We start from the raw sequence: 72,089 nt of genomic DNA, 5'->3' as shown, positions 1-72,089 counted from the left end.
GTGAAATTTTGCAGTCCCAAGAACCTATACAGAGTGTGAACCAAAATGGAGGATGGTCCTGTTTCCTTTGGCTTTAAAAACATTTTTATTACAATGTTTGCTACTTTTTTTTTCTTCAAGCTTTTAATTAAAGTGTTCTTGGCGCTCCTAACCCATTTCTATATCGTCAAAGGAAATAGAAAAGAAGCGGCTAGGATAGCAGAAGAGATCTATGGTGAAATTTCAGGTAAAAATACATGAATTTGTTCCCAGTACTTTAAAAGAAACCTCCTAGATAATTCATATGAATAATATTTCTAGAAGGCAGATTTTATTTAAACTTTGGCTTTGAGTGGGTAGTTTTAAAAAATTATTATTTAAAGTAGCAAATGATGTTGACTGCACCAATTTGTGAAGGATTTTCAGCTTTTCTGCAAATTAGTAGTTTCATTAGCAGTTATTATTTAAGAAGTGAATAGACTAGTGGCTTTCTAAGAGTATTTTGGGAAAACTCATTTCTGCTAACAAAAGAATTACTTTATAGGATTATCTTCTTGAATATTTGTAATCAAATGTTAACAGTGCATTCTAACAAAACTGTTTTCCCCAGGAAATGGAATGACCAATAAATTTGATTTAAAGCAGCAATATTTATGCTATATATATATGTATTTGTGTGTGTGTGCTGTCATTTGCAATTCGAATTGCTTAGCCACTTGTCACTGTCAGGAAAAAACCCTTCACTGAATCCATTTATGCCCAGCACCATGCAAAGCACAGCAAACGAAGGTTATTGTAATATGAAATGCCAACCTTTGGTCCAAACGTTTTAAAGTCTCCTCCTTTGTGGAATTCAGTCTCCATTTCTTTCAAGAAATGATTCACGTTAATTGTAGGGAGAGGCTACGAAAGTAAATGGATCAGATATGGTTACTGCTGGGACTGCCACTGGATAGAGGAGTATTTATTCATAAACAGAGTTCCAAATTTCCCTGTGTATTTTTAGTGTTCGCAGGGGTTCCAGGGTTACCTCATTCTTTAGTATCCATTTCACCTTGCACCCTGGATTCTCTTTCAAAATAGACTTATGTTATGTGATTCCAATACACCAGACAACTTTAAGGACACTAGGGAACAGCAGTCTTATCCGAAGAGATAAGACCTCCAAAAACAAAGTATCAGAATGCTTCAATTAACAGGGGAAAATGAGAAGAATCTCGAAGTTTCGGGAAGTGTCAGAAGGCTCGGAGTGTGGAAAGAGGTTTCTTTTGGGGATTATATTTGTCACACGTTTCAGGGAGGTATGTCGCTTTGACTTGGTTTAAAAAAAAAACTTAAAGTAACCTTAATTTCAAGTTAAGCATAATCTGAAAAGCTGTTTCTAATTTAATTTGTAAATAGGGACAGGGGCTTTCTAGACGTTTCCATCACAGTTTTAATGTTCTCATAGATACATCATCGTCATGGCTTAAATTAGTAAAGTCCGACAGTCAACATCAGCAAGAGTGTGTTCAAAACGTTTTCTCCTAGTGCTCGTGTGCATTGTTTCTGCCCTTGTGGTGCTTAACGAAGTACTCTTAAGAAAGTTTTATAAGAGTCAAAACCTGGAGCCATAATACAATTCTCATAAATAGAGCACACTCATTTTTTAGCCCAAATATCTTGTTGAAGCTCCTAGGATAATATTCATTTAATTTGCAAATGGCATGGTGTTCTAAGGTCAAAAACGTGTTTTTCAATGATCACTAACAAGAAGCAGTGGGGTGAATAGTGCCTGTTAATTTCTCAGTTTAATTTCCTTCCTATATACATGTGTATGTGTGTGAGGATGGCTGCGTATACGTCTACACACCACTGACACACCCACACACGTATATAATAGAGAGTATATCCAGATTTGGTAAATAAGGCTTTCTGTAATTAGGCAATAATACGCCAGAAACAGTGTTTTTTACATGATTCCAACAGCGCTTTTTCTTTTGACACTGTTAACAGATACTATATATATATATATATTTAAAGCTAGACATTTTAAAAACCAAGAACAAAATTTTGTCGAAGTGTTCAACTCAAACCAGAAATTACCTTTGCTGCTGCTTGGTCAGACAAATGTTTGTTGGGAAAATATGTGACATTTAATCAGTAAGTCAGCTAATCGACTTACTATAATCTCAGAACTTTCTTGAGTCCAATAGCATATTCTGTTCCTGTAAACTATCGTCAGTGTTGTCAAAAACAGGGGGAGGTGGTAAAAAACTCAGCCAGGGCAGAGTTTAGCCTGTCATAGGTCCTGGCACTTTGCTTTTAGAAGCTGCACCTAGCATCACATCCCTCATTAAATATCTTTTTTTTTTTTTTGGCTGTAAAATTTTTTGGAAAGTTTTATTTCATATTCTGCAGTACATCATTCAATACTTTCTTTGTGGTTTAAACTATTACTTTTGTAAATAACTCATCAGAATTGAGCTCAGCTATGTTTGGTTGGCTGTACTTAGTTTTTTCCGGCTTCTTTGTGTAATTTGTCAATAATATATGTATATTTTTAAGTTTGAAACATTGTCATTGGCCCTTGATATTCTTATATCTAGAGCACCAGATGCATCACTGGCCCCCGCCTTCAGGCCATAGATATTTCTGCAGGCACTCTCTCTCCCGAGAGACGTGGGGTATGATTTTTCAACCTTTGCTAATTTGGCCAGAACTGAAGCTATATTTAGTACAGTGACTTGGTCATCAAACTTGATAAAAATAAAGTGTAGATGCAGGTTGATAATCTCTTATTGACAACCCTTGGGCCAGACATGTTTTAGGATTCAGGAGTCTGGGGGATACTAGAATGATTACACAGCGTGTATACTGTATATCACGTGGCACTCCCAGCAGGACCTGGAGCTTCCTTCCGTAATCAAACGTTTTGATATTTCTATAGTGAAACATATCAATATTCACACTAAGTGAAAATACAAATTAAAAATAATAGTTTGCTAAACCTGAGTCCTGACCATGTTTTGCTGCCAAAGGGGCTTGTTTCCAACTTGGTTTTCAGAACTGGGGGAGATTTACAATTGCAGGTAAGAGATTGTGGAGTTATTGCACCCTTTTAAAAAATGAGTTCTATTCTAAGTGTTTTGCCTAAAATCAGTTGTCCTTGTTTTTCTAAATTCAAAGGACTGACCTTGATTTGATGGCCACGCCTCTGCCTGACTCACCATCCTGACTCCTTTTCTCTATCCTTCCCATGTCAACAGTTTTTTTCCCACCTTTGGTCCATTCCTGCCCAGTCCTCCACCTCGCCTTGTTCAGTGTTGGTGCTTGTCTCCTCAGGCCTTGGTCCACCCATCCTCTGAGTGGTTATATATCACAGGTGCCTGCTGGCTTTCCCAAGTTGGGACACACAGCACTCAGCAGGGGCTCTGCCACCCGACCTGTCATCTTCAGCTCAGCTCTTCTGCTCCTAATGGGTTCAAAGGAAGCTTCTTTCTAACACGTTACAAAGAGATGTTCATTGATTGTAGTTCATCTCCTGGCCAGAGCTGAGTGTTGTAGAAGGTACGCGTTTTAACTCAATTGTATTAGAATACTTTTGATACCTTGGGAAATTTCTTGTAATACGTTTTTTTTCCAGTTACCTTTATTTTACTTAAGATATCATTAATTCTGTTAGGCTCTTGCCTATATTTTGGTTCAGATTTGAATTTTCTATTTTTTTTGATAAGTGCTACAGGAGAAGATATTCCTTCATATGATTTTGGAACTTGAATAAAGAGAATAAAGATTGTTTCATGGGCACTGGAGATAATAACCAGTCAGGCAGTTAAAAAAATAAATAAACCAGTCGTCTCAAATACTTGTTGGAATTAGGAAGGGTAAAAATTGCAAAAAAAAAAAAATAATAATAATAATTGATTTTTATCTTGAATTCTTGGAGCTCGGACAACCATATTCCATCTGAACCCATTTTGTTATTGAAATCTATGGTTTTAGACATTGTCATGAATTTGTTATTCAGAGAGCCTGAGAACTAGAGATACAAATCACATTCTGAGAAAAAGTCAAAGGGGGGAATGAAAATGTACTTGAACATTTTCCATACACCTCATCAGGAACAAGTAAACATATTTGTACAGTAAACAATCTTCAAAATGTGCCTGCAGCCCTGTGACACAGGCAGCGTGCCAAATAACTCAAAATAGACTGCCTTAGAAGCGACGGATTGATTGCTACTTCAGCATTCATTTATTTGGAGATCTTAGATACATATTTCCTGAAAGGAATGGAAAAACTCCCTAGCCGCCAAAGAACTTTTATCCTGTTTCTCGCGATTAGCTCCAACTTGCGAAACAAGAATGATAAGAGCAAGAGGCTGTGTGTTGGGAATCAGAACAGAAAAACAGAAGAGCCCACCGCGGCAGAGTTTCTGGAAAAGCGTTTTGTGTGAAAACCCTTCAAGGTCCTTTGAAGCAAGTGCTGGAAAACAGAGTGACCGGCAAGGTGACTTCCAGGAGAGTGGCTTTATTTCCAGTTGGGAAACCAAAATGACTTCCACATTTAAGGCGATCCAATTGATTTATTTCATGTTATTTACAGAGATAAGGGGGATGTAGGAAGGCACCCCCTCCAACAAGTCACTCCACCAGGAGGGTGGGCAGGATAGAAAAACCAGTAGTTCTTAAAACCAGAACGGGGTGCGTTCTCAAACTGACTCCTCAAATAGGGAGAAAGAGAGCTGGAAAGCAGCGGCAAGGAGACAGAAGCCCAGGACCACCCACCTTTTCCTCTTCCTCCCTGGGTCAGAAGATGGCCTGCACGCTTGTCTCAGCCTCGGAAGCCTGGGGTAGGAGTTGGGGGTATCAGAGGATGCTGCATTGATGGGGGACACTAGGAGAGGTGGCCAAGTGCCAGTGCGTAGGAAAGGCACTGGGTGTGAGACATGCAGTTGAGGCCGAGTGCACAGGACCGGTCCCCTCTTCCAGGCTGCTAGGGAGACATCTCCCCATCCCTCTCGCTTCTCCCCACCCCCACGGCACCAGAGGGGCTGTTGGCACCTCAAGAAGGAAGTGAGAACATGCTGTCCTTCCTCGGGCGGAGAGGGGGCCATCCCCTGCCCTGAGAGTGGGCGGAGGAGTGGAGATGACAGTTTTAAAGCGGACTGACCAGTAGACTGGTGGTCTTGGAATCTCTTTCTTGAAGTATGCCGTAAATACAGATAAGTGCACAAACCCCAAAGCGGACAGCTGGGTGAGTTTTCACCACGGGGTGCCAGCTCCCAAGAGCAAGAAACGGCCCGTTGTCAGCATGACCCTCACCCCACCCACCTCCAGGCAGTCCCGGCCCCTTCTCGTGGTACTGTCGACTCCTAACGCCCGAAGTGAGTCTGGCCCTTTTGTACTTTATGGAGAGGGAGTCATGTGGCACATTCTCTTCTGTGTAGGGCCGCCTTCATCGGCGCGATGTTTGAGAGATCTGTGCAGGCCGTGTGTACGGATGGCGTGGGTCTTAGGGGGCTGAGGGGTAACAGAAAGTTACTAGAAACAGGATGAAATCGTGGTTAAGGTGCCTGCTTCCCAGCAGGAAAGGGGACACCGCGGCCCGCTTGGAGGCAAGTTTTAGAAATAATAAAGCCATTTCATGTTGCTGTTCTAAGTTAATAATAGCAAGTTGCCATTTAAATCCTGGTTTGAAACAAATACTTAGAGTACCTTCAGGTGACTCGGTTGACTGGCTATTGTTAGAACAAAAGAATAACAAAGCCACAGGTGTGGGTTTGCTTCTTAGGTTGGTCAGGGCGCTGAGTTGCCATCCATGGGGGAAGACCGTCCTTCCAAACTCAGTGCTTGTCCCTCTCCAAGCCTGGTGAGGCGAGAGGGCGACGTGTCTGACGCACACTTCATACTGAATGGGATGGAGATGTAGTCGAAGAAAACCAAGGCTGACTACTGAGGATTCTATGCGTACGTTATCTCATTATTCCTAGATTATGCAAATGACCAATGTCCAAAGAGGTTGAAAAATCCTCCACTCATCAGCTTTTTTTTTTTTTTTTTTTTTTTTTGCGGTACGCGGGCCTCTCACTGCTGTGGCCTCTCCCGTCGCGGAGCACAGGCTCCGGGTGCGCAGGCTCAGCAGCCACGGCTCACGGGCCCAGCCGCTCCGCGGCATGTGGGATCTTCCCGGACCGGGGCACGAACCCGTATCCCCTGCATCGGCAGGCGGATTCTCAACCACTGCGCCACCAGAGAAGCCCCACTCATCAGCTTTTAACTGACCCAGGAACAAGTGGACATACAAACGCAATATATTTTCAGGTTAAAATTGTTGTCTGTTTTTCTTATTAGAAAAAGTATTCTACATATCAGAAGTATGCAGTTCACCAGTGATTAGATAGATTGATTGATTGATAGATTAATAGATGGATAGATATAGGTAGATATAGATAGATATACACTTTTTATTTTGGAACTAAAGTGATACAAAGAATTCCCACTTCTCTTTGCCCAGACTCCATTCATGTTTATCCAACTGTCCAGTTAACATCCTTGATAGCAAAAGGATCCAATCCGGGCACATGTTGCCTTTAGATGTTGTGTCTCATCAGCCTCCTTCAATCTGGTTACAGACCAATTAGTTTTGAGAACATCCCTCAGTTTGAGTTGGTTTGAGGTGTCCTCACGATTAGATTCAGGCTCTGCATTTTGAGCAGGAATATTCCCAGCAACGCTGTGTTCTTTTCACTGCGTTCCCTCCAGGAGTATGTGACGTGGCTCGTTGTGTTCCAACAGATGGCACACTGTGCCAATTGGTTCCATCGCTTCTGAGGTTAATTTTGATCCCCGGGGTAAGGTGGTGCCTACCATTTTGTTCCACTGTACAGTTACCCCTGTTCCCTTGATAACTATGTAATTATTTTGTGGGGAGATAATTTGAGGCCGATTCTGTTATTTCTCCTACGTGTCTAAAGTTGGTGTTCTGCTATGAGGAAGAGCTTTCTCTTCTCCCTGTTTATATATTCATTTGTATCAGTGAGGCCTTATAGATTCCTGTTTTATTTGCTAGGGTGTAATCATGATTTATTTTCATGCTCAAATCGTCCCGTATTTGGCCAGTGGAAGCCCCTTCAAGGCAGCTTCTGTACTTTTTGACATTTCCCATCGTTCATTGAGCACTTCCTTACCTTCTGGCAAGATGTTTGCGGCCCATCTTACATTTTTCCTGGCATTTCAGCCTTGGAGTCAGCCATTTCTCCAAGCAGCCCTGGTTTAGGTTTTCTCAGTATACAGTGCTATTCTGTCTATCTAGGTATATCTATATATCTGTCTGTAGGTAGATATATAGATATATCTGTAGAGAGAGAACCAGATGGGTCACCAGATCCCACCTTCAGCCCATAAATATTTCTGTAGGCACCATCTTTCCATATACACACATATATTGAAAATCACATTTTCATACCGATTGCTCTAATTGTTCCAATTTCAATCCAACCCTGTAGAGTTCATTCTAGCTTTCTCCCTTTTCAAAACCCAGAGGGTTAGAGAAGATAAAAATTGAGTTTCAATGCAAGAAGAGGTTTTATGGAAATGTTTAGAGCCCTGGTTCTCATCCACTGGAAAATTTCAGTCTCTCCTTGAGGACACACTAGTTCAGGTTCACATAATTCCATATTTGTTGGGATTGTTTTTGTCAAGGTTGTAGGTATGGGAAAGCCTGAATTCTTAGCACCATCCAGATCACCTAGAAAAAGGTGATAAGATGGGCCTTTTGTGTTAAACCCAAACTGTATGACGTGCTCGTCAATGTATGAAGAGCACAGTTATAATTTGAAGAATGCCCCAATTTTGCAAACCAGTGTAGGTTTTCTTCCAAAACAAGTGATTGCCCTTCGGCATGTTTAATAGAAGCTTACTTCTCAAATGCACACTTAAGCTTGTTAGTCTTGTTTTCTGACAAGCAGTTAACAAGAAAAATACATTTGTGAGGCAGTTCTAAGGCTGTTCCTTAGAGAGCTACCCTACCATGTGTACTTATTAATCATAACTTTTCTTGAGCACCTAACATCATGGATATACTTTATTGGCCTACTTGGAGACCAAAGAACCTGCTAAATACTAGATTACTATTCCCCCACTTTACAGATCAGGAAATTGAGGTTCAAATGATTTTAGTAACTTGCCCATTTTGGCAGAGATAGTGGTTGAGGCAGGACTGGCCCCGTGCTTAGCCATCACATTTTAACTGCCCACCAAAAACTCTCGGAGGATTATGTCATCTGAAAAACAACATTCTGCATTATGATAACAGATGGGCTTCATTACCAAAATCAAAGAATTATCTAGGGAATTTCGAACAAAACCATTTTCCCTGACCCCTTAGGGTCTCCCTCCTGGCATATAGGATGTCTTAGGGTAAGGGTGAAGGACGAGAGGCAGGGGAAAGAAGAAAGTGGGGAAGTTCATGGACCAGCTTTGCCCTTCATTTTGCCTATTCAGAGTTATCGGATTCAATCACTGGGCAGTATTTATTTGAACGAAATGTATTCCTTATGAAAACTGCCCCCCAAAGCCAGAGAGATGGCCTGTGCTCCCTCTCCACGCCCATGGACTGTATCCTCAGTGGCTGGTCACCCTGGGAGTGGCAGACCGGAGAACCTGATGCGTGGTGCCAGCTCCCCTCCCCTTCCTCCAGACCTCCTCTCACAGTGGGTGGGCACATGAACAAGCTGGAGGAAGAAGACTTCTGACCCTGACTCTGAGCTTGATGTGTGTTTCAGATTGCTGGGCCGATCGGTCTCCACTTCATGAAGCGGCAGCTCAGGGGCGCCTACTGGCCCTGAAAACTTTAATTGCACAGGTGAGTAAACGAAAGACATGATCCTTGGTGCTTGTGCTATAATCAAGCATCATTCTTGATCAGCTTTGACTGCAGCAGGGGTCTTGCTGGCCCCATCTGGTTCCCAGCACAGCTATCGTATGTGGATGCATCCTCTCCCAGCTATTTGTTCCTCCTGCCTCTCCCTCCTTGGGGAGCTGGCTGGTTTTCTGCCCAATTCCAACCTTCCCCTTCTGGGTTTCCCTTTGCTTCATAAAAAGTTTCCCTATGAGGCTGATGGGGGATGCCCTCAAACCTGTGTTGCACTAACTCACCTTGCTCTCTCCCAGTGTGCCTTAGTAACAGCAGCCCTGAAGTTGCATAAGTCAGCTATTGCTCTGTAACAAATTTCCTTGAAACACAGTGGCTGAAGGCAACAAACACTTAGATTCTCATGGTTTCTGTAGGCCAAGGAGCAGCTTAGCTGGGTGGTTCTGGCTCCGAGTCTCTTGCAGGCTGCAAAGTACCAGCCAGGGCTGCAGTCATCCTACAGCTTGAGCAGGGGAAGGATCTGCTTCTAATCTCACTCATGAGATTGTTGGCCATTTTCAATGCCTTGATGCCTGGGCCTCTCCATAGGGCTGTGTCACAAGATGGTAGCTGGCTTCCTCCACAGACAGCATGAGAAAGGGCCTGAGAAGGAAGTCTCAGTACATAACCTGTCTCCAAAGTGACATCTGATTGCTTCTGCCGTACTCTATTAATTAGATGGGAGTCAGTAAATCCCGCCCATACCCAAGGGGTGGGAATTACACCAGTGAGCCAATACCAGGAGTCAGGAGCCATCTTGATCACTGGGAACCATCTTAGAGGCTGCCTACCCTGATGATCCACTGTTTCAAAAGCAAACATTGAAATAGGTTGACAAATGGGTAAATCTTACTCCTTTGAGAAGATTTCTTCAAGTCTTAGTTATTAAAGCTAATTTATTTTTACTTATGACTGTATCCCTAGCACCATGAATAATGACTAGAGGCCTAGTAAATATTTGTGAGATGAATGAAAGAGTACACAGTGCATTTACTTTGTTTTAGAGTCTACGTGTGTACAGAGGAGGTAAGTCATTAGATCCTTTTTCCACATCCTAGCTACCACCAAACCTGGCTTGTTGTAAATTTAAACAGCTGGACACACTGCTCTTTTTCTCTCTCTGTGTGTGTGTGCCTTTTCTTTCTTTCTCCTTTATGAGTTGTGTTACTTCTTTAAAAAGTGGAGGCAAAAGGAAAACAGTACTGCCAGTAATAATCAGATGGACTTTGCACTTGATTTTATCACTTGCTTATTTATTTGTAAGCAGTTAAAATTTTATTTGGTTTGATTTTTTTCCTCCAGTTTTATTGAGATATAATTGGCCTACAGCACTGTATAAGTTTAAGGTGTACAGCATAATGATTTGACTTACGTACGTCATGGAAGGATTATCACAATATAGTGACCATCCATTGTCTCGTATAGCTATAACAGTAAAGAAAAAGAGAAAAGGTTTTTCCTTGTGATTAGAACTTTCAGGATTTACTCTCTTAACTTTCATAATATAACATACAGCCGTGTTAATTATATCTATCATGCTGTATCATGCTGTATTACATCCCTAGTATCTTCTACTGGAAGTTTGTAACTCTTGACTCCCTCCATCCAATTCCTTCTCCCCACTGCCTGCCCCCCCCGACCTCTGGTAACCACAAATCTGATCTCTTTTTCTATGAGTTTTCTTTTGAAGTATAATTGACCTACAACACTATGTTAGTTCCTGTTATACAACATAGTGATTCCATATTTCTATACATTTCAAAATAATCACCATGATAGGTCTAGTTACTATCTGTCGCCAAAGAGATTACATAGTTATTGACTATATTCCCCACACTGTATATTTCGTGACCGTGACTCATTTGTTTTGCAACTGAAAGTTTGTACCTCTTAATCTCCCTCATCTATTTCTCTCCTCCTCCGACCTCCTCCTCTGTCCTGAAGCACTTAAACTGTTATTTGATTTGATTATTTTTAATATGTGACATATTCACATAGTTTCCAAATTAAAATGATAGAAAAACGTACACAGTGAAAAGTCTTGCGTTCAGCTCCTTCTTCTTGGCCCCCGACCTCAATACTTTTATTACTATTTAAAAATTTTTTTTACATCTTTATTGGAGTATAATTGCTTTACAATGGTGTGCTAGTTTCTGCTTTACAACAAAGTGAATCAGTTACACATATACATATGTTCCCATATCTCTTCCCTCTTCCATCTCCCTCCCTCCCACCCTCCCTATCCCACCCCTCTAGGTGGGCACAAAGCACCGAGCTGATCTCCCTGTGCTATGCGGCTGCTTCCCACTAGCTATCTATTTTACGTTTGGTAGTGTATATATGTCCATGCCACTCTCTCGCTTTGTCACAGCTTACCCTTCCCCCTCCCCATATCCTCAAGTCCATTCTCTAGTAGGTCTGTGTCTTTATTCCTGTCTTACCCCTAGGTTCTTCATGACATTTTTTTTCTTAAATTCCATATATATGTGTTAGCATATGGTATTTGTCTTTCTCTTTCTGACTTACTTCACTCTGTATGACAGATTCTAGGTCTATCCACCTCATTACAAATAGCTCAATTTCGTTTCTTTTTATGGCTGAGTAATATTCCATTGTATATATGTGCCACATCTTCTTTATCCATTCATCCGATGATGGACACTTAGATTGTTTCCATCTCCTGGCTATTGTAAACAGAGCTGCAATGAACATTTTAGTACATGTCTCTTTTTGAATTATGGTTTTCTCAGGGTATATGCCCAGGAGTGGGATTGCTGGGTCATACGGTAGTTCTATTTGTAGTTTTTTAAGGAACCTCCATACTGTTCTCCATAGTGGCTGTAGCAATTGACATTCCCACCAGCAGTGCAAGAGTGTTCCCTTTTCTCCACACCCTCTCCAGTATTTTAAATTTTAAATTTTAGAATACTTTTAAAGAAGAGTTGCAAAGACAATACACAGAGTTCCAGCATACCCTTTATCCAACTTCCCCTCATGTTAATATCATACATAACCATGGTACTTTAGTCAAAAATAAGAAATTAACATTGGTACAACACCATTAACTAAACTACAGACTACTGAGACGACACCAATCTTCCCACTAGGGTCCTTTTTCTCTTCCAGGATCCAGTCCAGGATATCACATTGCTTTTAGCACTTCTTTGTTTTTAAGTGTATTTTATAAGCATGTTGGTTTCTATAGTGTCCTTCAACGTGTAAAGAGCATTCTTCATTCTTCAGCCTTTTCTTAGTACATCCCCACTTTTTTACCCTTACACACTGGTAAAAAATGGATTATTCTACTTTATTTTCTACTCTATTTTATGTGTAGACAGTGTGGTGTGCTGTGAGCAAAACATTAAACCAAGGGTCAGGAGCTTCTGACGATCACACTGGCTGTCACCGACAGCAGGGGAACCTCAAATCTTAATAATTTGAACTCTCTGCTCCCCCATGTTCTCACCCGCAATGACAGTGAGTCACTCTAGCTGATCTCTCAGGCCTGAACCGCATTACATTTGTACAATTCCAGGGATTCTTGAGAGTTTGCATCGGATCAATGTTTTTTTTCAGCACACTGCTGCCACCTTGTGGACTTTTTTTTTTTTTTTTTTTTTTGCCACGCCGCGGAGCTTGCAGGATCTTATTTCCCGGACCAGGGATTGAACCCCGGGCCCTCGGCAGTGAAAGCGCCAAGTCCGAACCACTGAACCGCCAGGGAATTCCTTGTGGACTGTTTTTTTTTAAATGCTCTTATTTTTTCTTTATTTTCTTAAAATGAAATTATATATGGGAAAAGGAAAAGAAACCTTGTATTAGATATCCAATTGTAAATATACAGCACGGCTCTGGAGTAATGACGTCATATTCAGGACATAAACATGGACAGGACCAAGGAGGCACAGACAGGCCTAAGATGACGATGGGACTGGCAACAGTGGGCAGTCCCAGCTGCTGGCCACAGGAGGGATGCAGCCAGCACCATGGAGGTCTGGTGGGAGCGGTTGGGAACTTAGGTTGGGGTTTGGGGTCCAGGGTCTTGCACTGGGTTTTGGAGCGTTTCAGCAGGTCAGTTACGAGGCAGAGAAGCAAAAGCAGAACTCGGCTGGGTCCTGGCAGAACCTAAATCCTTTCACAGATAGAAAGTGGTGATCATGGGGGCAAGCGGTAAGGGCCAAGTTGTAGAGTCAGGCCGTGAAGTTGGCCGGCAGCTAGGCTGAGCCTGGCATCTGTCAAATGGACTCCAAGGCGAGGAGGGTGGAGCACGGCACGACGGGGAGGGCAAGTGTGCTAGGACTGGGCGGAGACGCTCGGATCTGGGGGACGAGAGGAGCGTTAGGGGAAGCCTCCGGCTCCAGACCCGGCTCCTGCGGAGAGCTCGGCAGGCAGTGGAGGTCTGGCAGGCAGCATCACGGCTGCAGGAACCCTACAGGAGCATCATCTATTTTACTTTCTACTCTTGAGCCTGGGCGTCATCCTTCTGTGCCACATCCACTTCTAACACCCCCAACCCTGGACTCTGTCACCCGCTCCCCGTACCCACTGCTGTTCACACCTATATCAGCCTGTGCCTGACTCATCGCCATGTCTTCATGACGCTCCTTTCTCCAGTGTCACATCCCTACCTCTCTGAGCAGCCCTGCTTGGTGCTACCAGTGTGCTTTTCCGAAAACGTCCTATGTATTAGCTCCAGACCTTCTACGGACTAACAGACTTGAAAGGCGCCTCATTCCCTATAACACACGCACCCCACCTCCACCCCCGTTCGGAAACCAAGGCCTTTCACGATCTGGCTGTAGCTTACCGTCCCCTTTCATCTTCCCCCTCCCCCCACTTCCCCTTTTTTCTTCCGCCTCTGTCACGTGTGGGCTCTTTCTGATGCAGAGATATAGCAACTATCCACCTCCGCGCCCTGCCTCGCCCTCCTCTGCGTCCCACATTTGCATATCCTGTTGCCTCCTAAGGGGATGCCTTTTTTTTTTTGCCTTCCTAGTTTTTTTTTTACATCTTTATTGGAGTATAATTGCTTTATAATGGTGTGTTAGTTTCTGCTTTATAACAAAGTGAATCAGCTGTACATATACATATGTCCCCATATCTCTTCCCTCTGGCGTCTCCCTCCCACCCTCCCTGTCCCACCCCTCTAGGTGGTCACAAAGCACCGAGCTGATCTCCCTGTGCTATGCGGCCTAGTTTGAAATTTTTTATGCTTCAAGCCGTAGCTAAATACTACCTCATTTGCAAAGCTTTCTCTTACTCCCCAAGGCAGATTCAAGGATACCCTATGTCCCCAATTAAAATGTGAACATGCTTCCAGTATGGCAGTGTTCTGGCTGGGCTCCTCCCCACCGTACCCCCTCCCCCACTTCCCGCCACCATTTCTGTCTCCCCACTAAGCTCTTAGAAGAGAGAGACCCGTGTCCTAAGCTTCGAAGCCCCAGGTGCTGGCACATCGCCGGGCCCAGGACACTGAATGAGCTTTTGCTGAATCAATGAATCCGGGGCTCGCAGCTGTGTCTGGATTCCCCTAGCCATGGCCTCTACTCCTCTCTAGGTGGCGCCCGCAGGCCACGAACACTTCACAAACACGTCCGACCACCTTGCCGTTCATTCTTATTGCTGATGCAGCCTTTAATCCACTTCTCTCCAAATTGTAGGGCGTCAATGTGAACCTGGTAACAATTAACCGGGTCTCTTCTCTCCATGAGGCGTGCCTGGGAGGTCACGTGGCCTGCGCTAAGGCCCTATTGGAGAACGGCGCCCACGTGAGTACCATCCCCGCCCGCGGGTCTGGCTGCCCAGGTGCAACCGCTAACATCTAAAGACCCGTCACGTTCCAGAACCCTTACCCGCGGTGGGGTGCGCAGGCCTGCCCCATCGGCGCCTATATTCTTGGATGGTCGGGAAGACACTGCTGGTTACCCCTCTCTTCAGCCTCTATGTCCCTGTGCCAACGTTCAGATAAGGTAATTTACGGAATTCGTTGAGAACTGTGATAACTAACTTGAAAAAAAAACAGCTTGAGCTAAAGTAATTTGAAAACTGATCTTGGAAATTTTATTTTAAAACATTTAGAAGAATACATTTAAAAAGAACAACGGGGAGGGGCTTCCCTGGTGGCGCAGTGGTTGAGAGTCCGCCTGCCGATGCGGGGGACACGGGTTCATGCCCCGGTCCGGGAGGATCCCACATGCCGCGGAGCGGCTGGGCCCGTGAGCCATGGCCGCTGGGCCTGCGCGTTCGGAGCCTGTGCTCCGCGACGGGAGAGGCCACAGCAGTGGGAGGCCCGCGGTTAAGACTCCGCGCTTCCACTGAAGGGGGCACGGGTTCTATCCCTGGGCGGGGAAGATCCGGCATGCCGTGCAGCGCGGGCAAAAAAATTTAATTAAATTTTAAAAACTATGAAAAAGAAACTAAAAAGAACAGCAATCAAAAACCACTCTTAATTCAACACACTACACCCACAACGATTTTCGTTGAGCAAAATTATCAAACTAAATGAGCTTGTAATAAATAATACATTGGAAAAACACTACACAATGAACTTTATCTTATTTTTAAATTCTCTCCTTTTCAAGGAGTGACTGAGCTGCTGTATGTAGTACAGGTATCAGCATAGAATCCTGAAATTAATACTTTTGAAAATCTCAAGGACTTTTATTTAGTCACCAGATATTGTTGTGATGTTACTTTCATTTATAAGAAATTTTTTAAGGGAATTCCTTTACTTTTTATTTATTTTTGGCTGTGTTGGGTCTTCGTTTCTGTGCAAGGGCTTTCTCTAGTTGCGGCAAGCGGGGGCCACTCTTCATCGCGGTGCGCGAACCTCTCACTATCGCGGCCTCTCTTGTTGCGGAGCACAGGCTCCAGACGCGCAGGCTCAGTAATTGTGGCTCACTGGCCGAATTGCTCCGCGGCATGTGGGATCTTCCCAGACCAAGGCTGGAACCCGTGTCCCGTGCATTGGCAGGCAGATTCTCAACCACTGCGCCACCAGGGACGCCCGTTACTTTCGTTTTTGAACTCAGTCCTTGTATTCTTTGTTTCATGAGCTATAATGTTTTTAAGTGCCTAACGAAGATTTTTCTTTGCATTTTATATGGAAGTTGGGTTTCTATGTGTAGAACTGAATATAAAAGTCTTCCTTGGGCAAAGCGATTTTCCCAATGCCATAGCGGTCACGTATTTTCATTAGGTAGTGCTTCTTTGAGGGCAAAGTTTGGCGGTGGCCATTTCCTTTGAAGCTAGGTGACTGGAGTCACAGGTGGGAAATAGAGGAGCCTCTGGGAGGTTCTGTGGGGGACAAAGAGTACGACGTGGTCCCTTGTCTTTGGCAATCTTATGAGGGAACAGTCACTAAATATTATACTGTTTAACATTCAAATCAGTGAGAGAAGGAATAAGAGAAAGTTGATCAATCAGTAGAAAATTCCTCAAAATTGGCAGTCCCGTGGGTGCTTCGAACTCAGTGCACCTGAAACTGCTTATCACGTTCTTCCCTCTGGGAGCGGCTCCTCTCTTGGGTTCCCAGCCTCAGAGACCAGGTGAAACATATTCCTGGTTTCCCCAGCCCCAAGCCTGGAATCATCCTGTTTCTTCCATCTCCCCATCTAATTAATCACAACATCCTAGAAATCCTTAGAGTTTATGAATTTATACCTATTTGTCCCTGTCCGTCTCTGCCATCTTAGCATCTCATCTTTAACTTTCCAGTTGAATGGGGGCTATCCTCGCATTGTGGAGAAAAATCTTGTTTCTGAAACAAGAAAATTTAGCATCCTGATGATCACAAGCGTATGTCCTTAGTTGTTGAGGCAGAATGGCTTGACATCAAACCTTCGTTGTCCTACGTGTCAATCCTGCCAGAGCCTCCCCACCAGAATGCCTTGGTTCCAGGATGTTCTTTTCAATCTGTTGCTAATACTCAAAGATGCCTCCCAGCTGTGCTGGTTCTCACCTGCCCCTCAGATCCCCAGAAGGCACTGAGGGTGGTTAGAGACACCATGCTGATGGCTATTTTCTTTGTGTATTTTGCCTGGTCACGATCTCTTTAGGATTCCCTTTTGGCATATGCAGTTTCTGTGGATGGTAGTAGACCAGAAAGGAAATTTGTGGCTAGATAGTTTCTCCGATACTTTTTGCTCCTGACATGTTTGTTCATGATTGGGACGGGGAGTCGGCTCCATATGAATGCAAAATGGAGATCATGGCGATAATTGTTGCAAATGTCTCTTGAATGCTTACTGGGCACCAGGCAACGTTCTAGGTGTTTACCATATAGTAACTCACCTCATCCGCCCAGTAACCTCCTGAGGTCGATTCTTTTTTTTTTTTGGCTGTACGCAGGCCTCTCACCGCTGTGGCCTCTCCCATTGCGGAGCACAGGCTCCAGACGCGCAGGCTCAGCGGCCATGGCCCACGGGCCCAGCCGCTCCGCGGCAGCGGGATCCTCCCAGACCGGGGCACGAACCCGCGTCCCCTGCACCGGCAGGCGGACTCCCAACCACTGCGCCACCAGGGAAGCCCCTGAGGTCGATTCTTTTATGGTCCTCCTTTTACAGATAAGGAAACCCAGGCACAGAAAGTTAGTATCCCAACCAGATCTCTGAGCACATAAAGGAGAGAGAGCTGGGATTTGAACGCAAGCTAATTGTTCCAGAGACCATGTTCTGAGCCACCATACAGGACCACTCCTCACAACTAGGAGGCTCCTAGTAAGCTCTGGAATACCCCTGAGTACATCTTAAAAACTGTCCCATTTGGCCTCATTTGTGTTACTATTGATATTTATGGGTGAGAGTTGATAGGCTACTGGTACCTAAAAGAACCCCACAATACTGTAAGGATGCGGAGTTCCCTCGTTCCTTCACTGGCGTGGGAAGTTTCTCCAGGCAGATACATAGGAATGCACACTTGGAGATGGTGAGAAAGAAATAGCAAACCCTCTGGTTCTCTCTTTGCCCATCGTTAGGTCAACGGGGTGACAGTTCACGGAGCCACGCCCCTCTTCAATGCTTGCTGCAGTGGCAGCGCTGCGTGCGTCAACGTGCTGCTGGAGTTTGGAGCCAAGGCCCAGCTCGAGGTGCACCTGGCTTCACCCATCCACGAGGCAGTGAAGAGAGGTAAACGAGGCATCACGTCGCTCACAGAACATTGGTGGGCTCCCTCCAATCTGCATGAATCAGTCATAGAGTGTTTACTTTGCAAGGATCGCCCCAATCTTCTTCACCAGTAGACTAGGTGTGGCTTAGAAATCCCACAGTAGTAACTTGAATATACCTAAGTCTTTAGGAAATACCACTGGGGCATGACACAGCTCTTCTTAGCACCAGGGAATGGCTGTCTGCCTCAGATGTCCTCTTTCCCGGGTTCAGTCTCCCAGCAGGCCTTGCTTGAGGCTCCTTGCTGGGGTTTGGGCGGCAGCTGGTGGAGTCAGGAGTGCAGGGGTAACTTCCACGAGCTGTGCTGTGCTTATGTCTCTGTCCTTACTAGAAAATAACAGTTCATGCCCCAAAGCCCATAAAACATCAACCACAGCCAGAAAATAAGTGGTGAAAGTGTCTGAAAGCCCAGCCCGATAGTGTCTCTAGTGGAGGATTAAAGGTAACTGTCCACAGCAAGCAATATACTCTAGATGAGCTGATAGCTCTCGAGGTCATTAGTTATTGAGAAAAAGTTGCAGCTGTAAAAACCGTGGCATTGGAAACCTTGAGGTGGATTCTAGATTTCTGTGTTCTCAGTTGCTTTTGAAATGATGGAAAAGAGTAAAATTAAGGAATTTAAAAACTGTATGCATAGACTAGACATGAACAAGAAGAGCCATTGAAAGGCGAACGCCATTTGTCAAAGGTCACACCCAAAGAGCAACATTTTCTGTGTTACCCAGAGGTGGAGTTATTCTCTTATATTGAGATCAGAAATACAGTGGAGGGAGTTCCCTGGTGGTCTGGTGGTTAGGATTCGGTGCTTTCAGTGCTATGGCCCGGGTTCATTCCCTGGTCGGGGAACTGAGATCCTGCAAGCTGCATAGCACGGCCAAAACAGAAAAAAAAATTTTTTAATTAAAAAGAAAAGAAACACCGTGGAGAAGTTAGAACACTGTAGAACAGTGATCTTCGCTGGTATAACGAGAATTAAAGTCTTTATTTCAAAAGGCAATAGTGAAAGTTTTGTCCCAGGTTGTTAAACATGTCACTTGGTAATTTTTTTTTTTTTGCAGTGGATTACTATAAATGATACAAAACTCCCAAATCTCAATGTATCTATGGTTTTGATGTCCTATACATATTTAACAAATATTTATTAATTAATAATTGATGCTGATTATTCCCCAAACTTCAAGTAAGTCCTTTAAGCTGTAGGGAAATAGTCTATTTTGGAAATGGTATAAAAGTGTTTAAAATTTTTAAAATATTGATTTGAAGTAAAAATCTATTATCTGTATTTCCATCCAAATGCTTAAAAATGGATGAACGTTGGTAATGGTTTGAATTAAGTAATTCTGCAGTGCTTGGATGGTTATATATGGAGTGTTTGCTATCTATGTACCTCCGGTATATACATGCTTACCATAAACAGATGAATTCATGTGTCTCTACATATTTTTTTCTGTATCATAAAAACCTGTGAGGGACCAATGTCCACAGAGTGGAAGGATCAATAGCAAATTCATTATTTTAGATACTATTATATTAGTGCCAATCATTTGACTTTTATATAATCATTTTTTTAAAACTTCCTGAGAACACTTAAATTTAACTCAAGCTAGGCTCAGTTTCTTCTGGGAAAAAAAAGGGACAGGAATTATGCTTTTTTTTTTTTTTTTTTTCTTTTTGCGGTACGTGGGCCTCTCACTGTTGTGGCCTCTCCCGTTGTGGAGCACAGGCTCCGGACGCGCAGGCTCAGCGGCCATGGCTCACGGGCCCAGCCGCTCCGCGACATGTGGGATCCTCCTGGACTGGGGCACGAACCCGTCCCCTGCATCGGCAGACGGACTCTCAACCACTGCGCCACCAGGGAAGCCCAGAAATTATGTTTTTAGATGTTTATTAGATACACTGAATTTACCAGGCAGTTTTAGGTCCTGATTAGATATTATTTCTGCATTCTTACAGCTTTAAACCTCTAGGAACAAGAGGGGTCAGTCTGAGTCAATACTTTGACAGATTAATGCTATAATTGAGGTATAAAATTTACTTATGTGAACAATAGTAAAATAGTTGGAATTCACGGAAGCCTTACTTGTAGATTTTAATGCATAATTATGCTTAATTCAGAACTTGTGACGAATCAAGCAGGCTGAGATGAAGCTTATTTTGGTGTCATCTCTAAAGAAAAGGTTGGTTAAGCTAATCAGTGATGATAAGATTTTGGGTTTTTTTAGGAAACATTTAAACCTTCAAAAAAGAACCAACTCTTTATAAAACTCCCATCAATACCTCAGAAGCATTTGCTCCCAAACAAATCATTCATATGCTGCAAATTAATCATGTCTGTCTCTTCACTGGGTGAACTCTCCAAGGAGAATGCTTACTTATCTAGTTCTTGTTGGCCACTAAACTTGAGAGTGCATTTAAATAGGTTCTATACTTGAGGCTTTTTATTAATTCTCACAGGAGTCTTACAAGTTGACCAAAATAAGGAGGTGCATGGCGTGACCATCCACCCAATCTTACATGCATGGGCGAGGAAGAGAAGGAGAGATTTGTAATGGAGATGGATGGATCAGGGCTGGGCCTTGGATTTGAGCACTGGCTTTTCAGGGTAGTAATAGCATGAGTCATTTATTCCCCTGGGTCTTGTAACCTCTGCCTGTAATCCGGTGACTTATTATAGAGAGTGATTTCAGCTGTGTTCCTTGGAACCCTTAGTTTGGTTGGAGGTACCTCAGGGCTGCAGGGAAGAATCTCAGTGGGGCAGGGGGCGGTGCATGGGCATGCTCTTCTTTCTAATCTTTTTATTTTGGAGATTTCTAAGATTTCCCCCACCTCCCAAATATTTTTCTGCTGAAAAAAAAAATCTAGGTTGTTTCTAAAGCCCATTCCAGATAAGCAATCTTATAATTCTGTGAATAGTTAATATTTCCCTTACTTGAGTGAGGTTATCTTGTGTTCCACCAGGTAATAGAGAGTGCATGGAGATTCTGCTGGCAAATAACGTTAACATTGACCAGGAAGTGCCTCACCTTGGAACTCCCCTGTATGTGGCTTGCACCTATCAGAGGCTAGACTGTGTGAAGAAGCTCCTAGAATTAGGTAACTTCCAGAAATCTTTTCATGAGAAGAATCAGTTAACCCTGTTGGTTTTCCATGGCTTCAGAGGTGAAGTTCTTGTCAGGCTGGACAAAATTCTGACAGCATTTGATATCTAAATGGTTAAAACAACTTCAGAGATGCGTGTCTGTAGTTCTCAGTTCTGCTTCTTTTGATATTGGCTCCATTTTACCTGGTATGGTTCTCCTTGGTGGTCTGAAGAGAGAGCAAGAGTCTCTTTCCCATAAATCCCAGGGGAAAACAACCAATTGTATTTCACTGACTCTTTTTAAGTCACATGCCCATTTCTGAACCAATCATGGTGGCTAAGGGAATACAATACGCAGATCGGCTTAGGCCTAGATTTCAGTCTACACTGCAGTTGTTGGGCTTCACTGGAAGCACATGAGCTGGGAATCACGGGAGATGGTTCCCCAGAGGGAAATCTAGGTGTGGTTACCAGGAAAATGCTGGCTAGTAAAAACAGCAGATATTTGTCATAGAGTACTTTAGATCAACCCTGCTAAATTAGTTTTTTAATTCTCAAAGGCATGTACAGAAACTGAGAGTCCAGGGAAAAGTAAAAGGTCTTGAAACTATTATTTGGTTAAAGATTCCCCAAACTTAGCCACTGACATAAAGGTCGAGATTGTATTAAGAACCTTTAAATAAGAATTTTTGTCTCTAAGATTTTTTTTGTCTTTTTTTTAATCCCCTATCATTTACCACTCCCTATAGTGATTCAGAAGACTTTTTTTTGAGCCCAGAATAATGTAAATACCAAATAAACCTAGCTGTGTCCTTTGCCAAAAAACAAAATAACTATGTAAAAGGAGCTGCAAAGATTTAATTTTGTCTGTCACACAGTTCCTGTGGGAAGGCAAGTAAAGCATTTAAAATAACTAAAAATATCTTTATTCGATACTTTTCTCATCAGAGTATTTGGAAACAGTAGGCATTGCTGAGGGTCTGAGCTTCAGTCATATATTTTCAAAGATTTGTCAAATATGTCGTGGCGTTTAAGATGTCTTTATCGATGGCTAGCACATCTCAGGCGCGTAGTGTTTCTCCATTAACCTTGGGTGTTGAATTGTGGTCATCTGCTTTGTTAAGGAGCCAATGTTGACCACGGCCAGTGGCTGGACACCCCCCTCCATGCCGCCGCGAAGCAGAACAGTGTGGAAATCATCCACCTGCTGATAGACTACGGGGCTAACCTCAAGTGCAAAAACGCTCAGGGCAAAAGCGCGCTTGATCTGGCAGCTCCGAAAAGCGGCGTGCAGCAGGCGCTGCTGCTCCGGGAAGGTAAGGAAGGGCTGGGCGTCCGTTTCTCTTCCACAGGCACATTCGCCCCCTCTCCTTCCGGTCTCCTCTCTAGACTCCCTTACCCTTTCCTTTTCCTCTTTTTAATTGGGAGTGGCACGTGGGAGGGGACAAGTCCTAGCATCTCAGAGATGGGATTTCTGTCTGCTGGGCGTATTCACTTATAACAAAGGGACATTTACATACCACTGGTATGTTGCTTTGCATTTGCCTTAACAAGAAAATAATCAGAGAACTTTGGTGAAAGGGCTGGGCTGTCTCGTCTATCCTGGCATAAGCACGTGATTGAGCAGACCAAAACTCTGCTTTGTAATATTTAGAGGCAATTCAGGGAAAATGAAAAATACTTGAGTAGAGACGGTCGGGTGGACACAGAGTGTGTCTTTCAGAAGCTGGACTAAACGGTGAAGTTGCTTGCCTGTTCTCCAGCTCAGGGAATTAGGTGGGTTTGCGCTCCGCATTGCCCCACGCCCGTGTCCACATGGGCTAATGCATCTCCAGATGCTAGAGGAGGGAAGGTGGCGTCTACAAGGCTTCATATCCCAGATTCTAAAGAGAACCGTGCTGTGTCCCTACAGAAAGAGAACACTATCTGAGCCTATTCTGAGCGTTTGTATGCTCGGGAGACTATTAAAGTAATAATAATTATTCAGCTTTCTACGTGTCAAGACACTGAGCTAGGTCTGAAACATAGATTCATCTCACTGAATTCTCAAAACTTTAAAGCCATGAGAACTTTATAGTAACTGGTGCTATCCCAGCTGCAAGCGGGAAAAGAGGGGCATGAAGAGATGGGCTTTGAGAAGGTTACACGGCTACTAAAAAGTAGGTCTAGGATGCTAACCAAGAAATAGGATTCCAACTTGCACTCTTTTTTTTTTTTATTATTGGAGTATACTTGATTTATAATGTCGTGTTGTTTCAGGTATACAGCACAGTGATTCAGATATATATGTGTGTGTGTATGTATATATAAGTATTGTGTGTGTGTGTGTGTATATATCCTTTTTCAGATTCTTTTCCCTTATAGGTTATTACAAAATACTGAGTGTAGGTCCCTGTGCTATATAGTAGGTCCTTGTAGTTTATCTATTTTATATAGAGTAGGGTGTATATGTTAACCCCACAGTCCTAATTTATCCCTCCCTTTCTTCCCCTTTGGTAACCATAAGTTTCCGAAGTGTACTCTTACTGTTTTCATGCCCCAATCCTGAATCTTCTGAAACAATTTCTAGTGAGGAAGAGTTTAATTTCACTCACCAGTTCCATTTTGTGAAAGTGCCCCCATGTCCTGTGTACCTTCCAAGTGGGATGCTTGGTTCAGTAGTTTTAGGAATACTCTCCAGAGCAGTGCTTCTTAAGCTTCAACGTGTGTATGAATCACCTGGGATCTCCTTAAAATGCAGATTCTGATTCAGGAGCTCTGGGGTGGGGTCCCAGACGCTGCACGGCCACCAGGCTCTCAGGTGAAGCTGATGCTGCCAGTCTGAGGTCACACTTTGAGTAAGATGGGTCTAGATTATTTCCAGTAGTCTGTGTCATTAATGATTGTTCTTTGATTTGAACCTCTACTGGAAGAATTAGGACCCTCCTTACCAGCTCCCAGTTTGGAAATATGGGACACTTAACAACTATTAGCTGAGAATATGGTTTATAGCAGTTGTCACATTTCCTGTTTGCTTCCATCAAAAATGTTTCCAGGTCCAGGATTCATATTTCTTCTAAACAAGTTCCTCTGTCTCTGTCTTCATAAATACAGCTGCTTGCTCTAGAAGGCTGAACAGCAGCTATGTCAGAGGCCACTCTGTTGTGTGACAGGAGAGACACTTTGCATTCTTGCTTCCCAAGATTTTAACGAAGGGCAATGGTCTGCTCCTCCAGGTAGCGTTCTGTCACATGGATGCTCCTTGGCAATATCAATCCAAGTGTCATCCAGCTGTTTATTTGCCTGTGTAGTCACCATTTCTCATGGGGTGCTAGCCGCTGTGAGAATAGGATTTTCTTGGAAAGGAAAACTTTGTATAGTCCAGTAATCACATAGATCTACTTGCATCGATCTTTATTGGTACAGTCAGGTAAGGAAATAATGGGGCATTATTACAAATGCCCCTGTGTGACAAGGATCCCAGCCAAATGCTCAGTCAGCCTATTCAGCCATATTTTGGACACTGGTTAGTTTGCTTTCCTTCGGGACTCAAAGCCTTGGTTGGGCACGATGACTCCATGAGACCCCATGAGACTGAGGTTCAGGGTATAATGGGGTCTAAGTGAGTTGGATCCTTTCTCCAGATCGTCTGCTGAGCTGGGATCCTTGCGAGAATGGAGGTCCCCGCCGAGTGTGAGTGGGGACCCAGCCAGCACCGCCGCATGAGCAGCTAGAGCCAGGAGGTCCCTGTGGCCTAACTCTCAGGCCCCAGCACATCTCCTGACACCGCCTCTGTGACCGCGCGTTTCAATTCCTCCCTCAGGCCCGCCTGCTCTTTCCCAGCTGTGCCGCCTGTGTGTCCGGAAGTGCTTGGGTCGCACCTGTCATCAGACCATCCACAAACTGTACCTGCCGGAGCCACTGGAAAAATTCCTCCTATACCAGTAGTCCCAACTGTCCACGGGAAGATACTTGGAAATAAACAGGTCGTTGTACCCTGCTGTACCCAGGGTACCTAGTGTAGACACCCAACAGCTAGACTCTCAAATGAGCTAGGCTAGTTAGAGCACATCCCTGATGGACTGGCACACGTGGGGAATGAAAACTCATGGTTAGTTTAATGTTCTCTTTAACCAAGGGGCAATCAGAAACTTTTCTGTTTTTAGCTCTCGTTGTTAAGAAACTTAAAAAAATTGTGAAGCAGGGTGAAATTAATAGGCTGTTTTTCAAGATTCATGATCTTCGATTATCTAAGTATCACCATTCTGAATAGCATGTAGACACATATAAATCTGGGTGGATAAGATTTGGATGAATATAAGTATTCCAAGATGGGTTCCTGATTTAGTTCTTCCCGTCTTCCCCCTTTCTTTCTTTCCTTCCATGAATAAACCTCTGGTAAAATTTTATTTTCTTGCGTTTTATTTTATATATAAAAAAGCCAAATACTTCAAACCATCACAGTTAATTGAGACTTGCAGTTACTGAGGTCCTGGTTGATGTTGATTACACATGGAAACGATAATATTTTGAATATATTAGGTACATTTCATTATTAAAATTAATTTCACTTCTTTTTACTTTTTAAGTGTGACTACAATCCAATTTTAAATTACACATGTAGCTAGCATTATATTTCTGTTAATACTGTTCTGGATCTTTTCTGATTTTCACATAAGTTAATCTTCATTAGTTAACTATTTGGGGATAAATATTAAATTCTTCACATCGTCATCTAAAATCGAATCTTGGTTTTTGGAAAATGTTAAAACATTTTAAATGATGGTATAAAATACTGGAATAAAATGTTCGTGAATGTACATGACAGGGAAGCTCTTTTCTAATCATAATATCAAATGCAGAAACTTTAAAGGAAAATACTGATAAATTAAAATACATATCATAGAATATGCAGGAATTGGAGGCTTTCTATCTTCAAAGTGTTCTCCGGAGTGCATTTTTTGGTCAACCTGCATCTTGCTGAATGTCTGAAGTCTGTGTTAAGCCCCAGGATGTCCTAGCTTGTTCAGTCTGTCTAGAATCCTGCTGTTGCATCCACTTTCTGAAACGTCGGACCATGGATTTCATGAATCGTTTGTACGAACCTCCGAACTCTGGTAGGGGTGTGTGCGTGTGTGAATCACTCACCAGAACCGATCCTTCTGGATCCAGAATGGATTCAGAACAAGTCCAGATCCCTGCATCTTGGGGTTGTGATGTTTTACCATTTATGATTGGGCCTGAGATAGTCTTTATTTTTTATTTTATTATTATTATTTTTTTTGCAGTACGCGGGCCTCTCACTGCTGTGGCCTCTCCCGTTGCGGAGCACAGGCTCCGGATGCGCAGGCTCAGCGGCCATGGCTCACGGGCCCTGCCGCTCCGCGGCATGTGGGATCTTCCCGGACCGGGGCACGAACCCATGTCCCCTGCATCGGCAGGCGGACTCTCAACCACTGCGCCACCAGGGAAGCCCCCCTGAGATAGTCTTTAGATTCCCTTTGAGCCTTCCAGTCCATCAAGGTAGAATTAGACCCTCAGATGAATCATCTAGTTTATATGAGATTTTATGGCTTGCTTTTGGGGGTTCTGAGCACTAATATAGATTATTTCATTTTTTTCACAGGATGTGGAATGTTTTATTCCCAAAGTGGTGTGATTTCTCACAATTTCAATCATATTTGAAGTGCTCTAGGGTAACTTCTCAATTCATTCATTCAACACATTTTTACTCAGCATCTGTTATGTGCCAGACACGGTTTGAGGCTGTGAAAAAGACAAGGTCCTTGCCCTCGAAAAGCTTATGTGTTAGTGGAGGCAACAAGGAATAAGCATACATGTGTCATCATGTCAGGAAATAAGAAGAAAAATGAAGGAGATTAGGGTGAAGAGTGATGGTGAGAGCCAGTATTTTAGATAAGCTGATTAGGCAAGGTCCCTGGCTGGGTGACAGAATTTTAAAAGAACTATTCATGTGTGTATCTAACATTTATTATTTAATTTTTACTATTAAGGTTTTAGTGACTTTTTTCAGTGTATTTTCAGTACATCGTGATGGTTTTTTGTTTGTTTCTTTGCCTGATTTAATATAGCAATCCTATTACAAAAGTATTTTTTTTAATTGAAGTATAGTTGATTTACAATGTGTTTGTTTCTGGTGTACAGCAAAGTGATCTAGTGATACATACATATGTCTATTGTTTTCCATATTCTTTTCCATTATGGTTTATTACAGGATATTGAATATAGTTCTCTGGGCTGTACAGTGGGTCCTTGTTTATTATCTATTTTATATATAGTAGTGTGTATCTGCTAATCCCAAACTCCTACTTTATCCCTCCCCTACACCCTTTCCCCTTTGGTAACCGTAAGTTTGTTTTCTGTGTCTGTGAGTCTGTTTCTGTTTCGTAAGTTCATTTGTGTCATATTTTAGATTCCACATACAAGTGATATCATATGGTATTTGTCTTTCTCTGTCTTTCTTCACTTAGTATGATCGTCTTTAGGTCCATCCATGTGGCTGCAAATGGCATTATTTCATTCTTTTTATGGCTGAGTAGTATCCCATTGTATAGACGTACCACATCTTTATGCATTCATCTGTCAATGGACATTTAGGTTGCTTCCATGTCTTGGCTATTGTAAATAGTGCTGCAGTGAACACTGGGTTGCATGTATCTTTTTAAATTAGAGTTTCCTCCAGATATATGCCCAGGAGTGGGATTGCTGGATCATACGGCAACTCTAGTTTTAGTTTTTTAAGGAACCTACATACTGTTCTCCATAGTGGCTGTACCAATTTACATTCCCACCAACAGTGTTAGGACTGTTCCCTTTTCTCCACATCCTCTCAAGCATTTATTGTTTGTAGACATTTTGGTGATGGCTCTTCTGACTAGTGTGAAGTGATACCTCATTGTAGTTTTGATTTGCATTTCTCTAATAATTAGCGATGTTGGGTTTCTTTTCATCTGCCTATTGGCCATCTGTATGTCTTCTTTGGAGAAATGTCTATTGAGCTCTTCTGCCCATTTTTGGATTGGGTTGTTTGTTTTTTTGTTATTGAGTTGTATGAGCTGCTTGTATATTTTGGAAATTAAGCACTTGTCGGTTGCATCATTTGCAAATATTTTCTCCCATCCTGTAGGTTGCCTTTTAGTTTTGTTTCCTTTGCTGTGCAAAAGCTTATAAGTTTTGACTGGGTCTCATTTGTTTATTTTTGCTATAAAAGTATTTTTTGATTCCTGCTTTCCCCACAAAGTATGTTGTAATGATTTTCTAAGTTTCAAACCCTTTGAAACTACCCTTTAAAATGGCTGCATCATATTTCTTAGCTATTTCCGTATTGTTGGATACTTAGATTATTTCTAATTTCTTGCTATTTTAAATAATACTAGTATGAACTTCATTTTTTATAAATCTTTTAAAATGTTTGAATTATTTCTTAGATGTTCAGAAGTGATATTTACTGATTAAGAAAACTATTTAAAATAATAGTATAAAATAATTTTAAATATATATATATATATATAATGAATCATTTTAAGGGAAAAGTATTTGCATAGCCCAATACCACATATTATCTGTTCATATGCCATCTGTCTCTCTATATAGACATCTAATATATCTATCTACATACCATGTGTCTGTCTGTCATCTGTCTGTCCATCCACCATTTATCTAACTGTATCCATCATCTGCCTTGACCCATTCTTTAAAAAAAAATAAGCTTGCCTGTGTCACTTGAAGATGTAAACCTCAACTCTTTGAAAAGCCCATAAATTATTTAAAAGGCTGGGTACATCATTCAACATCTCTAAGTTTTTGTTCATATTTTATTAAGGAACCATTTCTCCCAAAGTAATCCTCCTCCCTGATATTTCTAATATTGCCATGTCAAACAAACCTGAGGTTTACAGATAATACTTTTTTCAGTAACAACGCTCATTGCTGAGACAATTTTATGTGCTTAACACAAAGAGGAGAGCTGACACTTCAGAGACATTGCCTGAGGGATGAATCCTTGTCAGGGAGGGGTGCTCTCGGGGCTGGAGGACCTGACGTTTCCTCCCATCACAAATCCTCACCAGGGGCCGCTCCTGCATGGACATTTGCATGTGAAATACATCATCTTCTTCCTTTAGCAGAGTCAGTACCAGGACAAGACCCAGGTCACACTCAAAATAGCAGCTTCATTTTTCAACATGAGTTTAACCTATTAAAAAAATGTATATCAGGTTTTTATTTTCATTTATTAATTTCTTCCCCTGCCATTGTTATATCTTGAAAATCTTTCCACTTACAGAAAAGTTGCAAGAATAATACAATGAATATTTGTACATCCATCACTTCAGTTCGTCAATTGATAGGATTTTGCCACATTTGCTTATATCTTTGCGTGTGTATGCATGTAGGTGTGTACACACACCTATATAATATATATGTATATAAGTAAGCCCATGTATAATGAATACCTATACACATATTTTTTTTTAATGAATCATTCGTGAGTAAACTGTCGACATCGTCATTCTTCACCAGGGCTGGGATTAGGAGGAAGCGAGTGAGGCAAAAAATTTAAGGGGGCACCGAAAAATGCAGTCATTGGGAGAAAAATTTTAGTGCAATATTAAAAAATACAAATGTTAAGGGAAAAAAATCCCCTGATGACCAAAATATCAAAAATTTTGATAAAGACAGGCTGCGGTTTGTTTGTTTTAGGACTCTGCATAATTGTATAATGAGAAGTGTTCCCCATCAGCCCAAGGTCCTGGGACATGGGGCTGCTGAGTTTATGAGGGATGACAATGGCTTGTGAGCAGAGTGGGCAATGTGGGCTTTATATATACTCAAGCTTTTTGACTGTAGGGCTTGCGTTAACTTTTTCTATTTGGTGCAAAACGTGTACATAGGGGCACGCATTTCTCCCCCTGCGTCAAGCTCCCGCGCGGCTCCGCACTGACCACTTCAGCGAGCATCTCCTAAGAACACAGCATTTTTGACGTTACTGCGGGTGATGCAGCGATCACACGCAGGAAATTTGACATTGATGCACTATGAGTATCCGATATACGTCTGTATTTAGATTTCCGTGGTTGTGGCTTTGATGTCTTTTATGTCTTGTCCTCCCCAGTCAGGATCCAGTCAAGGATCATCACATTTAATGATCAAGTGTCTTCATTCTCCTTTCATCTGGAAAGCTCCTCCACCACTTTTGTCTTTTACCCCACCCCACTGGCATTTTTGAAGAGTTCAGCCTTATTGTTATGGAGACTCTCTCTCAATTTCGATTTGCCCAGTTGTTTCCTCAAGAATACTGCATTATGCCAGTTTTTTAAAAAACACACCCTTGTTTGAATCTTACTGCGCTGGTCGATGGAGTAAGAATGAGTGACAGCTTTCTAAAGTCACAACATCAGACAGCTCAGCGTGCAGAGCCAGCTAGGCGAGCACAACTCAGATAGCAGTTTTGCAGGAAAAGCAGATCATTCCAAATGACCAGAGGAGAGGTGCACCTTTAGGTTTTTAAAGGTTTTGTGCTAGAAAAATTGCCAGCTGGATTGACAAGAGGTTTCAGCTCCTGGGCCAACTTTGACTGATTGGAGGTGACTGTCAAGGCTCCCCAAGGCCTCGGGAGGAAAGTCTTATAATCCATGAATGATGTCAGCCATGGACATCTAGGGGTGGGGCAGTGGCTAGTGTTAAGTCTGCGCCTGATAAAGAAGATTATGGCCTTACTGCTGCTACAGGCCAGAATTCTTTTTTCTTACCTAACCTGGGCCAAGTTTCCTGAACATGCAGACACACACAGAGACTGACTCAAAGCTGGTAAGATTGTTCTGCTCTTGTGGCTTTTTTTAAGCCAAGCTACTTCTCTATAATCCCAGCTCATATACATGTAATTCAACTTTATCCCCATGTAGATCCTTAAAAATGCATGGACTTCCCTTGTAATGGTTTTCTAATTCCTGACTAGAACTATTGTTAAGTAGTTAAAAAAAATCAGTTCCCATCCTCCAATGTCCACAGGTGTTGATCAACGTTATAAATATAATGAGAAGATAAAATGGTGATTAATTCCCTCCCAGGTACTAAGGCAACAACCTGGAAATCTTCTTTATTGTCATTTTGGGCAATCAAGTTAAATTTGAATATGCAAAACCTTATCTTCTTGGAATTTAATGAAAAGTATATAAAGAAGCTCTACTATGAAGATTTTGCTCAGAAAGAATGGAATGGTATCTAGCTTTCCCACTGCGCCCCTCTGTTTAACTCCTTGTCAGCAGTCTACATTGGGAGTAAATTTCTCCCTCTCTGCCAAATACAAGTTTCATTGTTCTTCAAATCTTTCCTGACACAGTAGTGAACAATGTATATGCTTATGGCCTTCTTGGTTAATTCTGCAAATAGAGCCAGAGGGCAGTTTGGCAGTGTTTCAATTTTAAGTGAACAGCTTAATTAATTAATAATTGTAGATTCACATACAGTTGTAAGAAATAATACAGAAAGATCTCCTATAGCTTTGCCCAGTTTTCCCCAATGATAACTTTGTGCAAAACTGTAGTACAGGACTTCCCTGGTGGCACAGTGGTTAAGAATCCACCTGCCAATGCAGGGGACACAGGTTCAAGCCCTGGTGCGGGAAGATCCCACATGCCACGGAGCAGCTAAGCCTGTGCGCCACAGCTACTGAGCCTGTGCTCTAGAGCCTGCAAGCCTAGAGCCCGTGCTCCACAACAAGGGAAGCCACTGCAATGAGAAGCCTGTGCACTGCAACGAAGAGTAGCCCCCGCTCACCGCAACTAGAGAAAGCCCACGCACAGTAATGAAGACCCAACAAGCCAAGAATAAATTTTAAAAAACAAAAAACCAAAAAAACTGTAGTACAATATCACAACCAGGAAATTGACATTGAGACCATCCATTGATCTCATTTGGGATTCTCGTTTGACTTGTACCCACTCTTGTGTGTGTCTTTAGTTCCATAGAAATGATCAAGTGTGTATGAGCACAACTTGGACCCAGGATGTCCACTTTTAGGAATCTCGCCTCCAGAAATATTTGCATATTGTCACTGAGCCAAATTTGGGTCCACTCGCCTGTGCAGTAAAGCCAATCTACTGACACCAGGTTGTGGTGAAGGAAAGTATAGCGTTTATTGTGGGGCACCAAGCAAGGAACACGGGCAGCTCATGCTCAAATGACCCAAACTCTCCAATGGCCTTCAGGGGAGGGGTTTTAAAGGCAGTGTGAGGGAGGGCGCTGCAGGTTGCCTGATGAGCTCGTGCACAATTCTTGGATTGGTTGGCATCAAGCTGAAGTTTCAAGCATCATCAACCTTCAGGTTTTGACCAGTCTAGGGTCTACATGCTTGCAGTCAGCAGTTTTCATCTGGTGCAGGTCTGCTTCCTGTAAAAACAGCTTAGGCATGTGTGTCAGACCTTTAGCTCTATCTTTTAGGGAGCTGGGAGTTCAGTGATTCTGCTGGGTAGCTGGTTTATAGTCTAAAGTGTTACCAGTTTCCCCACCCAACATTCTAATATTCTTTGTTTCTACATCTTCACATTTCCCAATCATTAACTCTTGAGACAGTCTTGAGACTCAGGGAGGCCTGGGAGACTAAAGCAAAAGCCTTTTACTTCAAAGGACGGGGACACAGGGGCTTGTACATGGCTTGAATCCCCCCTTGTCTTTGATACCCCTCAGTCTGAGGGGAACAGGTTCAGGACAAGAAAGGGAATAAAATTTTGGACAGAGGTTAATCATAAACTTGGTGGAAGAACTCAGTTTTAGGGGGACTTGGTTTCAAGATGTGCACGAAGCCATATGGAGAGATGTGTGGACTGCAGTATTTTTGTCGTAGTAAAAGAAAATGGTAACCTTCTACCTCCATCGTTAGGGGAATAATGAAATACTTTGGGCACGATATATTTATGGAATGCTATGCAGTAGTATATAAAGGGACAGCTATTCTGCTGAAGTGGAAAGGTCTCCAAGACAAGTGTAAAAAGCATATATGATCTAATTACAGTTATGTGGAAAATGTAAAGGAATAAATGTGTATCCACATGTGTGCTTGGAAATGCATTTTAAAATATGAAGGACGTTCCTCAAACTGTAAACAGTGGCTACCACGTGGGTCAACTGAGGCTTCATAAATCCGAAACAGTAAGGCTGTATCTTTGGCGTTAAAAATAATCTGTAATTATTTCATAGCCAGGCTATGCTTGAGAAGAACTCAGAGACTTGCTGAATAGGGAAGAAAAATCCCTCTCTACCTGGAAGAGAGGAGCTGGGTCCGGGGAGGAGGGGGGAGTCCGGGGGTGACCATCAGCCTGAACCAGCACCAAGTGGTGCGGGGAAACGGGGTTTATCTGAAAACACACAGACAAAACCCCAAATGTTTTGTAGAGGCAAACAGGCGGAACCTTCACAAAGTAAAACTTTTTATAACTAATCATTGAAAGATAGCAGCTCTCCTCCAGCGCTCCCTGCTGCCCAGCAATCCATTTTTGTTTTTGTGATAGCAACCCTGAATTATTTCGGAGGAGCGTGAGCAGGACATTTAGTGCAACCCTGGCAGTCAGAGGAAGAAAATAGAAGTTCTTTCCAAACGTGCATTTTTGTAACATATAGAGACTTTTTCCTATAAGAAACTCCCAGAAAAATTGAAACCACATGTGCAGATGGCCAGGGCGTGCTGTGTAAGTTGCTGTGCAAGCAGTTCAGCAGGGCTGCAGCAAAACCAGCTTTCTCAGCTCCTGGGTTCTGGGGCTTGTCTCAACAACAAGAAACCCCCAAACAACAACCGGATCCCAGCAGGGGGAACAACGTTGCAGCAGACCAGTGGTTTCCTCCCTGCCCCCGCACACCCCAACCCTGGGCTCTCCCAAAGTTACATACTGTGTTTCCTTCCTGAGGAACCTCAAGGCTTCCTCCCTGATTGGTCTCAGTTTTGGAAAGGACGTGACATCAGCAACTTTGCAGACTTGGGGCTGGGGGGCTGCTGTGGGCTTTGGGCAGCCTCTAGCCAGTTAGGTGGAGAGAGAGTGTGTGTGTGCGTGTGTCTGTCTGACCACAGGTAGTACTCAGATTACCCTGCCCTGTTCTGTTCTCTGCCATCTGACCAGGACGGTGCTGCTCAGCCAGTCACAGCCCTGGAATTTCCCAGGAGCTGGGGGAGCATGGAATTTGGACTTTTCCTGAACAACTGAAGCGGAGCTTGCCCAGCCCAGGAGAGCACCATGGATGGTGAACCACGGGGCAGCAACGGCAGCAAGCCCCCGAGGCTGGGAGACTCTCCGGACGTCAGGCTCCTTTCCAACCCATTGATGGGGGGTGAGTCTAGGGGCTGTGGAGTCAGCCTGCTGGGGAGGTCGGTTAACGTGCTTTGGAGAGAAGAGGGAAAAGGGTGGGGCAATTTCAGTGACTCCATCTGAGACGTGGCCACGGGGCAGTAACTGGACAGATGTCCACGGCTTGCTGGGATCTGTCTTTCACACGGCTGTTCAAAAATGTGTACACCTCTTTCTGCAGGGTCCTGTGGACCATACCAAGTCAATGGTCACCAGTTACTCTCCAGGAAAAACTTCAGCTCCAAAGAATTATTCTTTGTGGGTCAAATGTATCATTTACATTTCAGTTATTTCTAAATAGGAACATCTTTATTGCTAAAACATTTATTAAAAGGTCTTAGGTATTTGGCATTTGGGTGGGGCTGGGTTTATAAATGATGTACGAACATTGAGCACTGATTGATTCACTTTAAAAGGAGCCTTTTAAACTTTGGGGAAGCGTCGTACAGGTATGATTCTCACCTGTCTTGTAGTATCTTTGCTAATGTATAGAGCCTCAGGCCTCCGGGAAACTGTCATTTCCTGTGAGCACTTAGCCGGTACCTGCTGACTGAAAGGATTCTGAAAAAATGGGTCTAGGCATTAGAGGAGAGACATTATATTCAGCACCCTGGGAGGCTGCCCGTAACACTTGGCGGTCAGAGGGACCAAAAGCAGGGAGCCTGCAGTCAGCTAGGACTTTCTACTCTGCTACTGTTTAGGTGTTGAAGGGGGGAAAGACAGAAGAAATAAAATACAAGATGCCTTCTCTCTGGCTCATTGAGCAGACAAGACTGCTCATTTATTCCTTCGTTTATCCGCTTTGACTCGTAAAATGAGCAGAGCCCTCAACAGCGAGTAGGATTTGCATCTCCAGAGGCAGACCTGGATTCATCAGAGATATTGAGCATGAACTTGGAGCAGAAGGCGGAGTGGCACCAAATATAACTTTAAAAAATGGATTTGATAAATACATTTTTTTTTTTTTTTTTTGCGGTACGCGGGCCTCTCACTGTTGTGGCCTCTCCTGTTGCGGAGCACAGGCTCCGGACGCGCAGTCTCAGCGGCCATGGCTCACGGGCCCAGCCGCTCCGCGGCATGTGGGATCTTCCTGGACTGGGGCACAAACCCGTGTCCCCTGCATCGGCAGGCGGACTCTCAACCACTGCGCCACCAGGGAAGCCCGTGATAAATACATTTTTAAAGCAGCAAACCAATCAATACGGGGAAGAATCAGTAATGTGGTTGACTCCTCCATGATTATTTTAGTGCTGAGTAGTTTTACGTTTATTTTTATTTCCGCCTGAGAGAGGGGCACCAGCCGCTTTTCACCGTTTAGGGCTTCTAAAGGTCCTAACCCAACCCTGGTTAGGGCTGGCTGGGTGGGCGGGGGCAGCCAGGCATATATCGGGTTGGCCACAAAGTTCGTTCGGGTCTTTCCATACGATATTACGGAAAAACCTAAACGAACAGTTTGGCCAACCCAATATATAGCGGACAGTCACAACTGGAGTGCAGTGTCTTGGCCAGTCTAGTGAGAACAAGTTTGGAGAGATGGAACCCGAAAACGAAGCTTCAGAAGCTAAGTGGAGGCGTTTAGCCTTCATGAGCCAGGCAGTTGGGAGCCACTGTTGGTTCTGGAGTGGAGACTTGGCCATAATGAAGACTGTAAGCAATTAATCCGATAGCCACCTTCAGGATGGATTATGGAGGATTTACGAGATATTCTTGCACGAATCCACTGCTTCTCAAACTCGGATACAGCAGCATCACCTGGATGGCTTGTTAAAATGCAGCTGGCTGAGCCCCACCCTTTCTGATGCTAGGTCTGGGTGGGGCCTGGGAATCTGTATAACACGCTCCCAGGTGATGCTGATGGTGCCGGTTGGGGACCACACTTTGAGAACCACTGCATGAAGCTGACATCTGGATCAAGCTTCAGAAATGCCAGAGAAAGGGAAACTATGGGGGATAACTTCAAAGGAAAGAGAAATCAAGCTATGTTGCTTGATTAAATATTGGGGCTAAAGGAGAGAAGGTGGCCAAAGCTGCCAAGTTTTCCAATGTCAGATCCGAGGGCCAGACAGGAGAGAAGTTGGGAAGGGGAGCTGGCCTGGGGGCAGAGTGACGGAGGGAGGAGAAGGCCTTCGGTTGTGAACATGAGAGTGCCCAGGGCCCGGCATGATGGGTGGGACACCGGCTGCGGAATGAATACGGGTTGGCAATCACACCTCAGGCTGTTCTGCAGAGGGGCTGGGCTGAAATCCTGGAGAAGGAGACATTGTCTGATGGCTGATTTATGAGAGCCAAGGATGGAGCCCTGGGACAGGCCTCCAGTTGAGGACGTAGGACCAGTAAGTTGGACAGAGAAGCAAGAAGAGACTCGGATGCTGTCATTTCACAGGGACTAAAGGAAGAGAAGCAGAAGTCACGAGGGTGGGGGCCAGGGCACTACCGCTCTCCCAAGCCCTACTTCTCTACATCTGACCCGCAAACTCCTGCATCCTTCCGTCCACCCGGCCGAGCCACTGCCCCCAGAGAGCCCTCCCAGGCTTTCGGCCCCTCTTTACCCAAGTGGAAGCTGTCTCTCCCTACCGTGTGCCAGTCCTGCCCCTTGGGCAGAACCTCACTGATAGCTGGGTTGCATTTATTTATGCTTCAGGAGGCTTGCCCTTGGTGAAGTGTGGAATGTGAAACGCTCAGAGTGTTGTTTCTGGATGGCGCTGACAGGAAACTCAGCTCAGGTGAAGCATAGCCCCTGGCACAGGGCCAGGGCCAGGGGACAGCCAGGGCCCAGGTGTGGTTGCTCTTGGGGAACTTTGCGGCTCCCACCTGCACTTGCAGGCTTTTCTTTGCCTCCCTCTTCGGAGGAAGGGAGGAAACGGTATGACGATGGCAACCAACTCTTTATAAACTGTAATTTTTTTTTTTTTTTTTTTTTTTTGCGGTACGTGGGCCTCTCACTGTCGCGGCCTCTCCCGTTGCGGAGCACAGGCTCCGGACGCGCAGGCTCAGCGGCCATGGCTCACGGGCCCAGCCACTCCACGGCATGTGGGATCCTCCCAGACCGGGGCACGAACCCGTGTCCCCTGCATCGGCAGGCGGACTCTCAACCACTGCGCCACCAGGGAAGCCCCCAACTCTTTATAGAGATTTAATTCTTGACTCTTCTGCCCCAGGAGCAGGAAAAGAATGTCTTTGTTTTCCTGAAAATACCTTGTTATGGATTGAATTGTGTCCCCCCACCCCAAAAGACAGGCTGAAGTCCTAACCCCCAGTACCTCAGGATGCCACCTAATTGGAAATAGAGTCACTGCAGGTGTAATTAGTTAAGATGAGGCCCTAGTGGAGTAGGAAGGTCCCTTAATCCAATGACTGGTCCTTATAAGAAGAGGAGAGGCACACAGGGAGAATGCCATGCGATGACAGAGGCAGAGATGGGAAAGGTGCATCTGATAAGCCAAGAAACAGCAAAGATGGACATCCACCACCAGCAGAGGTAAGGAAGGATTCGTCCCTAGAAGCTTTGGAAAGAGCCTGGCCCCGATGACACCTCCATTTCAGACTTCTAGCCTTCAGAACTCTGAGACAATGAATTTCTACTGTTATCAGCCACCCAGATTGTGGTACCTTGTTATGGCAGCCCTAGGAAACTAATTCACACCTAGTCAGAGAAACTTTGGAAAATACACTGAAGGATAAACTCACAATCTCCCGTAATCACACTGAGCAGGTAATCACCGTTCTTGTTTTTAGTGTCTCTCCTTCAGGTTTTTGCCTGCAGGTTTTTGCTCACACCTGTAGGGAGATTTTCTTCCTCACAAAATTGAGCCCACCCTGGAGGGAGTATTCAGATTTAAACAGAAGACAGGCAGGAGCAGGCATGGAAAGGAAATCATTTCATTCTCTTAGGGTGGATTTTTAGAAGGAGAAAGAATTGCAGTAGACAGGACCTATGTGCCCAACAGTTGCCTCAATGGACCTTTCTATTTGTCTGTTTGCGACCGTGAGCCTCTGTTTCTCTTCCTCCTTTTTTGATTTGTCCTGGAATCCAACCAACACTATAATTGTGCACACAGTACCCAGATCCTCTTTCCAATGTTGGAGAGGATCTCCACTGAACCCACCCCATCACGTCCCAAAGACTGAAAGCAAGTGTTCCAACACTCTCAGAGCAACCCAACCTCTCTTCTCCCCTCCTTGACCTTGCAAAATGTTTCCCAGGAGGAATAGATTGATGCTACTCCCAGCATCCACTGCAGGTTCTCGGAGCTTCACGAATAGCTCTTTGCAGAATGTACCAATTAGTGCATTTAAAATCTCTTCTGAAATAATGGAAATTAAAAAACTCATTCCAGGGGCTTCCCTGCTGGCGCAGTGGTTGAGAGTCCGCCTGCCGATGCAGGGGACACGGGTTCGTGCCCCGGTCTGGGAGGATCCCACATGCCGTGGAGCGGCTGGGCCCGTGAGCCATGGCCGCTGAGCCTGCGCGTCCGGAGCCTGTGCTCCGCAACGGGAGAGGCCACAGCAGTGAGAGGCCCGCGTACTGCAAAAAAAAAAAAAACAAAAAACAAAAAAAAACAAAAAAACTCATTCCAGAACTTTCAATAAAAATGAAACGGCACCCTTCCTAATGTGCTGCACGGTTTGATGGAGACTCAGTTTAAAAGAAATGTAAGTTGAATGGCACCGATTGGACGACTTGTGGGGTCATTTCCTTAGGAGAGCTCCCTGCCCCATGTTAACCATGAGCTACACTAGTGGATCTGTGGCATTGCCCGTGACCCCCATTTGGCATCTGTTTCTTGGCAGTAAAACCAATGGATCTTGGTTCAAAAAGTACTGCAGAAGAATCCTTAACATGTACCAAGCGCTTGGATGATGTGTTGTATAGATGTAATGGCCCTTGAGTTTCAAAGACCTCATTGGGGTCAATGGAAAAGGGCATGTGACCTTGAGTTTTCCCTTCATTCATAGCCTCCTTCTATGAGCAGCGTCCATGTTCTGGCAGGAACAGGTCCCCTTTCCTGCTTATTCTGTTCCCTCCACTTGTCAGCAGGAAGGCAGGCAAAACTGCTTTGGGGTTTAATTGCTCATGTGTTGAGCTCGTAGCTCACTGCCTGCTTGTGATGTGGGCTCTGGAAACCCTGGAGAAACATCTCCTGGATATCTCGTCAATGTTTTCAAGAGCCAAAGAGACTGTGTGGATTAATCCATGTTGCAAATTATGGCATTCGCTAAATGAGCTACATATAAAGTTCATGCTCTCAGTGCTAGAAAAATGTCAACCTTTCACAGTTTAAAGTCTTTAGATAATCACTCAAGTGTTCAGAGACCAGCTGAGGCTCAAGTCTTTGTATAAATTTGAGATGACTTTTGGTTTTAGAAGCACCTAAGGTTTTCTTCTGGCCTGGAGTATTGGCAAGCTATGATATATTCACCAAATCCTAGTCTGAAAGGGCTTTAAATTAGGAAGGGAAGTCTCATGGTGCTGATGGAATATAAAGTGGTACAGCTGCTTTGGAAAATAGTCTGGCAGTTTCTCAAAAGGCTAAACACTGGGTTACCATGTCATACAGCAATTCCACTCCTAGGTGTCTACCCAAGAGAACTGAAGACATACATCCACTCAGATCTGTACACGCAAATCAGAGCAGCATTATTAATAACAGCCAAGAAGTGGAAACACTACAAATGTCTATCTGTACAAATATTTGGCCATAAAAAGGAATGAAATACTGATACATGCTACATTGTGGATGAACCTTGAAACATTACACTCAGTGAAAGAAGCCAGTCACAAAGGACCACGTATTGTATGATTCCATTTGTGTGAAAAGTCCAGAATAGGCAAATCCATAGAGATGGAAAGTAGATCAGTGGTTGCCAGGGGTTGGGGGAAGTGGAAATGGGGGGAGTGACAGCTGATGGGCAAGGGGTTTCCTTCTGGGATGATGAAAATGTTCTAAAATTGATTGTGATGATGGATGTACAACTGTGAAATCTACTGAAAACCATTGAGTTGTACACTTGAAAGAGGTGAATTGTGTAGTATGTGAATGATAAATCATTAAAGCTGGTAGATAGATGGGTAGCCGCCCACCACGTGTCCCAGGACAGTATCCTATGCTTCTCGAAGACACAGGCCATCTCTGCCTTGTAAATACTATGTCCTAATGCATGAGTGCAAAAACCTCAGGTAGTCTTTTTTTTTTTTCTCTCTTGGAGAAGTACATAATTCTTTATTTACTCTAAATAGAAGGAGTCATGTTTCCATGATGAATGCACAGAAAGCAAAGCCCATTTTGGTCTACACTTGATAAGATAATTGCATCACTTTTATGAAATCTAAACAGAGTTACAACTTAGGGCCCAAATTACCTGCCTGGCTGTCAGCTCTAATTATCTGAGGTAGCTTTCACAAAGGTTGAGTGTGGCAGCGATACTTCTTTTTTTTTTTTTTTTTTTTTTTTTTTTTTTTTTTTTTTAAAGAAGATGTTGGGGGGGGGTAGGAATTTATTTATTTATTTATTTTGGCTGTGTTGGGTCTTCGTTTCTGTGCGAGGGCTTTCTCTAGTTGTGGCAAGCGGGGGCCACTCTTCATCGCGGTGCGCGGGCCTCTCACTATAGCGGCCTCTCTCGTTGCGGAGCACAGGCTCCAGACGCGCAGGCTCAGTAGTTGTGGCTCACGGGCCTAGTCGCTCTGCGGCATGTGGGATCCTCCCAGACCAGGGCTCGAACCCGTGTCCCCTGCATTAGCAGGCAGACTCTCAACCACTGCGCCACCAGGGAAGCCCGCAGCGATACTTCTGAGCAGCTGAGCACTTGGCTGGAAAAAAATGGCTTAATCATCACACACATGATTTTCAAGACCTTTCCCAATGTTTGGCCCTTCTCACTCAGGATTTCGTGTGGATGGTATTGTGCCTTAGCACCAACAGGGTAGAATCAGTTGTCCTTTTAATTCTAATTTGGAGATCAATCTTCCATAGCTGCTGTTTGGATTGTAGGCTCCAAGCCCTAGAAGCAGCAGTATTTTTCCTGAAAGCACTAGGGCCCTCAGAGAATACTGTGAGGACACTAATTTTCTATTGAGCGTCAGGTTTTGGAGGTTAGGAAAAGCCATTTCACTGAAGGTACCTCGAGCATGTTGGTGAGCCCAGAAGGGAAGCCTTGGAAGGGCAACGTGTAGGCAGGCTCATTGAGCTTGCTCTTCTCTATTAAATACCTCATGAATCCATCTGGAAGGATGGTCATGTGCTCACCAGGACAGAGTTTCTGGGACACTGATAGCTCCAGGTGGCAGGCCCACGTCGGCCAACACGTGTTAAGTCTAAAGTGTTCTAGCGTCCTCCTTGATGGGCTGGCGTTGGCCAGGCTTTAGAAACTTACCCCGGTTCTCCAGGTCTTCTGGGCTTTTAGGAGATACCAGTTCGTCTACGAGGCATGACTGGTATCGGACCATCCTGCCTCGTGTGTGTGTAGTGTGTTTACTTGAGCAGAGGCAGAGCTGGAGCTCAGACCAGCCTCCTCACGTTCTGACTTCCTGCCTTTGTTTGTTCTAGAAACCAGACGCAGCTGGAGATGAGAAAAATTCAGGTCTGCGCCGCAGTCAGTTGACATCCCGAGGAAAGCATTTAACGTGTTGGGATGGGTTCTACAAGCTTCCTTCCTAAGAAAGCGTATTCTTTCCAAATGGTTGGAGAAGACATTTGCTATTTTTTAAATAGCAGTGACTGTGGGGTCTAATCAAGACCCTCTGGTTATTGTTAGAGCAGGATAATAATAGTAGCTAATAGGAGTTGAGCCATAAGTAAGAATATTGCTGTCCTGACTTTACAGAGAAGGAAACTGAAGCTCGGGGTCTGCCCAGGGACCCACAGCTCAGAAGAAGTCAAGCGGGTCTGAATTCACAGCTTTCTCTTAATCACATTGGCGTATTGCCTTTGGGGGTAAATCACGTCCCTGTTACAAGGTCAGACTGAGCTCTGATTTGCGCTTGATATTGGGACAGGAGGTAATCCATAAATATGGTTTTGTTTAGATTTGATTCCAAACCTAATGGCGTATGTAATGACATGATTACTACTATTAGTATATGGCACTGTTTGCTGAGATGCCAGAGTTTGTATTTCATGCAGTAAACTAGACTGGCAACCACCGCTTAACGCACTAATGCTGGTAATTAGCGAAGCTCTCATTTAACTAAATAGACCATTTGCCTTTGAAACCAGCGTCTAAATGGAAGTACAGTAATCTGTCATCCCAGTCCACCACTTTGTCCTCAGTTTGGACACTGGCTGTAGTTATTTCTTTAGCTAGATAGACATTTCAAACAAACGGTGTTCAAAAAACATCTATAGAGGGGAGAAATTCTGAAGTCCTGGTGGAGTTTTGGTTGATTGACTCCAATGTCTCTCTCCAGTAAGACCGGTTAGACTCTTATTGATGGGCAAGGATGAGCCTCTCGGTCTAAAGTGCATTAGCAGGATGTCACCTGCTCCTCCCTTTTCCATACAGATACTGTGTCTGATTGGTCTCCTGTGCATGAAGCAGCCATTCATGGACGTCTGCTGTCTTTGAGGAACCTCATCAGCCAGGTAAGTAACTTTTTGGGGAAAAAAAAGATGAATATTAAGCACATTCTACTGCTCACCACATTGAGAAAAAGACACCACAGTCTGATATTAAGATATAAATTTCCTCTTTAGCAGAAGGAGATGAATCCTGTCCTTCTTTATTTGGAGGCTGGCATAATACTAGAGTTTGGTACAATTCTACGCACAGAATAGATTCTATACTAAATATCTATTGAATGAATAGCAGGCAAATTAGTGCATTCAAGTTGCTGTCACTTTATTCAATAGACTATGTTCTTGAAAATTATCATGTAAAACAGTGGTTTTCAGCTGGGGCAGTTTTGCCCCAAAGGGGACATTTGACAATGTCTGGCGACATTTTGGGTTGTCAGGACTGGAAGCAGGAGCAGGGATGAGGTGGAGTGGAGGTGTTATTGGCATCTAGTAGCTAGAGACCAAGGAAGTAATTAAACATCTGACACTGCACAGGGCAGCTCTCCACATTCAAAAATTATCCAGCCCTGAACGTCAGTAGTGCTGAAAGAGGTTGAAAACCCCTCATGTAAAATAACTGCTTGAAAATGTCTTTTAAAATATGACATCGTGGGCTTCTCTGGTGGTGCAGTGGTTGAGAGTCTGCCTGCCGATGCAGGGGACACGGGTTCGTGCCCCGGTCCTGGAAGATCCCACATGCCGTGGAGCGGCTGGGCCCGTGAGCCATGGCCGCTGAGCCTGCGCGTCCGGAGCCTGTGCTCCGCAACGGGAGAGGCCACAACAGTGAGAGGCCCGCGTACCGCAAAAAAAAAAAAAAAAAAAAAATATGACATCGTATAATTTCAAAGACTTGTTCAGTTCTGTTGAATCTCCAGTGGAAATGGCTCTGCCCAGTTTCATATTAGTTTCTCTGCTCCTTGGGCGCCATTTCAAGTACACATTAATTTGAGTTTTGATGCTTTGAAATTATTGGGAACTTAAGCAAAGGCGCTTTTAAGAAAGCAGTTGCAATCGCCATTCAAAATTCCAGTAAAGTTTTTCTTCATAGTGTTCTGTTCTCTGAAGAGACAATATGGACCTTTTAGGTTAGAAGCTCTTGGCCCTTTCATGGACCCCTTTGATAGTCTGGCAAAGTCTATGGACCCCTTCTCAGACTAATGTTTTAAATGCATAAAACACAATATAGAGGAACTCTATAAACAAATGTGTGACATAGTAATCTATGAACTTCTTTATTAATGCACTCAATAAGAAGATTTAGTGGTGATTCTAATTACTACCATACTTTCTAAGTAGGATGAATGTATATTTTGAGATATTTTAGATATCTGCAATATTCGTACTGCGATTAAAAATATCTGAGATTCCTCTCTGTGATAGTCCTATATACTGCTGTTACTACTGTGGTTTGTGATCTAAATTCACAATCAAAAGACATGATAAATTTCAGGTGGTAGTTCGTGGAAATGTGCTTTGAAAAAATTCCAATTTCACGGATGTATATAGACTAAGAAATCCTCCCAAGAGAAAACAGTTTCTAAAGACGATTTTCAGACTACTCTAAGCCACTATCTTAAGCTGTTTTTGGTAGCAGCAGCCTCTTATAAATAGAAATACAGATAGTAACACGTAACTCTAGCTAAATGAAGTTAAGCTGCTTCTCAGATAAAATGAAACATTTACCTTTTTTTGATAGGGTGAAAAATGATCATTGCAGCTTTTATATATGACTTATTAAATTGGACTGATGTTCATTTATGTTTAGTATTTACATGTTTACTGAATATCAGCTGGAATCATGTCTTTAAGCTCTTTTGCATTATTTAAGCAAGTTATTTTCTTGGAACCTCAATTTCTGCCTTTATAAAATGAGTGTTCCAATACCTACCTGTATTAGTCAGATCTTGCTGTGTAACAAACACCCCAAACTCAGTGGCATAATACAATTAACATTTATTTCTTGCTAATGAGACTTTGGATCAGCTGATCTGGACTGAGCTTGGCTCCAAGCTGTGGGTTGGGTACAGCTCTGCTGCACACGCCTCCCATCCTTATTTCACCAGTAGCTACCTGAGGAATTTTCTCCTTGTGGCAAAATGTTGAAGCATAGCAGGGCAAGCTCAACCATGAAAGAATACTTCCAGTCTACTTATGTCACATCTGCTAACACCCCATTGGTCAGAGCAAGTCAGATGACCAAGTCCAAATTCAAGGATCAAGGAAGTATTGATACATTTTGTCAACTATGAGGTCATGGCAAGGGTGTGAATGTATTACACTGCTACAGGAGAGTGAAGAATTGAGACCAAAAATTCAGTCTATTATGTTACCTTATATGAGTTTGAGAGAATTAACTAAGGTGACGTTGTGTAAATTACCTGCTCCAGTTACTCCTCATAAATGAGGAGTATCTATTTTCTTATTACAATCTACATAGCGCTTCAGGTAATCAAAGCATACTGAAAAACGCTCCTGCTAAACTAAACAAACATATTTTAGTAAGGGGAGTAAGACCAAACATTCAAATGGCTATAACAAAGAGAAAAGAAAATTACAAAAAATAATTCTCACTTGGTCCAAGAAGGGAGAAACTGAAACTGTAGCTAATTATTCTTTACTGTGACTTCACATTAAAATAATGTGAGATTAAAAACAAATAACAGGGCTTCCCTGGTGGCGCAGTGGTTGAGAGTCCGCCTGCCGATGCAGGGGACGCGGGTTCGTGCCCCGGTCTGGGAGGATCCCACATGCCGCGGAGCGGCTGGGCCCGTGAGCCGTGGCCGCTGAGCCTGTGCTCCGGAGCCTGTGCTCCGCAAGGGGGGGAGAGGCCACAACAGTGAGAGGCCCGCCTACCGCAAAAAAAAAAAAAAAAAATAAAAAAATAAAAAAATAAAAACAAATAACAATGCCTGGGCTTCACTGTAGATATTCTGATTTAGCCTAGGGCAGGCTTCATGCATTGGTATTTTTTAAGCTCCTGTAGGACCAGTACGTTCAGGGATTTAAAAAAAATAAATTTATTTATTTTACTTATTTCTAGCTGCATTGGGTCTTCATTGCTGTGCACAGGCTTTCTCTAGTTGCGGCGAGCGGGGGCTACTCTTCGTTGCGGTGTGTGGGCTTCTCCTTGCGGTGGCTTCTCTTGTTGCGGAGCATGGGCTCCAGGCACGCAGGCTCAGTAGTTGTGGCGCACGGGCTTAGTTGCTCTGTGGCATGTGGGATCCGGCAAGACAAGGAGCTCCTTTCAGGGGAGCTTGGTTGGCAAAGGCTGAATTTATGTCGTGAGCTGGGTCTCTGGGTGGCTATGTCTTAGCAGGGAATTAGAAACATATACTGGGGATGGAGATTTAGATTTTTTATTTTTTAAAATAAATTTGTTTATTTATTTATGGCTGCATTGAGTCTTTGTTGCAGTGCACGGGCTTCTCATTGTGGTGGCTTCTCTTGTTGCAGAGCGTGGGCTCTAGGTGCATGGGCTTCAGTAGTTGTGGCACACAGGATTAGTTGCTCCGCGGCATGTGGGATCTTCCCAGACCAGGACTTGAACCTGTGTCCCCTGCATTGGCAGGCGGATTCTTAACCACTGTGCCACCAGGGTAGTCCCGAGATTTAAATTTGAAAGCCCTGATATATAGTATATAAAGAGTATTGAGAGAAAAAGAAAAGGATTTGAGGGCAAATCCTGGAGGAAATGCCTGCATTAGGAGATGTAAGGATGAAAAGGACAGAGTTAGTGAAAGAGACAGAAAAAAAGGCAGTCAGAGGTCGGAGATAATTCCAGGTAGAACTCTGTTTTAGAAGTCAGGGGAGAGGTTTCACGAGGTGAGGATGAACATGTGAGAAATTTAGAGGTGGAAGAAGGTGGGGGGCAGAGCAGTGCAAACTGGTTTCCGGAAGTCACAGGTGGTCTTTAAAAGCAGTATCAGCAGGATTGTGTTGGTAGAAAATGAGAGAAGGGGTAAAAGTACAGACAACGGGGATAGACTATTTTCCAAAAAAATAAATAAATAAAGGAGGGGGCAGCAAAGGGAAGAAGCACATGGATGGATGCTTGGCAGAGGGTCAGGACTGAGGGATGGCGGGGGGCTTTGAAAGCAAAAAGAAAGTGTATCTCGAGAGAGAGCAGGGGACACATGTGAGAAGGTGGATGAAGGAATGTCACGGGCGTGGCGGGAGCTGGGGAGGCCCGGGTGCGGTCACGGGCTATTGGAGTGCACTCATATATTTCTTCCTCAAAGGAAGGAGCAATGCGAGAAAAGAAGACTGGAGGAATGCAGAGAGATTTTAGGGGTGGGGAGAAAGGGAATGTAGGAAGTTCTCACATCAAATGGCTTTGACCTCCTTGGTAAAGTAGGAAGGAAGTGATGTGTTCTGATGAACGTGAGTACGATAGGTGTTCATGATCTTCTTTTCTGCTGAGTGTAGAGAAGGAAGTGAGAACTGTGGGAAGGACAAAGAATAAAGCCTCAGCTTCTTGTAGTCAGTTGGTTCAGCCTGGGTAAGCATATGATTTGGGGCTGGGACAGAAAGTTGCCAGGTACTAAGCACTGTGTCACCCATGGGTGCCCTGATATTGTACAACCCCAAGGACCCATCAGAAAGAGCTTCTGAATATAGGCTGAGACTAGGGGACAGACAGTTGATGATAGAACAATTAAAGATAAGCTATTCATTTTTTTAACTGAGAACTCACTGTAGACTGGACCCTCTCTGAAGTAATGGGTTAAAATTTACCTTATAATAGTATATGATTCAGTCTTGTCAATAATTCAAACAAATTGCCACAGTTCATTTAAAGTCAAACTTGTACCTCTAAATACAGTCCTCAGTTTGCAAAGGGAAACTTAATTTAATGGAACTTCGTTGTAATGTGAATATGTAATGAGTGGTGAACACTTTTGTACTGTGAATAATTCCTTTTTTACATTTTCATTTACCTGGATTTATGTATAAGCACCTAAATGATGATTTAGAAATGGCAGTGGTGACTGAAGTTAACAGAACACAGTAAATAATTCCTTTAAAGGACAGTCTTCTTTCATCTCAGGATCTGTCGCACAGAGAAAAATGCAGTTAACATTTTGCTGTGAATTTCTTGTGTACTCTAGTAGTGTGTGGGGAAGAGATTGGACAAATATAGAACATTGAGAGTGGGGAAAAAAAGGATTTGAGAACAGATCTTTGAGGGGATGCCTCTAATAAAATAATAATGACAATAATAAAACAGCAGATGCCACACTGAAGTCCATGGGCAGTGCTTGTGAAGGGAATAAATGCTATAACTAAAATTCTTCTCGAGTCAGAGGGTCAGTAGGCATTTATTGAATACAGATGGAATTTGAGGTTATGACGGAAGGGAAGATACAGTCCTATCCCTCCCTGCGAAGAGCAGAGCTGGGATGACAAAGTAGTATAAAGGATATTGGAATTTCTCATTCTTAAGCAGGTGATTTTGAGTCACCCAGAACCCCTTTGCAGACCCACCTAAAAAGGCTCTGCGTCTGAGATCCTGTAGACTCAGGTGTATGTCCAGGTATATATCAAAATGCATGAGCTTGCGCACACCGCAACGAAGAGTAGCCCCCGCTCATGGCAGCTAGAGAAACCCTGCGCACAGCAACGAAGACCCAGTGCAACCCAAAGTAAATAAATAAAAAATAAATAAGTTATTTAAAAAAAAAATGCATGAGCTTGACAGGCAGAGGGTAAAAGTCCAAAGGACAGCATGACTAGGGGGCTGACTTGTAAATGCCCACAGAAGTAGGAGAATGTATGTTAGGAATGATGGTGAGTGAAGTCATTGATTGGAATGATTTTAGGCAAATTTAAACTGTTCTGGGAAGAAAAGGTATAATATGTTACCAAGATGTTAATTAAACTATCCATGCTCTTAACTGACATGCCCTAAGGAAAAGAACTTTTATTGTACGTGATTTCTTCCTGTTAGGGAATAGATAATATATTCCAAGATCGGGGGGGTCTGTGGAGCCTCTCCTGGAGTTCTTTGATGTTTTGCTTGGATTGGGCTCAGGATCCATCTGCTGGAGAGCACATTTTCCCAGAGGATGAAGAATCCCAGGGCCTTTCAGACACTTTCTTGCTTCTTCAGCCCTAGTGTACTAGAGTGAGAATGTAATTGCCCCTCAGCCTCGGGACTTTCTGCCTCTCTGTCTGTGGAGGTTCACCTAATGCTTTGGCCTGTATTAGTCCAGGGCTATTGGAGTGCGCTCATATATACCTGTACGTATATAAGAAATACATATACATATTTCTTATATATACCTGTATGTATATAAGAAATCCCGAACTTAGAGGCTTGATGTAACAGACATGTATTAGTTCCCAGTGTCTATGCGTCAGGAATCTAGACACAGTTTAGCTGGGTCAGGGACTCTTATGAATCTGCAGTCATAAGAGTGTGGACCAGAGCTTCAGGCATCTTGAGGCTTGACTAAGGATGGACCCCAGTCCAAATTCTCTTACATGTCTGTTGGCAAGATTCAGTTCCTTCTGGGTTTTTGTTTTGTTTTTTTAAGCACACACTAGAAACTGCCCTTTTTCTTTTTTCTTTTTTTTTTAAATTTATTTTATTTATTTATTTATTTTTGGCTGTGTTGGGTCTTCGGTGCTGCACGCGGGCTTTCTCTAGTTGTGGCGAGCAGGGGCTACTCTCTGTTGTGGTGTATGGGCTTCTCACTGCAGTGGCTTCTCTCATTGTGGAGCATGGGCTCTAGGCACGCGGGCTTTAGTAGTTGCGGCACGCGGGCTCAGTAGTTGTGGCTCACGGGCTCTAGAGCACAGGCTCAGTAGTTGTGGCACACGAGCTTAGTTGCTCCGCGGCATGTGGGATCTTCCTGGACCAGGGATCGAACCCATGTCCCCTGCATTGGCAGGCGGATTCTCAACCACTGCGCCACCGGGGAAGCCCCCTTCTGGGTTTTTTCACTAAAAGCCTCAATTCCTGGCTGGCTGTTGCCTGGAGACTGCCCTAAGTTCCTTGTCATGGCCCTCATCAAAACAATGAGCCAATAAGTGAGAGGACAAGAGAGCGTGAGAGCAAGCTGAAAGTCAGTCTTGAGTGTGTACACCTAAGAGTCACATGGCTAGGTCATAGGTATGTGTGACATCAACTCTAACAGATACTGTCAAACTGTTAGCCTGAGTGGTTGTGTTATATTACACTCCCGCCAGCAGTATGACCGTTCCTTTTTTTGTTTGTTTTTTTACATCATTGTCAACACCTTAGCGTACTGTCAGATTTTGAGCCAGGTTAACTTTTTTTTTTAAGTTGTTGGGTTTTTATTTTTATTTTATTTTAAAATTGAAGTATAGTTGATTTACAGCATTGTGTTAATTTCTGCTATACAGCAACGTGATTCAGTTACACACATATATATACATTCCTTTTCATAGTCTTTTTCCATTATGGTTTCTCACAGGATATTGAATATAGTTCCCTGTGCTCTACAGTAGGACCTTGTTGTTTATCCATCCTATATATAATAGTTTACATCTGCTAATCCCAAACTCCCAATCCATCCCTTCCTCAGTCCCCTCCCCCTTGGGAGCCACAAGTCTGCCCTCTATGTCTGTGAGTCTGTTTCTGTTTCGTAGATAAGTCCATTTGTATCATATTTTATATTCCATATATAAGTGGTATCATATGGTATTTCTTTCTCTGTCTGACTTACTTTGCTTAGTATGATAATCTCTAGGTCCATCCATGTTGCTGCAAATGGCATTATTTCATTCTTTTTTATGAGCCAGATTAACTTTTTGGTAAATTTTTTAATTGATGTATAATTGATTTATAATGTTGTTTGTTAATTTCTGCCGTACAGCAAAGTGATTCATTTATATATATATATTAATATATATATATACATTCTTTTTTTAATATTCTTTTCCATTATGGTTTATCATAGGTGAGCCAGGTTAACTTGTTTTTTTTTTTACAGTTTTTTTTTTGTTTGTTTTTTTGGGGTTTTTTTTGCTGTACGCGGGCCTCTCACTGCTGTGGCCTCTCCCGTTGCGGAGCACAGGCTCCGGACGTGGACGCGCAGGCTCAGTGGCCATGGCTCACGGGCCCAGCCGCTCCGCGGCATGTGGGATCTTCCTGGACCAGGGCACGAACCCGTGTTCCCTGCATCGGCAGGCGGACTCTCAACCACTGCGCCACCAGGGAAGCCCCTAGGTTAACTTTTATAAGAATTGTCTTGTACTGAATTCATGACTGAAACCCAACCCTACAGAATTGTTGCTTTGCATCCCTTCCTCTGCCCATTTCCCCTCCTCCAGGGCTGGCTTGTGAACCTCGTCACGGCAGATCGTGTGTCCCCGCTCCATGAAGCCTGTCTCGGAGGTCATCCGTCCTGTGCAAACATTTTATTAAAGCATGGAGCTCAGGTAAGTGCAGCTCAAATCACACCTTAGACACCATGACTGAAAAATGACGATTTCTATCCGTTTTGAATACTTTCCAGCGTTTTTGATTAGCCTGATTTGAAATATGAAGTTTTTTTTCAAAAGTATTATGTCTATCAAGCTTATTTACTTTAGTAGTAGATGAAATACTGCATTTTTAGCTAGAAAGTCATGGTCTGAGCCTGTATCATTTTCTTTGACTGTCACTATTCATAAATAGCTGTTCGATTTCTGCCTTCATTCCTGTGGCTGGAAGGTAGTGACATATTGTAGAAAACACATAACATTTGGCTCCATAAGACCTGATGGTCCCAGACCATCTCTACCATTTACTAACATTGGAAACTTGGACAAGTTACTTAGCCTGTAAGCTTTAGAGTCTATATATGAGAAAAAAAAAACAGGGAAAATACCAAAAAAAATTATGTAGCATATTTTGTGGTATTGTGAGGATTGAGGGGGATAAGGCATGTGATTATTATTTGGAGAATGGGAATTGGGATGACATAATGAGATTCTAGAGAAGGAAGATACGAAATCATTCAATTTGAAAGTAGGGAACAGTAGATCTTCCATTAACTTAAGTACTCTCTTGCTCAGAAGTGATGGGAAAATCTGATCAGGAAGTTCTGTATCGGTTTCTCATCTTTTCTCAACCAGTCTGTACTGAGCATTTATTATGTGCCTAACTCTAGATAAAGATTTTCAGGAACTTCTAAACTAAATGAGGAGACAACCAGATAAACAGGTAAATGGCGGCATATAACACTAACCACTTCAAAAGATAAACCCTGAAATCTTGGTAGCCTCATATAATAAAAGTTTATTTCTTGTTCAACTCAGAATCCAGTGTGGGTGTTCCCAGTTGGGTGGCTGTTTTCCAAGGGTGATTCAAGGACACAGGCTCCTTTCATCCTGTTGCTCCACTGTCTTCAACAAGGGGCTCCCATATGTGCTCCATTCCAGATGGCTAGAAGGGGAAAAGACATGGAGGATTGTGAATGGAAGCTTTTTAAGGACCAGTCTTGGCAGTGACATATGTCACTTTTGCTCATATCCCATTGGCCAGAATTCAGGCCATGTCTAACTGCCAGGGAGGCGGGCAAGTGTAGTATGCCTCTGCGCCCAAGAGAGAGGAAATGAGTTTGTTTAATGCATAGTATCTCAGCCACAGCAGGCAATTACAATACGCTGTTTTTATCTGTTAGTTTCTTCTGTGTAACAAACCACCCTGACTTAATGACTTAAGACAGTAGCCATTTATCGCACAGTTCCTTGTGTTGTCTGGACAGCTCTTCTGGTCTGGCTGCTTCAGCTAACCTCAGCTGGGCTTACTGAGGCATTTGAGGTTAGCTGATAGATGGGCTGGGGCAGGCTGCTTCATGATGACCTTGGCTGGGATGGCTGGGAGGTCTGGGGAGACAGAAAATCTCTACGTGGTCTCTCATCCTTTAGCAGGCGGCCCAGGCCTGTTCACATGGTAGCAGGGATTCCAAGAGCAGCAAAAGGGGGCAAGCTCTCTGCTTGCATCACACTTGTAACTGTCCCATTGACCAAAGCAATTCATGTGGACAAGCCCAGATTCAAGGATTGAAAAGATAGTCTCCGTCTTGGGATGGGAGGAGTTACTAAGCCACTCTGCAAAGGGATATGCATCCTGGGCAGAGAATCTGTGGCCATATTTTGCAAACTACTGCAATGTAATAAGTATTAATAGTAAGGGGATTGTTGGGAACACATAGAAGTGTCCCTAACCCATTTATTTCTGATGGAGAGGGGGAGTCAAAAGATGCTTCCTACAGGAAATGATGTTACAGTTGAAACCTAAAGGACCTGTTGGAGTTAGTCAGCTCAATGGTGGGTTGGGGGAAATGATGGACTTCCCACCCACTGGGAACAACAAACGCAAAGCCCTAGAAGTGAAAGTGGGGGCTTCAAATCGTTCCTTCAAATCATTCCTTAGAGACTCCCCTGGTGGTTCAGTGGTTAAGGATCCGCCTGCCAATGCAGGGGACACGGGTTCGAGCCCTGGTCCGGGAAGATCGCACATGCCGCGGAGCAACTAAGCCCGTGCGCCACAACTACTGAGCCTGTGCTCTAGAGCCCGCGAGCCACAACTACTGAGCCCGCCCGCCTAGAGCCCGTGCTCCGCAACAAGAGAAGCCACCGCAATGAGAAGCCCGTGCGCCGCAACAAAGAGTAGCCCCCGCTCGCCACAACTAGAGAAAGCCCACATGCAGCAACGAAAGACCCAACACAGCCAAAAATATATAAAATAAATAAATTTTTTAAAAACTGAAAAAAATAATTCCTTATAGCAGCAGAATAGAGCAGGTGAGAGGGGTCAGAACACAAACAAGCTTGCCGACCATGCCAAGAAAATGGGCTTTGTCCTGAGAGCAGCCAAGGGCCATAGATGAGTGCATCATGAGGTTTATATTTTGGTTAAGAAAACTTACCCCAAACTTGGAAACAGGGCCAGGACTAAGCAGAGGCGAGAAAGGAGCCTGGGGTGCAAACTCTAAACTCTGTTCGCTCGCAGGGTCACTCAGCACTTTTGTAACCCTGGGAGCAAGTGTCTCCTTAAACTTTGCACCCTGGACATCTTTCATGCGTCACTAGTCCTGGCCTTGCGTGGAAATAGGGCATGAGAATGACGTCCCTGTCTTCACGGTATCATTGTTTAACAGGTTCACCAAAGAATTCCTTGATAGAGGAAAATGCATCTGCACTTGGCTTTGCTCTTTGCCATTCAATTATAGCCCAAACACTGTGAAGTTAGATGTTAACTTATAAGTTTCAGTCTGATTTCCAGTGTTAGAAAAGATAGCCCCAACGATTATAGTTTTATGGCCCTATAGGATATTAACCACTTTTGTATCCATTAGCAAATTTATTTCAGCATTGCATTGACTGAGTATATAAATTCTCCTTTTAGCCATCCTTGCCATTTTACTGGTTCCCTCATTGATGAACGAGCTGAATAAAATCTTTGGCTTGTGTTCACTCTATATTTGGATGAAAGTGATGTTTTAAAATTTATTAATTTATTTTTGGCTGTGTTGTGTCTTCGTTGCTGCACGTGGGCTTTCTCTAGTTGTGGCGAGCAGGGGCTACTCTTTGTTGCGGTGCGCGGGCTTCTTATTGCGGTGGCTTCTCTTGTTGTGGAGCACGGGCTCTAGGCGCACGGGCTTCAGTAGTTGTGGCACGCGGGCTCAGTGCTTGTGGCTCACGGGCTCAGTGGTTGTGGCTCGCGGGCTCTAGAGCGCAGGCTCAGTAGCTGTGGCGCACGGGCTTAGTTGCTCCGCGGCATGTGAGATCTTCCCGGACCAGGGATCGAACCCATGTCCCCTGCATTGGCAGGTGGACCCCCAACCACTGTGTCACCAGGGAAGTCCCGAAAGTGATATTTTTAAATTAAAAAAATAATAATACATTAACAATTTTAAAAGGTTACTCTAACTGCTTTGGGGAAATTGGATTGGTGTGGGATGGGTCTAGGATGGCATGTTTAAAATAAGGTGATTAGTGGGAATTTCCTGGCCGTCCAGTGGTTAGGACTGCGCAGTCCCACTGCAGGGGGCACGAGTTCAATCCCTGGTCTGGGAATGTTCTTGGTGCATTACATTCCATACCTCATCCGGTTTTTCACAACAACTTTGGGGAATTTGTTATTTTTTGTCCCCATTTTGTAGCTGTGGAATTTAAGGCTCAGACAAGTGAAATAATAGCTTGAAAATGGTGGAGCTTAGGTCTGAATCCAGGATACCCCACTGCCCGCTTTCATGCTGGAGCTTTTCTTTCTAGGTGAATGGTGTTACTACAGACTGGCATACTCCCTTGTTTAATGCTTGTGTCAGCGGCAGCCTGGACTGTGTGAATTTGCTTCTGCAGCATGGAGCCAGTCCCCACCCTGAGAGTGATCTGGCATCCCCCATGCACGAAGCTGCTAAGAGAGGTAAATCTGTTGAGAATTTAAGTTTTCCACCCCCTCCTTCAAGGGACATCTTATTGTTGAAGGGAAGAGGGAAAAGGGGGTATACGGAGCAGTTGTTCTCAATGTGTGGATCCTGGGACCAGAAGCGTCAGCCCGACCTGGCATGCAAATGCAGATTCTTGGGCTCCATTCCAGACCCAGTGAATCAGTAACTTTGGGGGTGGGGTCCAGCCATCTGTGCTTTGTTTAACAAGCCCTCCAGGTGACTTCTGATGCACAGTAAGTTTGAGAAGCACCCTTTTAGAACATTTGGAATGTTGCTCACTGCTGTGTTTCGGGAACAGGGCCTGGCATATAGTAGACTATCCATCCAAATTTGTGGAATGTGTTGTTGAACCCATGACCCCATAAAGTCAAGTTATTTTATAAAACAAATTATAGTCTTCTGTTTTAAGGCCTTAAAGAATATTGTCTCAGGGCCACCTAAGTTTGCTAAGTGAAACAAACTTTCAATTTTTGGAAATATAAGATGTTATATACAGTTTGGGGTGTCTCCCCATCCCCAGGTTTGTTGAGGTATAATTGACAAATAAGATTGTATATATTTAAGGTGTACAGTGTGATAATTTGATATATGTATACATTGTGAAAGGATAACCATAATCAAGTTAATTAACACATCCATTGCCTCATATAGTTCCCTTTTTTTGTGGTGAGAACATTTAAGATCTACTCCCGTAGCAAATTTAAAGTACAGTATATACAGTATATATATTATTAGCTGTAGTCACCATGCTGTACATTAGATCCCCGGAACTTATTCATCTGGGATAATTCTTTTCATAAAGTCACAGTTTTCCTGCTATTCTTAACTCTGAGACAAAAAATAAAATTGTAAGTTTTGCTTTTTTCTGATATTTCTCCTCCTCCTCGACATCATGATGACCGTACCTTGCCCCGAGGGCCATTTCCGCAGTGACTTCACAAAATGGCTTCCCCTCATCTTTACAGCAGCCCCATTTGACTGGATCCACTCATATTATAATTATCTCCCAAAGCACTGGCATTTCTTCATGAGGAGACATGTTAACTCATCATATTCACTGGACACATAGAACTAAAATGGTATAACAAGATAAATGCAAAGGAGCAATGTTCCAAGTATGATGTCCTAGACCAAGGAAGAGTGATTCTGCTTTCACCAAACCTAGTTGGCCACACTGGGCCTCACTCACGTTGGATTTGGCACCTTCCTCTAAGCCTCGCCTGTGCCTGCCGTGGCCTGTTTGTCCCAGGGCCTGCTCTTGGTGAGGTTGTAACTTTCCTTCCCTGTTCCACGGTCAACTCTGTGCCCTTTCTTCTCCAGGTCCACCTTTAGTCCCTGTTGTTCCATACCTCTCCTCAGCGCTCACTTTGATTTCTGTAATCAGACTGATTACAAAGCCACCAACAATTGAAAAAGGTGGGTGGCTGCTCGTTGCTTACTGTGGCTGGTACACTCAAGTGGAGTTCCACCCAGAGCTACAGATGCCATCTTATAGTCAACCCATTAACTGGTGACGGTGTTGAAGATCATTCCCTCTTCTAAATAGAGGAAATAGCTTTTGGTCGCTGGATAAGTTGTTGGAAAATTTAAACACACAAAAAATGGGCGAGGTGGTGTTTCCCTAGCTACGAGAATTTGTGTTGTAACTGTTTTCTCTCACTTTGGGCTGCAGGCCACGTGGAGTGCATTGAGTCTCTTGTGGCTCATGGGGGCGACGTTGACCGGAACATCAGCCACCTGGGCACACCGTTATATTTGGCTTGTGAAAATCTGCAGGTGGCCTGTGCCAAGAAGCTTCTGGAATCAGGTAAAACCAAAAGCAAAACATAACAAGGAAAGTAAATGAAAAGTAAATTAAGGGTATTTGAAAGCTCTTTCTATTGTAGCAGAAGAAAGAGCGCGGGCAATGGAGCCAGACAAGATCAGAGTTCATACTGACTGTGTTTCCGTGGGGAATTAGTTTAAACTGTTTCAACTTTAGTTCTCTCACTTGTAATGAGAATAGTGATAATAGTGATAATGATGATGACATCTCCCAGGATGGCCCTCAATGCTTATTAGTTTCTCCTCCCTCCCTCTGGCCATTGATATTATTAGGCCCTGAGTAACTTGCACAGCTGCTGGCTTAGGGCCGAATCTTCAGATTTGGGGCCGCCTTCACCAGTTCTCTTTGACTTGGAAATAGAACTTGCCCCATTTTTAGTCCATTGTAAATATTATATTTTTGAAAAGTCGTAGGTCGCATCATTCTTTTGCACCTTCCTGCTGTTATCCAGACCCTTCTTCAACACTTGGGATACCACTTCATCACCTCTTTCATTATCTGAGTCCTGGTTATTCTTTAAAAATCCAGTAATCTTGCCCTTTGCTGAATGCTCTTACGGTCCTCATTGCCTTCTACTCACTTGGCAGCCATTACCATGAATTAGGAGATTTGGTTCCCTGTCTCCTTCTCTCCCTCTCTTTCTTCTATTACCCTAGGTGGCTTTTAAGCTCCTAGTCAGGAGAGGGCCATGTTTGGCATCCCTCACAAAGCTAAGACCAATACAAGAACCATTCAGTTAACATTTGTTGACTGGACCTAGATTCCCATTTTACTGGAGGGACAGCAGCTCAGGCAAAGTCATATGTCCCCACACATCACAGCGGGAGCCAGCATCTGGACTGGGGTAGGGATTTGTTGAGAGTGTAAGGATGGAACTGGGTGGGGATGGTCCTCGAATTCTACCTTATCCCCGAAGAGGAGGGCTTTGCCACCTTCCCTGTGATCTTGGGATTGGCCACCCCAATCTAGGCAATGCTGCCATAATTGATTGCCCTTCACAGTCCAAATCACGTGGTCCCAAGTCTCTGGTTTAAAACCGCACGGCAGTTGCTCGGCGTGTAAATGTGGATAATTGCCATAGATGAGATTTCACCATCTAGCCTCACTTCCGGCCTGTACTGGCTAATATTTGGGCTCCATTAATAATGAATGTGCAGCTTTCCTGCCACCAGGATTCTTCTTGCATGTATCACACCTGTGTAGAGTGCTCAAAGGCAAGATGTTCAACCTCATATGTCACAGAGCTCATGTGGTACATTCAGTCACATTGTCAAGTGGCATTTTCCCCATATTATTAAATGGAATCAAGTCATCTCCTGTTTTCTCAGGAGAACTACTGTGCCTGCTATGGATGCCCTTTTGGTAGGGAATTTTGAGGTGCAGTGCTTTGAGAAGGGGGTGCTTGCACTCTGCTCCTTGGCTGACTCTTGTTCTCGTGATTGTTTAGGAGCGAGCGTGAACCAAGGCCGGGGGCTGGATTCCCCTCTGCACGCGGTGGCCAGGGCGTCCAGTGGGGAGCTGGCCTGCCTGCTCATGGACTTTGGAGCAGACACCCAGGCCAGGGATGCTGAAGGCCACCGTCCCTTGGAGCTGGTGCCTCCAGAGAGCCCCCTGAGCCAGCTCTTCTTGCAGAGAGAAGGTGCTTCTCCTTTGCCTGAATCTAAGCCCTAATCCATAGACTCCTGTGGGCTCTAGCAGGAGGCAGGTACTTACCGAGTTCTGACTTCGGATGTTATGAAAAAGATTGTGCTCTGCCTTCACCAAATGTGGGGAGCTGAGATAGTTTAGTATTCAGCAAGGTACAGTACTGGTTATATAATAAATAACCATCCTGCTCTTTGGCATGTTGGAGACAGGCTGTTTGGATGATCTAATGTTCGTATGTGGGATAGGCCAGCTTTCAAAGAATTAAGATACTGTTTTAAAATGTTAAAGTTACCTAAGACATGCTGTATTTAAAAAAAATTTTTATTGGGGTATAGTTGATTTACAATGTTGCATTAGTTTCAGGTGTACGACATGCTTTATTTTTTTAATTTATTTTATTGAAGTATAGCTGATTTATAATGTTACATTTATTTCTGCTGTACAGCAGAGTGATTCACTTATACATATACACTCTTTTTCGTATTCTTTTCCGTTATGGTTTATCCCAGGATACTGAATATAGTTCCGTGTGCTCTACAGTAGGACCTTGTTTATCTGTTCTATATATACTAGTTTACATCTGCTAAGCCCAAACTCCCAATCCATCCCTCCCCCACCCCCCCTCCCCCTTGGCAACCACAAGGCTGTTCTCTATGCCTGTGAGTCTGTTTCTGTTTTGTAGATAAGTTCACTTGTGTCATATTTTAGATTCCACATATAAGTGATGTAATAGGGTATTTGTAAGTCATGCTTTAGAGAGATGCAGCAGAAGCGTCTTTGGGGTTGTACAATGCCCCAGGATGTCTTACTGCAGTACAGATGGGCTGAACTACTGGGCATTTGGCTTCTGGGATGGGGGGTAAGAATGCAACTCATTGAGTATTACACGGTATTACTTTCATGATGCACAGCAATCAGGAGACATTTACTATTGGGTTGGCCAAAAAGTTTGTTCGGGTTTTCCGTGCCATCTTGTGGAAAAATCCGGATGAACTTTTTGGCCAATCCAATATAATACATTAATCAACACTGAGTCCACACTCCTCTATTAATAAAAACTGACACTCCTGACCCAAACCACTAAACACTGGGGTTGAGCAGTGTGCAAGGGGGTAGGGGCACTTCCCTGGGCTGAGAGGTCATGGGTGGGCTGGGATGGGGAGAAGAGACCTAAGACTGCATTCTTACTTGTCCCTAGAGGTGGAGAGCAGCCAGCTGAGGACCTGCTTTTTTCTGCCGGAGTGCGGACTTTGTTGAGTCTTAGGGGTTGTGGGAGTTTGAAGCAGGCTTCCCTACCAGAAGGATTCTTTTTTTTTTTTATTTCTATTTTTTTATTTGTTATTTTATTTTATTTATTTATTTTTGGCTGCATTGGGTCTTTGATGCTGAGCACGGGCTTTCTCTAGTTGCAGCGAGCTGGGGCTACTCTTTGTTGCGGTGCACGGGCTTCTCATTGCGGTGGCTTCTCTTGTTGTGGAGCATGGGCTCTAGGTGTGTGGGCTCAATAGTTGTGGCACGTGGGCTCTAGAGCGCAGGTTCAGTAGTTGTGGCGCACGGGCTTAGTTAGTTACTCCGTGGCATGTGGGATCTTCCCAGACCAGGGCTCGAACCCATATCCCCTGTACTGGCAGACGGATTCTTAACCACTGTGCCACCAGGGAAGTCCCAGAAGAATTCTGATGTCATGTAATCTGGTTATTTTCTCCCCACGTGCTGAGAATTAGGGCTCTGGGCAGAATTGTAAAGTGGCCCCTGAATCCTTCTTTCTGCTACACCCACTGCCCCAGCGTACTTGTGGCCATAGCTTGCCTTGGGGCCCCCCAAACAAGGCCTGTGCTCCCCGAGCCAAGGCACAAGGAACAATCCAATAGAAACCCTTTTATGAGAAGCAGTGGGGTCACCCCCGGGCAACTCTGCCTGTACTTTGACAATTTCTTATTTTCAAAAAATTGTATCTCTATAGACGGGGCCGATTTCTCCAGCAGGCACAGATGGCACAATGCATGGGGTCCACTATGTTTTTAGGGGCCCACAGAAATGTTTTAATTTCTTTTAAAATCAGAAGGAAAAACAATGAATACAACTCAACCTGGGTTATATTCATCTTTATACTGGCACTTGTCCCTGACATTGTATCTAGCACATGTGATTAGTAACTTCCTTCAAAGTGCCTTAGTGAGAGGAGATTAAGTTCAGTTGCCCCACACTATGCCTTCTGCAGCTCGTTAATAAATGCTTTGAGCACACTGGGAAATCCTTCATTAATATACACCTTGAGTACACTGAACATATGTGGAAGGTGCCCTGAATTTCAACACAGACCTTCTGAATGTGCTCTGAGGACCTGATTGAAAATATTTCCTTTCTTTCTTTCCTTGTATATATGTCTGTTTCTACCTCTCCTTGCTTTCCATCACCTGAGAAGTATGCAACCCAGTTTATCCTGTAGCTTGCAGTGATGCTATAGGAAATTGAAGCCAAATCTGGCCTCTGTACCCTGACACTGAATTAAATCTCGGAGACAGAGTTTTGGGTGAAGTAGAAGAGAATAGCTTTATTACTTTGCCAGGCAAAGGGGGACACAGCAGGCTAATGCCCTCAAAACTGTGTCCCGACCTGGAGTGGGTAGTGAGGAGTTTGATAGTAATGGTTCAGAGAGGGTGTGATCAGCTCGTGGACGTTCTTCTGATTGGTTGGTGGTGAAGTTGGAACCGTCTGGTTCCAGCTGGTCTGGGGTCTCCGTGCTTGTGGTCAGCATGCAGTTAACTTCTCCCACCTGGTGGGGGCTTCAGCATCTGCTAAACAGCTCAAAGATATTGTTATATGTGTCCCTTGAGAGGAACCAGGACCCTGCCTCAAGGCTGCACTGTTGTTTCTCTTGACTGTTGCTCCCTTGTCTCCGCATCCCCTCCCTTCCCTAATTAGCATTGGTTTGAACCTGCTTCTTGGAACTCAGGGAAGGTCAGGGAGGCTGAATGAACCCTATTTCCTGTAATCAAGAAATGGGGGGGCTTCCCTGGTGGCACAGTGGTTGAGAGTCCACCTGCTGATGCAGGGGACATGGGTTCATGCCCTGGTCCGGGAAGATCCCACATGCCGCGGAGCGGCTGGCCCCGTGAGCCATGGCTGCTGAGCCTGTGTGTCCGGAGCCTGTGCTCCGCAACGGGAGAGGCCACAACAGTGAGAGGCCCGCGTACCGCAAAAAAAAAAAAAAAAAAAAAAAAAAAGAAATGGGGGACACGGAAGGGCTTTTGTGCCCTGGAGTCCCACAGGGTCCTGCTTGGTATCAAAGTTAGAGGCCACTGTACCCTTTTGGTTGCATTCTCAACCCTGGCCACACAATACAATGACCTGGGACACGTGTCTTTACAAAAACCAGATGCCCCAGCCCCACCCGACAGTAACTGAAGCAACATCCTTGGGGTGGAGTTTAAAGCCCTCCCCCATCCCCAGTCAGGCTTGAGGGCTACTGCTTTATGGGATTCTTGAAGGTATAGAGCTTTGCCTTTTAAAAAGTTATTAATAACCAAAAGGGAATTCCCATTACAATTTAGTGCAGGGGCTGGGGATGGGAAATCATTTCCCATCTTTTTACCCTATGACAGGGTTTTTCAAGCTCAGCACTATATACATTTTGGGCCAGATGGGGGCCATCCTGTCCTGTGCACTGTAGGATGTTTAGCAGCATCCCTGTCATCCACCCACTAGATGGTAGTAGCAACACCCCCCCACAAGTTGTGACAAACAAAATTAGCTCCAGACATTGCCAAGTGTCCCTAGGGAGCAAAATACTCCCCTCCCCCCTTGAGAATCACTGTCTTAAGATGTAAACACTTGGCTGGATCCCTATGCAAGGTTTGTGCTAGTTCACTTTTCACCTGTGAGTTGAAGCACTGGGACAACTCTGAATGCAGAATATAAAAACAAATATGAAAAGACCTGTATGCACAAAACTATAAGACACTGATGAAAGAAATAAAAGATGATACAAACAGATCGAGAGATATACTGTGTTCTTGGAATGGAAGAATCAACATTGTGTAAATGACTATACTACCCAAAACAATCTATAGATTCAGTGCAATCCCTATCAAACTGCCAATGGCATTTTTCACAGAACTAGAACAAAAAATTTCACAATTTATATGGAAACAAAAAAGACCCCGAATAGCCAAAGCAATCTTGAGAAAGAAAAACGGAGCTGGAGGAATCAGGCTCCCGGACTTCAGACTATACTACAAAGCTACAGTAGTCAAGACAGTATGGTACTGGCACAAAAACAGCAATATAGATCAATAGAACAGGATAGGAAGCCCAGAGATAAACCCACACACATATGGACACCTAATTTATGACAAAGGAGGCAAGGACATACAATGGAGAAAGGACAGCCTCTTCAATAAGTGGTGCTGGGAAAACTGGACAGCTACATGTAAAAGAATGAAATTAGAACACTCCCTAACACCATACACAAAAATAAACTCAAAATGGATTAAAGACCTAAATGTGAGGCCAGACACTATCAAACTCTTAGAGGAAAACATAGGCAGAACACTCTATGACATAAATCACAGCAAGATCCTTTTTGACCCACCTCCTAGAGAAATGGAAATAAAAACAAAAATAAACAAATAGGACCAAATGAAACTTAAAAGGTTTTGCACAGCAAAGGAAACCATAAACAAGATGAAAAGACAGCCCTCAGAATGGGAGAAAATATTTGTAAATGAAGCAACTGACAAAGGATTAATCTCCAAAATTTACAAGCAGCTCATGCAGCTCAATATCAAAAAAACAAACAACCCAATCCAAAAATGGGCAGAAGAACTAAATAGACGTTTCTCCAAAGGAGACATACAGATTGCCAAAAAACACATGAAAGAATGATCAACATCATTAATCATTAGAGAAATGCAAATCAAAACTACAATGAGGTATCACCTCACGCCAGTCAGGATGGCCATCATCAAAAAATCTACAAACAATAAATGCTGGACAGGGTATGGAGAAAAGGGAACCCTCTCGCACTGTTGGTGGGAATGTAAATTGATACAGCCACTATGGAGAACAGTATGGAGGTTCCTTAAAAAACTAAAAATAGAACTACCATACGACCCAGCAATCCCACTACTGGGCATATACCCTGAGAAAACCATAATTCAAAAAGAGTCATGCACCCCAGTGTTCACTGCAGCTCTATTTACAATAGCCAGGACATGGAAGCAACCTAAGTGCCCATCGACAGATGAATGGATAAAGAAGATGTGGCACATATACACAATGGAATATTGCTCAGCCATAAAAGGAAATGAAATTCAGTTATTTGTAGTGAGGTGGATGGACCTAGAGTCTGTCATACAGAGTAAAGTAAGTCAGAAAGAGAAAAACAAATACCGTATGCTAACACCTATATATGGAATCTAAAAAAACCAAAAAACAAAAAGGTTCTGAAGCACCTAGGGGCAGGACAGGAATAAAGATGCAGTCGTAGAGAATGGACTTGAGGACATGGGGAGGGGGAAGGGTCAGCTGGGACGAAGTGAGAGAGTGGCATGGACATACATACTCTACCAAACGTAAAATAGATAGCTAGTGGGAAGCAGCCGCATAGCACAGGAGATCAACTTGGTGCTTTGTGACCACCTAGAGGGGTGGGATAGGGAGGGTGGGAGGGAGACGCAAGAGGGAGGGGATATGGGGATATATGTATATGTATAGCTGATTCACTTTGTTATAAAGCAGAAACTAACACACCATTGTAAACTCCAATTAAACGCCAATAAAGATGTTAAAAACAAAACAAAACAAATATGACTTCAGGTAACATTTATGCTTCACTGATAGCTTCTTATATTTGAATATCTTAAAACTGCTAAATTATAAAAGTATTTGCATCCAGAAATATGACCTTATTTTTTTTTAAAGTAAAGATAAGGAAGGCATTAAACATGGATTTTCTTGTCATTGCTGGGAATTCCATACTTTTGTAATTCCAAAATTAGCTCCCATAAGCCTCCATTGGTGAGACTGAGCTTTGAAGGTCTTTGTTCTAAATCAGAACCTAGCAAACTCATTTCAATGAGATACCAGAAAAGAGAGAACATGGCCTAAAAATGCCTCCTACAAAAAGCAGAACATAGTCTTAAGCTGCACCATATTATTTCCTTATAATAGTGTGATAGCTTGTATGCTTTCAACGAAGGAAGGGAAAAGTCTTAGATCAGTGAAACCCATGGGTGACTTGTCTTATCATCTTTCTCCAGGGCCCCCTTCTTTGATGCAGTTATGCCGCCTTAGAATTTGGAAGTGCTTTGGGATCAAGCAGCATCATAAGATCACCGGACTCAGCCTCCCTGAGGAGCTGAAATGGTTTCTCCTCCACATTTAAATGTGTCAAGGGAATGGCATCACAAACAACAGACAAACGTTATCGAGTGTTGAGGCCACTGGGATTTTAAAATAAAGTCAGGTTTATTAGAGTTTGGCTAGTTTTTTTTTTTTTCAAGGAGATTTTTATTTGTAAAGGAACATACTGGGTACTTTTGTGTCATTGGTTGGAGGGCATGAAAAATTCCACCACAGCCCTCCGCCCCCTGCCGCCTGGAAGAGAGTGGCTAAGATAACAAGTATGGTGTTGATCGTGCCAAGCACTGAGCTGGGAACACTTTACGCTTCACCTAATTTAGCTCACAGCAACCCCACCAGGTGGGTACTATGCTCTCCCCTTCTCCAGGTGAGACCCTGAGACTCGGGGAAGTCAATTTGTCCCATTACCCCCAGTGAGGACAGGCAGCCAGATTTGAGTGTAGGTTTTCTATTGCTAACCTGGGGACTTGTGAGGGAGACAGAAGTTTCCAGTATCACTCTCCTGGCTCCATCTCTGCTACAAGGGAAGGAAGATTAAAGAAGCAAGACATTTCTTTGACTACGTCTGACTCTATTTTTTTTAACCTTCCCTGTTCTTATGACAAGACCACCACTGCCCCAGTATAGGATAGTGGGCAGTTCTTTCTCAACCAAATGTCCTATACATATCAGGCATCTTCTAGAACCATGCTGTTCAGTGCAATAGCTACTAGCCCAGTGGTTCTCAACCAGGGGCGATTTTTCCCCTTAGGGGGTATTTGACAATGTCTGGAGACTTTTATGATTGTCACAACTGAGGGCGAGGGTACGCCTGGCCAGTGGATAGAGGCCAGGGCTGTTGCTAAATACCCTACAGTGCACAAGACAGCCACCACAGCAAAGCATGACCCAGCCCAAAATGTCAATAGTGCCAAGGTTGAGAAACCCTACACCAGCCACATGTGGCTATTTTAAAAATGTAAATTAATTAAAATTAGATACAATTAAAAATCCAGTTCCTCAGAATCATTAGCCACATTTCAGATGTTTAATAACCACACATGGCCAGTGACTACTGTATTGGACAGCACAGACATGCATAGATCATCACAGAAAGTTCTGTTGTTCCATTGTTGCAGAATTCGACAGCACTCTTCAGATGCTCGAGAAATGTTTTTTTTTTGCCGTACGCGGGCCTCTCACTGCTGTGGCCTCTCCCGTTGCGGAGCACAGGCTCCGGACGCGCAGGCTCAGCGGCCGTGGCTCACGGGGCCCAGCGCTCTGCGGAATGTGGGATCTTCCCGGACCAGGGCACGAACCCATGTCCCCTGCATCGGCAGGCGGACTCTCAACCACTGCGCCACCAGGGAAGCCCTCGACAAATGGATTTTAACTGCCTTTCAGTTTCTGGTTTATATGAGACCTGTGATATAATTTAGTAATGATGGCTGTAGTTTGTCTTCTCTCTGAGACATGAATTTGGCGCTCCATTGGATCAAGAGAAAGTAAGAAAATGTTGTACCCGCTTAAGGCAAATACTTGCCTGTAAGATGACATATGGCCTAGATGACCTGTAAAGATATTTCCTATGTAATTTTTTGTGATTCTAAATTCAATTTGCTATATGAAAAAGAAGACTCCAGAATATTGTTCTAAAATGCCCAACTAGTCACCCAGAAGATGGCGCTGCTGGCACACAATCATTTAAGCTCCTCATAAATGACCCATTGTAAGATGGTTTACAACATAGGCTCTGGAAATTTCCATGCAGGGATGAAAAGTTTGTAGTGGTAAATTCCATTGACACTGGGTTTTCTTCTCTTCCAGTGTGCTCAGAAATTCAAATGTGAATTTATATCACCTCCCTGCTTTTTTTTTTTCTTTCTTTCTTGGTCTGATCATGTTTACATTTTTAACTGCTCAGAATTTAGACAGAAAATGCACACCAACAGCATACCACTTGCTAGTTCAGTTAATTTCATTAGTTCGTTTGTTCAGGACATATTTAGTGAGTGCCAGGCGCTCTTCTAGGCACCAGGGTAGCCACAGTGAAGGAGATAGGCAAAGGTACCGACTTTCTGGATCTCACACTCTAGTTGGGAGAATCATTTGCTAGGGAGTAAGGAGCTTAGGCATTTTGCTATAGTTTTCTTTTTGAAAACACTAGTTTTTGTTTGTTTTTAAAATAGCCTGGTTTCTCATAGAAAGTGTATCGGACAGAATGTTGCTTATGGTAATCTTCTCTTGGCCAAATTCTCCAAGTTTAACCCAGGACTGTACAAAAGTACTAGAACAGCATTTTTCTTCTCAGATCTTCCAGCCAGTTAACCAATTTGCAAATCCATGTAATAGATGGTCATCTGCACAAATGGGAAAAATACCACCACCAACTGCCTCATTGCAACTTAGGAAAATTTCAAATTACTTCACTTAGCAGTGCTCAGAAAGAAAATTCTATTTAAATAGGAAGTCTATTTTTATGAGTCTAGATGTGGTTATATTTATAAGTGATATATACCTTTGAACGCTTTATCATCACGTTCTGGCACAGCCTCATAAATTCCATCATCAAAGCTGGTTCGGTGACATTTAATAGAACCCCACCTTTTTGAATGAGGGATGTAAATTTTCAGCATCGTGAAACCATCTTTTAAAAATGCGAATTACTTTGTCTGTTTTAAGAGTGCAAACTTCCCACATATTTCTTGTAGCCCAGTCTCATATTGTAAGTTTACTACATTCCCTTGGTTTTATCCAGTAGAAACGCTGACCACTTGGCACAAGAAGAGGCCAGCGAAGGATGATTGATGTATCCTGCGTTTATATTGGGGCTAATTGACATGGTCTGATACTCCATGTTCCAGGCTGGAGTAGTTAGTCATTAAGCAGTCCCTCGGGCTCAGAAACAATGGAACGAGATGTGCTCTGCTGTCTGATCTGGCGCACGGGGTGGGGGTGGGCATTTACAATCTGATGAAAGCCCAGCATTAGGGCTAGTGTAGAAGACCTGATCAGAAACAAAATCAGCTGAACAACAGCTCGCGTTTTGGAGGGCTTGCTAAGGGCTAGACCCCTCGCACCAGTGTTTTATAAGCCTTACCTTCCAACCTTCACAACTCTGGTATCCCCATTTTACAGATGGGGGTGCACAGGGCGAAGGAATTTGCAAAAAGTCACAGGTGGTGAAGCCAGGGTTTAATGCAGAAGCCAGAGCTCTTAACCATTATACGCCCTGCCTTCTGTTTTCTTCAGTAAATCCCAGAGCTCTGGTTCCTGGGTCCTAAAGCCCTGCCTAGTTTCCCGGAAGTCCTTGGACGTGGAGGCGGAGCCACGTCCTTAGGTCAAAGGTCTCGGTATGGGGTCAGGAGGCTGTGCCGGGTTTAGATCGAACATCACCCAACTCTTACCCCAGCCTCGGGAACCAGCCTGGGAGCCCCCAGACTTGCTGCGTCTTGAAGCAGGTGGGTCAGCCTTGCCCTGCAGTGATGCTGGTGAACAATGCCTTCCCGTGGGACCAAGCCCCGCGTGGCAAAGGAAGTTTTTTTCGAACTGAGAGTATTTGGTACTGATTTCATCAGCGAAAAATCGTTATCTGTAATGGGCAGGGTGGAGGGGAAGCTGTCTGGGCTTTGAACAACATCGTCTGGCTGTGCATTTGCGAGTTCTGCATGTTTTTTTTTCTTGCTGTATTAGTGTTCTATTGCCGCATAACAAAGTATCACAAACTTAGTGACTTAAAGCAACATGAATTTATTATCTCATAGTTTCTGTAGGTCAGAGGTCCAGGCATGGCGTGACTGCATTCTCTGCTCAGGGACTCACAGGGCTGAAATCAAGGTGTTGGCTAAGGCCACAGTTCTCATCCAGGGCTCAGGGGTCTTCCTCCAAGATGACTGGCTGTTGGTGGAATTCAGTACCTTGCACCTGTGGGACTCAGGTCCCTGTTTTCATGCCTGCTAGCTGCCAGCTCAGGACTGCTCAGTATCTAGAGACCACCCACATTTCCTTGCCATGTGGTCCCCTCCGTAGGAAGTTCACAGCATGGATTCTGGCTTTCTTCTAGGCCGTGGAGTGCATCTCCCTGCATTCCTATGCTGTGACCAGCTGGAGGAAACTCTCTGCTTCTAAAGGGCCCACCTGATGAGGTCAGGCCTACCTGGTTAATCTCCTGATTTGGGACCTTAATTACACCTGAAAAATCCCTTCAAATGAGCACCTAGATTAGTGTTTAATTTAGTAACTAGCAGAAGGAGTGTGTACACCAGGGGCCCAGAATCTTGGGGGCCATTTCAGAATTCTGCCTACCATACCTACTAATGGCTAATAACCATCAATGTTGTTTCAATTTATCTGAGGTCCAATATATAATCACATGATAATGATGGTTTTTGTTATATAATCATACATGTATATAGTGCTTACTCTATATGAGGCATGGCTCTAAGAATTTCACAAACATCAAGTCATTTAATACTTATAATAATCCTGTGATATACATTTTATAGCTAAGGAGACAGCCACAGAGAAGTCAGGTAACTTCCCCCAGGTCATACAGGACTGTCAGGGACCACATAATTCCTTTAATCACATCAAGCCTAGATCAACAAGTTTGGCAATGATGAAGGAAGGGCTAGGTGAGGCCAGGAAGTGGGACTTCTCAGCCTTGCCTCCATTCCCTCTGGAGCCTGCTCGCTAAGTACAAGGTCACTGGCATGCCTGCCTGTGGGTGAGGTGGGGGAGTGCGGCTCTCCCTTGTACTGGCTGTCACGATGCTTCTGTAAATCTAAGTATGTTGTGGACTGAATGTGTCCCACCAAAATTCATATGTTGAAATCCTAACCCCCAATGTGATGGTATTTGAGGTGGTGTCTTTGGGAGGTGATTAGGTCATAAAGATAGGGCCCTCATGATGGGATTAGTGCCCTTATAATGGAGACCCCAGAGCATTCTATTGCCTCTTCCACCATGTGAGGACACAGTGAGAAGATGGCCATCTAAGAGCCAAAAGCTTGTCCTCACCAGACACCACATCTCCTGCCACCTTGATCTTAGACTTCCCAGCCTCCAGAAGTGTGAGGAATAAATACTCGTTGTTTAAGCCGCCCAGGCTATGGTGTTTTTGTGATGGCAGCTTGAATGGGACCAAGACAAGGAAGGACAGTTTCAACTAGGCAGATGTTTTACAGGAGACTTCACTACTGTTTATAGAAACCAGAAGGGAAACCAAGTAACATGCTTATAACATGCAGCTATGTTTGCTACTGGTCCACCTCCTGGCCCCTGGCCAACTTCCCTCAGGCAGAGGACATTGGTCCTTCCCTCTCCCAACTTCCCTTCAGCACTTACCTGTGATGTCTCCTCCACACCCAGGAGCGTGAAGCCCAGAGACAGGCAGGAGCCTCCAGGTCTGCCTCCTGCTCAAGGCCCACCTTGCATACTCTAGTTTCCCGTCTGATTCCTTGGGGATGTCACAGGAAGTCTCTTCTATCAGATGGCCCAGCAGCCCCCAAATGCCAGGGGCACTCACCATCAGAGGCAGGATAAGGGGGACTTCTGTTAGATGTAACCTGGAGGCTTGTTTTGGTGAGTCGGGAACAGGAGCTTCCAGGCCTTCCTGTGTCTTTCTCTGGTCCCACCCTTCAGAGTGTGTGGGTTGAGGAAGTTGCGCTCCGGTTTGGCTTCCGCCACGGACTTGTCTTGATGAGGAATGCAGCAGGCATTCTTGGCACACTCTCCTCAGCACAGAAAAGGGCCCAACCTTCACACCATATCCCCCATGATGTGCTGGAGGAGAACGTCCTCCTGTCTGATACACCCTACGAGACCTTTGGACTCCTTCAAGTGTGTAAATTCTCACTGATTTGCCAAGATTGATTTTCTACCCTTTACTTCACAAAATCCGTCGTGAGGCCGAAGCAAGTAAAATTGATTTCCCCTCACTTTCCTCCCCACCCAAGGTCTCTTTGCTCACTCCAGGCGATATGAGATTTTTTTTCAACTTTCTATGACCTTTTGAAAAGCTTTTTCTTTTTTAAAGTACAGTGAAATCAGGTGGTTCTACAGGCCTGTGTGGGAATTTTAATGTGATGTTTTAAGTGTTTAAGCTTCATTGGCTTAGAAGATACCTCTGTTGGAAGATACTTCTGTTAGAAGATAACTCTGCTGGATGCCTGAGTATTTACGTTGTAAACATTGGGCTAGGACCATGAAAACTGGGGACGGTAGCATCCTGCTTTTTGTCCATTTCACGCGTTGTGTGTTTGACTTAAGAATGCACTTCAGAAAGCCTCAGGTGGAAATTTCTTCCACTGAGTTGCATTGTACAGACTCAAATGTAGTGGGTCTGTGTTTTACCCTTCTACATAGGATATAAGAAATGTCCCATTTCTTTTAATTCTCAAGTGAATTGGTTCCAAACCACTATCATCCTGGCTGGAAATTCAGCATCAGTCATATTATGGACCCCACTGAAGGGTTAAGCAGAGATCTCAAGCGTCTTATGGTACCCGGAACATGCAAGGAAGGCCTCCTGGTCTTAGGTCGAGGTGGGCGCTGATGATGTTTGTTGTCCAGTCCCTTGGTTTCTTGGATACAGGAGGCTCTGTGGCAACCAAGTGACCTAATGCTCAGATGGAGGCTGGGAGCCCTGGTGCCTGAGAGCCAGCCTCCCTCGAGACACCCTGTAGCAATTCTCTCTTAACGCTGTGCCACTTCTCCAAGCTGTTGTGTGGGAAGAGGGCATGAGCACACGCTTCTGGCACCCACCCCCAAACCACAGTCCCCTTTCAGTCTTGGGGGGAATTAACGTCTCCCCATATTAACAGATTCCACCCTAGGTCTCCAGGTGTTCTCTGCCTTCAAG

The 72,089-nt window shown here is 43.9% G+C and overlaps 2 protein-coding genes across 4 annotated transcripts; both read left to right on the top strand.

Moving 5' to 3' along the window:
- Positions 1–30: 30 nt before the first annotated feature.
- On the top strand, positions 31–25,044 carry ASB11 (ankyrin repeat and SOCS box containing 11; the record flags this gene model as incomplete). Of its 3 annotated transcripts, none has more annotated exons than XM_079727254.1 (7): positions 31–226; positions 8,747–8,826; positions 14,535–14,642; positions 17,849–17,999; positions 20,997–21,131; positions 22,242–22,433; positions 24,920–25,044. In XM_079727254.1, the coding sequence occupies 7 exons, from the start codon at positions 46–48 to the stop codon at positions 25,042–25,044; spliced, it is 972 nt and encodes a 323-aa protein (XP_079583380.1). The 3 variants fall into 3 exon arrangements, with proteins under 3 accessions (XP_079583380.1, XP_079583381.1, XP_079583382.1); XM_079727255.1 differs by having other exon boundaries at positions 46–226; positions 14,586–14,642; XM_079727256.1 differs by lacking the exon at positions 31–226 and adding an exon at positions 1,160–1,280.
- A 9,296-nt stretch (positions 25,045–34,340) lies between these two features.
- ASB9 (ankyrin repeat and SOCS box containing 9) lies at positions 34,341–65,319 on the top strand (the record flags this gene model as incomplete). Its single annotated transcript, XM_079727081.1, has 7 exons — positions 34,341–34,434; positions 42,951–43,030; positions 51,302–51,409; positions 55,235–55,385; positions 57,083–57,217; positions 58,683–58,874; positions 65,146–65,319. 7 exons carry the CDS (start codon positions 34,341–34,343, stop codon positions 65,268–65,270), a joined length of 885 nt encoding a protein of 294 aa, XP_079583207.1. The 3' UTR covers positions 65,271–65,319.
- Between the last annotated feature and the right edge of the window lie 6,770 nt (positions 65,320–72,089).

Source organism: Hyperoodon ampullatus (genome assembly GCF_949752795.1).
Source record: "Hyperoodon ampullatus genome assembly, chromosome: X".
NCBI lineage: Eukaryota > Metazoa > Chordata > Mammalia > Artiodactyla > Ziphiidae > Hyperoodon > Hyperoodon ampullatus.
The sequence above is the reverse complement of the archived record's forward strand: the minus strand, read 5'-3'. Positions and strand labels throughout refer to the sequence as shown.